General features: G+C 49.6%; 1 protein-coding gene and 1 non-coding gene across 2 annotated transcripts; one reads left to right on the top strand and one right to left on the bottom strand.

Annotated features, from left to right (window-relative positions):
- Positions 1-5947: 5947 nt before the first annotated feature.
- Positions 5948-42512, top strand: ZNF207 (zinc finger protein 207; the record flags this gene model as incomplete). The annotated part of the gene is given in 11 exon segments (XM_073607082.1): positions 5948-6062; positions 19095-19221; positions 24678-24816; positions 24902-25066; positions 27955-28030; positions 31096-31166; positions 31241-31395; positions 35155-35247; positions 35756-35998; positions 36136-36307; positions 39241-42512. Coding segments are annotated over 11 exon segments (1517 nt in total), but the record flags the coding sequence as incomplete, so codon positions are not given.
- A 21400-nt stretch (positions 42513-63912) lies between these two features.
- TRNAE-UUC (transfer RNA glutamic acid (anticodon UUC)) lies at positions 63913-63984 on the bottom strand. Its single transcript has one exon. It is a non-coding gene; the product is annotated as a tRNA-Glu (tRNA).
- Positions 63985-64960: the final 976 nt, after the last annotated feature.

Raw genomic sequence — 64960 nt, 5'->3', positions numbered from 1 at the left:
GACAAAGACAAGTGTGTCTTGTCTACAGTCAAGCATGGTGGTGGGAGTGTCATGGTCTGGGGCTGCATGAGTGCTGCCGGCACTGGGGGGCTACAGATCATTGAGGGGACCATGAATGCCAACATGTACTGTGACCTACTGAAGAGAGCATGATCCCCTCCCTTCAGAGACTGGACCGCAGGGCAGTATTCCAACATGATAACCACCCCAAACACACCTCCAAGACCACCACTGCCTTGCTAAAGAAGCTGAGGGTAAAGGTGATGGACTGGCCAAGCATGTCTCCAGACCTAAACCCTATTGATCATCTGTGGGACATCCTCAAACAGAAGGTGGAGGAGCGCAAGGTCTCTAACATCCACCAGCTCTGTGATGTCATCATGGAGGAGTGGAAGAGGACTCCAGTGACAACCTGTGAAGCTCTGGTGACCTCCATGTCCAAGAGGGTTAAGGCAGTGCTGGAAAATAATGGTGACCACACAAAATATTGACACTTTGGGCCCAATTTGGACATTTTCTCTTAGGGGTGTACTGACTTTTGTTGCCAGCGGTTTAGACATTAATGGCTGTGTGTTGAGTTATTTTGAGGGGACAGTAAATTTACACTGTTATACAAGCTGTACACTCACTACTTTACATTGTAGACAAGTGTCATTTCTTCAGTGTTGTCACATGAAAAGATACAAGAAAAGATTTACACAAATGTCACTGAGGGGTGTACTTACTTTTGTCAGATACTGTATATAATGGGGGGGATGTGATATTATATACTATGATATCATACAATGTAATATATACAGTGGGGCAAAAAAAGTATTTAGTCACCACCAATTGTGGAAGTTCTGCCACCTAAAAAGATGAGAGAGGCCTGTAATTGTCATCATAGGTATACCTCAACTATGAGAGACAAAATGTGGAAACAAATCCAATCACATTGTCTGATTTTTGAAAGAATTTATTAGCAAATTATGGTGGAAAATAAGTATTTGGTGAATATGAAAAGTTCATCTCAATACTTTGTTATATCTCCTTTGTTGGCAATGACAGAGGTCAAACGTTTTCTGTAAGTCTTCACAAGGTTGTCACACACTGTTGCTGGTATGTTGGCCCATTCCTCCATGCAGATCTCCTCTAGAGCAGTGATGTTTTGGGGCTGTCTCTGGACAACACGGACTTTCCACTCCCTCCAAAGGTTTTCTATGGGGTTGAGATCTGGAGACTGGCTAGGCCACTCCAGGACCTTGAAATGCATCTTATGAAGCCACTCCTTCATTGCCTGGGCGGTGTGTTTGGGATCATTGTCATGCTGAAAGACCCAGCCACGTTTCATCTTCAATGCCCTTGCTGATGGGAGGAGGTTTGCACTCAGAATCTCACGATACATGGCCCCATTCATTCTTTCATGTACACGGATCAGTCGTCCTGTTCCCTTTGCAGAGAAACAGCCCCAAAGCATGATGTTGCCACCCCCATGCTTCACAGTAGGTATGGTGTTCTTTGGTTGCAACTCAGCATTCTCTCTCCTCCAAACACGATGAGTTGTGTTTCTACCAAACAGTTCTACTTTGGTTTCATCTGACCATATGACATTCTCCCAATCCTCTTCTGGATCATCCAAATGCTCTCTAGTAAACCTCAGACGGGCCGGACATGTACTGGCTTAAGCAGGGGGACACGTCTGGCACTGCAGGATCTGAGTCCCTGGCGGCGTAGTGTGTTACTGATGGTAGCCTTTGTTACGTTGGTCCCAGCTCTCTGCAGGTCATTCACTAGGTCCCCCAGGTGGTTCTGGGATTTTTGCTCACCGTTCTTGTGATCATTTTGACCCCACGGGGTGAGAGCTTGCGTGGAGCCCCAGATCGAGGGAGATTATCAGTGGTCTTGTATGTCTTCCATTTTCTAATTATTGCTCCCACAGTTGGTTTCTTCACACCAAGCTGCTTGCCTATTGCAGATTCAGTCTTCCCAGCCTGGTGCAGGTCTACAATTTTGTTTCTGGTGTCCTTCGACAGCTCTTTGGTCTTCACCATAGTGGAGTTTGGAGTGTGACTGTTTGAGGTTGTGGACAGGTGTCTTTTATACTGATAACAAGTTCAAACAGGTGCCATTAATACAGGCAATGAGTGGAGGACAGAGGAGCCTCCTAAAGAAGAAGATCTGTGAGAGCCAGAAATCTTGCTTGTTTGTAGGAGACCAAATACTTATTTTCCACCATAATTTACAAATAAATTCTTTCAAAAATCAGACAATGTGATTGGATTTGTTTCCACATTTTGTCTCTCATAGTTGAGGTCTACCTATGATGACAATTACAGGCCTCTCTCATATTTATAAGTGGAGAACTTCCACAATTGGTGGTGACTAAATACTTTTTTGCCCCGCTGTATATAATGAGGGGGATGTGATATTATATACTATGATATGATACAATGTAATATATATATAATGGGGGGATGGGATATTATATGATATGATACAATGTTATATATATATAATGGGGGGATGGGATATGATACAATGTAATATATATATATAATGGGGGGATGGGATATTATATGATACAATGTAATATATATATAATGGGGGGATGGGATATTATATGATATGATACAATGTTATATATATATAATGGGGGGATGGGATATGATGGGGATGGGATATTATATGATACAATGTAATATATATATAATGGGGGGATGGGATATTATATGATATGATACAATGTTATATATATATAATGGGGGGATGGGATATATGATACAATGTAATATATATATATAATGGGGGATGGGATATTATATGATACAATGTAATATATATATATAATGGGGGATGGGATATTATATGATACAATGTAATATATATATATAATGGGGGGATGGGATATTATATGATATGATACAATGTAATATATATATAATGGGGGGATGGGATATTATATGATACAATGTAATATATATATATAATGGGGGGATGGGATATTATATGATACAATGTAATATATATATATATATATATAATGGGGGGATGGGATATTATATGATACAATGTAATATATATATATAATGGGGGGATGGGATATTATATGATACAATGTATAATATATATATATAATGGGGGGATGGGATATTATATGATACAATGTAATATATATATATAATGGGGGGATGGGATATTATATGATACAATGTAATATATATATATATATATATAATGGGGGGATGGGATATTATATGATACAATGTAATATATATATATAATGGGGGGATGGGATATTATATGATACAATGTAATATATATATAATGGGGGGATGGGATATTATATGATACAATGTAATATATATATATAATGGGGGGATGGGATATGATATGATACAATGTAATATATATATATATAATGGGGGGATGGGATATTATATGATACAATGTAATATATATATATAATGGGGGGATGGGATATTATATGATACAATGTAATATATATATATATATATTATATATATAATGGGGGGATGGGATATTATATGATACAATGTAATATATATATATAATGGGGGGATGGGATATTATATGATACAATGTAATATATATATATATAATGGGGGGATGGGATATTATATGATACAATGTAATATATATATAATGGGGGATGGGATATGATATGATACAATGTAATATATATATAATGGGGGGATGGGATATTATATGATACAATGTAATATATATATAATGGGGGGATGGGATATTATATGATACAATGTTATATATATATATAATGGGGGATGGGATATTATATGATACAATGTAATATATATATAATGGGGGGATGGGATATGATATGATACAATGTAATATATATATAATGGGGGGATGGGATATTATATGATACAATGTAATATATATATAATGGGGGGATGGGATATTATATGATACAATGTTATATATATATAATGGGGGATGGGATATTATATGATACAATGTAATATATATATAATGGGGGATGGGATATTATATGATACAATGTAATATATATATAATGGGGGGATGGGATATGATATGATACAATGTAATATATATATATATAATGGGGGGATGGGATATGATATGATACAATGTAATATATATATATAATGGGGGGATGGGATATGATATGATACAATGTAATATATATATATATAATGGGGGGATGGGATATTATATGATACAATGTAATATATATATATATATAATGGGGGATGGGATATGATATGATACAATGTAATATATATATATATATAATGGGGGATGGGATATGATATGATACAATGTAATATATATATAATGGGGGGATGGGATATGATACAATGTAATATATATATAATGGGGGGATGGGATATGATATGATACAATGTAATATATATATATATATAATGGGGGATGGGATATGATATGATACAATGTAATATATATATATATATAATGGGGGATGGGATATGATATGATACAATGTAATATATATATATATAATGGGGGATGGGATATGATATGATACAATGTAATATATATATATATATAATGGGGGATGGGATATGATATGATACAATGTAATATATATATATATATAATGGGGGATGGGATATGATATGATACAATGTAATATATATATATATATAATGGGGGATGGGATATGATATGATACAATGTAATATATATATATATAATGGGGGGATGGGATATTATATGATACAATGTAATATATATATATATATATAATGGGGGATGGGATATGATATGATACAATGTAATATATATATATATATAATGGGGGATGGGATATGATATGATACAATGTAATATATATATATATATAATGGGGGATGGGATATGATATGATACAATGTAATATATATATATATATATAATGGGGGATGGGATATGATATGATACAATGTAATATATATATATAATGGGGGGATGGGATATGATACAATGTAATATATATATATATATATATATAATGGGGGGATGGGATATGATATGATACAATGTAATATATATATATATAATGGGGGGATGGGATATTATATGATACAATGTAATATATATATATATATAATGGGGGGATGGGATATGATATGATACAATGTAATAACAGGACTTAGAACTCCTCTGATTACTTAGATTTTGAATTTGAGCAGAGTCGGCCCTTCTCATCTCACAGGTTTACTAATCTGACAGATGATGTCAGCAGTCAGACGGAGTTCTAAGTCTTGTCTTTCACTATATGAACTGATTTCACTGATATAAATACGTGTAAAATGCAAAACTCCGGTGGGTGTAGCAAGATGTCCGCTTTCCCCCTTCTTAGTGTATCCTGACTGTGGACGAGTGTGGGGTGTAGCAAGATGGCGGCGACGGAACGTCACTTCCGTAGCAAACTGCGATGGGTCGCCGAATATGTCGTTACACCCCCTTCTCACTGTAACTTTTCTGTGAAGTGCGGGGTGTAGCAAGATGGCGGCGACGGAACTTCCGTTACAATATCTGATGGGTCACCTACTCTGATAAAACATCGTCATATTTGGCGACCCGTCAGAATGTGTAACGTGAGTGACGTTTGTCGCCGTCATCTTTTAACACCCCGCTCTCCTCTACAGTAAGGCTACAGTGAGAATTTTGCCAGCAGTAAAAATGGCGGCCATGGTGCGTTAGATGGGCGTGGTAGGAATTCTCCCGCCTGGTAGCGCGGTGAGGTGGGGTGGGAGGGGCGGTGATGTGGGAGGGGAGTGGCGGTGATGTGAGATGGGCGGAGTAGCGGAGATGAAGAAAGAGAAGGGGCGGTGATGTGGGAGGGGCTGGGCGGGGCGGTGATGTGGGAGGGGCGGGGCGGTGATGTGGGAGGGGCGGAGCGGTGATGTGGGAGGGGCGGGGCGGTGATGAAGTGATATTAGGAGGAGGTGAGGAGGACGGACGGCCGCCATCTTGTTGTGTGTGGTGAGTGTCGGTGTAGCGCGGTGTTCGGTATTCGGTGAGGAGAGGAGAATGGGACGGAAGAAGAAGAAGCAGCTGAAGCCGTGGTGTTGGTATCCTTGTGTATATATATATATTGGGGGGAGGGGAGATCTCCTCATACAATATGGCGGGGAGGTGAGGTGGTGGGGGAGGGGATGATGTCTCACAATCCCCCCTCATTGTCCTCCGTGTAGTCCGGAGATGATGAGGAGGAGGAGGAGATGTGGTGAGGAGGAGATGATGGAGGAGGTGGTGGTGATGTCTCCTGTATAGTGAGGCCTCCTCCTCCTCCTTGTCTTGTGGCGCCCCCTGGTGGTGGAGATCTCATGGTGATTATTATGTGGGGGGAGGGGAGGAGGACATTATTACATCTCCTCTTTGGTGTCACGTGATTTTTTTTTTTACAGCCAATAAGCTTTCTCCCCCCGTCCCCGTGTTTTGTCTCCCCCCCCCCGTCCCCGTGTTTTGTCTCCCCCCCCCCCCGTCCCCGTGTTTTGTCTCCCCCCCCCCCGTCCCCGTGTTTTGTCTCCCCCCCGCCCCCGTCCCCGTGTTTTGTCTCCCCCCCCCGTCCCCGTGTTTTGTCTCCCCCCCCCCCCCGTCCCCGTGTTTTGTCTCCCCCCCCCCGTCCCCGTGTTTTGTCTCCCCCCCCCCCCGTCCCCGTGTTTTGTCTCCCCCCCCCCCCCTCCCCGTGTTTTGTCTCCCCCCCCCCGTCCCCGTGTTTTGTCTCCCCCCCCGTCCCCGTGTTTTGTCTCCCCCCCCCCCCCCCCGTCCCCGTGTTTTGTCTCCCCCCCCCCCCCCGTCCCCGTGTTTTGTCCCCCCCCCCCCCCCCCGTCCCCGTGTTTTGTCTCCCCCCCCCCCCCGTCCCCGTGTTTTGTCTCCCCCCCCCCCGTCCCCGTGTTTTGTCTCCCCCCCCCCCGTCCCCGTGTTTTGTCTCCCCCCCCCCCGTCCCCGTGTTTTGTCTCCCCCCCCCCCCGTCCCCGTGTTTTGTCTCCCCCCCCCCGTCCCCGTGTTTTGTCTCCCCCCCCCCGTCCCCGTGTTTTGTCTCCTCCCCGTCCCCGTGTTTTGTCTCCTCCCCGTCCCCGTGTTTTGTCTCCTCCCCCGTCCCCGTGTTTTGTCTCCTCCCCGTCCCGTGTTTTGTCGTCTCCCCCCCCCCCCTCCCCGTGTTTTGTCTCCCCCCGTCCCCGTTTTTTTGTCTTCCCCCCCTCCCCGTGTTTTGTCTTCCCCCCGTCCCCGTGTTTTGTCTCCCCCCCCCCCCCTCCCCGTGTTTTGTCTCCCCCCCCCGTCCCCGTGTTTTGTCTCCCCCCCCCGTCCCCGTGTTTTGTCTCCCCCCCCCGTCCCCGTGTTTTGTCTCCCCCCCCCGTCCCCGTGTTTTGTCTCCCCCCCCCCCCGTCCCCGTGTTTTGTCTCCCCCCCCCGTCCCCGTGTTTTGTCTCCTCCCCCCGTCCCCGTGTTTTGTCTCCTCCCCCGTCCCCGTGTTTTGTCTCCTCCCCCGTCCCCGTGTTTTGTCTCCTCCCCCGTCCCCGTGTTTTGTCTCCTCCCCCGTCCCCGTGTTTTGTCGTCTCCCCCCCCCCCTCCCCGTGTTTTGTCTCCCCCCGTCCCCGTTTTTTTGTCTTCCCCCCCCTCCCCGTGTTTTGTCTTCCCCCCCTCCCCGTGTTTTGTCTTCCCCCCCTCCCCGTGTTTTGTCTTCCCCCCTCCCCGTGTTTTGTCTTCCCCCCCTCCCCGTGTTTTGTCTTCCCCCCCCCCCCCGTGTTTTGTCTTCCCCCCTCCCCGTGTTTTGTCTTCCCCGTCCCCGTGTTTTGTCTCCCCCCCCCCCTCCCCGTGTTTTGTCTCCCCCCCCCCTCCCCGTGTTTTGTCTCCCCCCCCTCCCCGTGTTTTTGTCTTCCCCCCTCCCCGTGTTTTGTCTTCCCCCCCCTCCCCGTGTTTTGTCTTCCCCCCCTCCCCGTGTTTTGTCTTCCCCCCTCCCCGTGTTTTGAATCCCCCCCCCCCCCGTGTTTTGTCTTCTCCCCCCTCCCCGTGTTTTGTCTTCCCCCCCCCTCCCCGTGTTTTGAATCCCCCCCCCCTCCCCGTGTTTTGAATCCCCCCCCCCTCCCCGTGTTTTGTCTTCTCCCCCTCCCCGTGTTTTGTCTTCTCCCCCCTCCCCGTGTTTTGTCTTCTCCCCCCTCCCCGTGTTTTGTCTTCTCCCCCCTCCCCGTGTTTTGTCTTCTCCCCCCTCCCCGTGTTTTGTCTTCTCCCCCCTCCCCGTGTTTTGTCTTCTCCCCCCTCCCCGTGTTTTGTCTTCTCCCCCCTCCCCGTGTTTTGTCTTCTCCCCCCTCCCCGTGTTTTGTCTTCTCCCCCCTCCCCGTGTTTTGTCTTCTCCCCCCTCCCCGTGTTTTGTCTTCTCCCCCCTCCCCGTGTTTTGTCTTCTCCCCCCTCCCCGTGTTTTGTCTCCCCCCCCCTCCCCGTGTTTTGTCTCCCCCCCCCTCCCCGTGTTTTGTCTTCCCCCCCCCTCCCCGTGTTTTGTCTTCCCCCCCCTCCCCGTGTTTTGTCTTCCCCCCCCTCCCCGTGTTTTGTCTTCCCCCCCCTCCCCGTGTTTTGTCTCCCCCCCCCCTCCCCGTGTTTTGTCTTCCCCCCCCCTCCCCGTGTTTTGTCTTCCCCCCCCCTCCCCGTGTTTTGTCTTCCCCCCCCTCCCCGTGTTTTGTCTCCCCCCCCCCCTCCCCGTGTTTTGTCTTCCCCCCCCCTCCCCGTGTTTTGTCTTCCCCCCCTCCCCGTGTTTTGTCTCCCCCCCCCCCCCCCGTGTTTTGTCTCCCCCCCCCCCCCCGTGTTTTGTCTCCCCCCCCCCCTCCCCGTGTTTTGTCTTCCCCCCCCCCCTCCCCGTGTTTTGTCTTCCCCCCCCCCTCCCCGTGTTTTGTCTCCCCCCCCCCTCCCCGTGTTTTGTCTCCCCCCCCCCTCCCCGTGTTTTGTCTCCCCCCCCCCTCCCCGTGTTTTGTCTTCCCCCCCCCCTCCCCGTGTTTTGTCTTCCCCCCCCCCTCCCCGTGTTTTGTCTTCCCCCCCCCCTCCCCGTGTTTTGTCTTCCCCCCCCCCTCCCCGTGTTTTGTCTTCCCCCCCCCTCCCCGTGTTTTGTCTCCCCCCCCCCTCCCCGTGTTTTGTCTTCCCCCCCCCTCCCCGTGTTTTGTCTTCCCCCCCCCTCCCCGTGTTTTGTCTTCCCCCCCCCTCCCCGTGTTTTGTCTTCCCCCCCCCTCCCCGTGTTTTGTCTTCCCCCCCCCTCCCCGTGTTTTGTCATGTTTGTAGTAAGATATAGTATTGTAGTAGGATATACAGGGGATCCCCGGGTTACAGACAAGACAGGGACTGTAGGTTTGTTGTTAAGTAGAATCTGTTTGTCATTTTGAACATTTTTAACGTGTTTAGCTCCAGCCAAAAAATCTTTTCTAAGCTTTTTGGAAAACATAGGGAAGGGTTATCACCCCTGTGACATTTGTTTTGCTGTCTTTCCTCCTCTTCAGAAGATTTCACCTCACTTTTTTGTCCCAATGAAAAATGTTTTTTGAAAATTTGGGTTTTTTTGTGGAACAAGGATTGGAAAGCATCAGTGGAAAGGAGAACTTGTTTTCCCATATTAACTCTTACAGGAGAGAATTTCCCTTCCTAGGGGTAGATTTCATCTCACTTCCTGTTGTCTCCTTCCGTTTGTAACTCGAGGACCGTCTGTATATGTAATAGTAATAGGATATATATAGTATGATATAGAGTACAGTAGGCGGGGACAAAGGGAGTATGGTAGGAGATAAATATATATATATTAGTGCGGTAGGATAGATATATATATATTAGTGCGGTAGGATATATATATATATTAGTGCGGTAGGATAGATCTATATATATATTAGTGCGGTAGGATAGATATATATATTAGTGCGGTAGGATATATATATATTAGTGCGGTAGGATAGATATATATATTAGTGCGGTAGGATATAGATATATATTAGTGCGGTAGGATATATATATATATATTAGTGCGGTAGGATAGATATATATTAGTGCGGTAGGATATATATATATATATTAGTGCGGTAGGATAGATATATATATATTAGTGCGGTAGGATATATATATATATTAGTGCGGTAGGATAGATATATATATATATTAGTGCGGTAGGATTTATATATATATATATTAGTGTGGTAGGATAGATATATATATATATATTAGTGCGGTAGGATAGATATATATATATTAGTGTGGTAGGATAGATATATATATATATTAGTGCGGTAGGATAGATATATATATATTAGTGCGGTAGGATAGATATATATATATTAGTGCAGTAGGATATATATATATTAGTGCAGTAGGATAGATATATATATATATTAGTGCAGTAGGATAGATATATATATATTAGTGCAGTAGGATAGATATATATATATTAGTGCGGTAGGATAGATATATATATATTAGTGCGGTAGGATAGATATATATATATTAGTGCGGTAGGATAGATATATATATATTAGTGCGGTAGGATAGATATATATATATTAGTGCGGTAGGATAGATATATATATATTAGTGCAGTAGGATATATATATATTAGTGCAGTAGGATAGATATATATATATTAGTGCGGTAGGATAGATATATATATATATTAGTGCAGTAGGATAGATATATATATATTAGTGCGGTAGGATAGATCTATATATATATTAGTGCGGTAGGATAGATCTATATATATATTAGTGCAGTAGGATAGATATATATATATTAGTGCAGTAGGATAGATATATATATATTAGTGCGGTAGGATAGATATATATATATTAGTGCGGTAGGATAGATATATATATATTAGTGCAGTAGGATATATATATATTAGTGCAGTAGGATAGATATATATATATTAGTGCGGTAGGATAGATATATATATATATTAGTGCAGTAGGATAGATATATATATATTAGTGCGGTAGGATAGATCTATATATATATTAGTGCGGTAGGATAGATCTATATATATATTAGTGCAGTAGGATAGATATATATATATTAGTGCGGTAGGATAGATCTATATATATATTAGTGCGGTAGGATAGATATATATATTAGTGCGGTAGGATATATATATATTAGTGCGGTAGGATATATATATATATATTAGTGCGGTAGGATAGATATATATATTAGTGCGGTAGGATATATATATATTAGTGCGGTAGGATATATATATATATATTAGTGCGGTAGGATAGATATATATTAGTGCGGTAGGATAGATATATATATTAGTGCGGTAGGATAGATATATATATATTAGTGCGGTAGGATATATATATATATTAGTGCGGTAGGATATATATATATATTAGTGCGGTAGGATTTATATATATATATATATTAGTGTGGTAGGATAGATATATATATATATATTAGTGCAGTAGGATAGATATATATATATTAGTGTGGTAGGATAGATATATATATATATTAGTGCGGTAGGATAGATATATATATATTAGTGCAGTAGGATATATATATATTAGTGCGGTAGGATAGATATATATATTAGTGCGGTAGGATATAGATATATTAGTGCGGTAGGATATATATATATTAGTGCGGTAGGATATATATATATTAGTGCGGTAGGATATATATATATTAGTGCGGTAGGATAGATATATATATATTAGTGCGGTAGGATATATATATATATTAGTGCGGTAGGATATATATATATATTAGTGCGGTAGGATAGATATATATTAGTGCGGTAGGATATAGATATATATATATTAGTGCGGTAGGATAGATATATATATATTAGTGCGGTAGGATAGATATATATATATATTAGTGCAGTAGGATAGATATATATTAGTGCGGTAGGATAGATATATATTAGTGCGGTAGGATATATATATATTAGTGCGGTAGGATAGATATATATTAGTGCGGTAGGATAGATATATATATATTAGTGCGGTAGGATATAGATATATATATTAGTGCGGTAGGATATAGATAGATATATTAGTGCGGTAGGATATATATATATATTAGTGCGGTAGGATATATATATATATTAGTGCGGTAGGATATATATATATATATATATATATTAGTGCGGTAGAATATATATATATATTAGTGCGGTAGAATATAGAATATAGAGTATAGAGCAGAGATGATGAATCTAGGACACAGCTAAAGTTAGGAGACTGATTTTTTTTTTTTTTAAACAAACAAGCTTTATTTTCAACGACAAAATCCTTCTCTTATGTAGCCAGCTGAACATCAGGCTTCTGTCCAAGGGGCATTACCAACAACTGTGCTTCCGGGAGGATGGGGGGGGGTCAGCCCCCTATAACTCTGTAGGGAGATCACTGTACTAACATTGGATAGTTAGTACAGAGCGCTCCATTTTATTTTTCACTCAGCCTGCGGGATTGAAGATAAAAACTGGTAGTGTGTATTGGATGAGCCTCGGGCTGCCCTTTTATTATTGGTTATACCCGGTGTACAGAACTGGTGCCCCAGTTTCCTTGTGCCGTGTATAACACTCGGGTGTGGCCTTGGATCCACCATGTTGGTGCCCCCTGCAGTGAGGAGCATTCTGGGCTCACACCTTTCTCCAGGAGATCGGAGCTCCACCTCCCGGGCTCCAATTTGGTGGTATGGACAGCGGCTCCACTCCCAGCACCCGCTCTCCTTCCCTCCGCCTTCTGTGGCCAACCTCCGTCCATGCTATACCACTAGAGGGGCGCTCTGGTGCCACATCCCTGAGCTGCTGCTTCCTTCAGCTGAGCTCAATCAATACCAGCAGGAATGACGGACCACCAGAGATCCCCGAATGTCACTCAACATGCAGCATGCTGGCTGCTCACTCTTCCTGCTGTCAGAGGACACCGCGCTGCTCTTTTCCTGCTCCATCGCTGCTCTTTTCCTGCTCCATCGTCGCGCTGCTCTTTTCCTGCTCCATCGCCGCGCCGCTCTTTTCCTGCTTCATCGCCGCTCTTTTCCTGCTCCATCGCCGCGCCGCTCTTTTCCTGCTTCATCGCCGCTCTTTTCCTGCTCCATCGCCGCGCTGCTCTTTTCCTGCTTCATCGCCGCTCTTTTCCTGCTCCATCGCCGCGCTGCTCTTTTCCTGCTCCATCGCCGCGCTGCTCTTTTCCTGCTTCATCGCCGCTCTTTTCCTGCTCCATCGCCGCGCCGCTCTTTTCCTGCTTCATCGCCGCTCTTTTCCTGCTCCATCGCCGCGCCGCTCTTTTCCTGCTTCATCGCCGCTCTTTTCCTGCTCCATCGCCGCGCTGCTCTTTTCCTGCTCCATCGCCGCGCTGCTCTTTTCCTGCTTCATCGCCGCTCTTTTCCTGCTCCATCGCCGCGCTGCTCTTTTCCTGCTCCATCGCCGCGCTGCTCTTTTCCTGCTTCATCGCCGCTCTTTTCCTGCTCCATCGCCGCGCCGCTCTTTTCCTGCTCCATCGCCGCGCTGCTCTTTTCCTGCTCCATCGCCGCGCTGCTCTTTTCCTGCTTCATCGCCGCTCTTTTCCTGCTTCATCGCCGCTCTTTTCCTGCTCCATCGCCGCGCTGCTCTTTTCCTGCTCCATCGCCGCGCTGCTCTTTTCCTGCTCCATCGCCGCGCTGCTCTTTTCCTGCTCCATCGCCGCTCTTTTCCTGCTCCATCGCCGCTCTTTTCCTGCTCCATCGCCGCTCTTTTCCTGCTCCATCGCCGCTCTTTTCCTGCTCCATCGCCGCTCTTTTCCTGCTCCATCGCCGCTCTTTTCCTGCTCCATCGCCGCTCTTTTCCTGCTCCATCGCCGCTCTTTTCCTGCTCCATCGCCGCTCTTTTCCTGCTCCATCGCCGCTCTTTTCCTGCTCCATCGCCGCTCTTTTCCTGCTCCATCGCCGCTCTTTTCCTGCTCCATCGCCGCTCTTTTCCTGCTCCATCGCCGCTCTTTTCCTGCTCCATCGCCGCTCTTTTCCTGCTCCATCGCCGCTCTTTTCCTGCTCCATCGCCGCTCTTTTCCTGCTCCATCGCCGCTCTTTTCCTGCTCCATCGCCGCTCTTTTCCTGCTCCATCGCCGCTCTTTTCCTGCTCCATCGCCGCTCTTTTCCTGCTCCATCGCCGCTCTTTTCCTGCTCCATCGCCGCTCTTTTCCTGCTCCATCGCCGCTCTTTTCCTGCTCCATCGCCGCTCTTTTCCTGCTCCATCGCCGCTCTTTTCCTGCTCCATCGCCGCTCTTTTCCTGCTCCATCGCCGCTCTTTTCCTGCTCCATCGCCGCTCTTTTCCTGCTCCATCGCCGCTCTTTTCCTGCTCCATCGCCGCTCTTTTCCTGCTCCATCGCCGCTCCTAATCACTTTCAGACCATGATGGCGAGCAATGGTTGTGTCCAGAGGGCCTACAAGGCTCGCACCACCTTCCTGGCCAAGACCCGCCCCCCAGCCCATGTAGTGACTGAGGCACCAATCGCTGACACCGGCTCCAGGACACAACTTCTAGTCACATTGGCACCTGGGATTTATGGAGCCCTGGCATATGTCCTGTGCTGCCCCTGTGACTTGTGTAGGGGGTCTTGTATGTACACTAAGGTGGGGGTGGGGGGACACTGCAGGCTGATAAGACTTGTACTGGTAATAGAACATTTACCCCATACACAGAACCATTCACCGACCGTCTGCCCACTAACAGGCCAGGATTGCAAGAAATACACCTCGGGTGATCTCATGTCCTGCTCAGTGATTTCCATATTCTAGTCTGCATCTCCCCCAAGGTAATACAGAAAACCTGGCCTGTTAGTAGGAGCGGAGGACCACGATTTCCATCATGACTTTGATGTTCTATTCCGGTGTAATGGCTGCAGCTGGATGCCATAAGCCCACTATTTTCCTTTTCCTTAGGGGGCCGGTTTTCTCAGAAGTGGTCCCTGCAGCGGATTCGCAGCAGAATCACTTTTAGAAACGGCGGGAGAGCTGCCCCCCCCCCCCGCTTCATGGTGGTTCCCAGGCTTTCATTACCGATTGAGCCTGGGAACCATCCAACTTCACCAGTGTGTTCCCATAGAGATGAGCAAGATGGCCGCCACTCCTCTCTATGCCCTTGGAGGACCATGTCCCCTCCAGTTCTCAGGACATGTGAACCTGTTTTGTTTAGTTTTTTTGGGGGTGTTACCCTTAAAGCAGAAGATTTATTTATTTTTTGCTTTTAAGGGTAGAGGAGACATTTGGGGTCTCGTTGGGCCCCAGAACTCTCCATAATGAGGACCTGTCATAACCCTCATCCTATTACAAGGAAAGTTTACATTTCTTATGATGACAATCAGACGACGTTCACACTGAATTGCTTTATAAGCGATCTATATCACTAAAAATAGGGCCTGTAAGGAGCCTCTCCTGTCCCTCCAGTGTGAGAGCCCGAAGGTTTTCCCACTGGGGGGCGCTACGCTGGCAGGACGCTAAAAAAAACCTCCTGCAAGCCGCATCTTTGAGGCGCTGAGGGAGTGGTGTGTGTGTGTGTACACCCCTGTCCATTCAAATCAATGGGCAGCGGAACTTTACCGGCACTTTTAACCCTTTTACGGCCGTTAGCGGGGGGTTAACTGAAAAAGGGGTTATATATTATGTTTTGTTTTAAGTCATTAAAGTGAAGTTCCGCCCAAAAATGGAACTTCCACTTTCCGGTTCCTCCCCCCTCCGATGTCACATTTGGCACCTGTCTAATACACGTATTTTGCTCCCACTTCCGGGCATAGATACCCGAGCCACCCCAGGGTATCTACGTCACACCCCCCCACACACACACACACACTATCTTCTGGGAGACAGAGGTCACCAGTGGGATCGCACAGCGAGAGTCGTGCATGCGCAGTAGGGAACCAGGAAGTGAAGCTGCAAGGAAGAGATCGGCTTCGGGTGCCGTCATCTCCGGCGCCCTGGACAGGGAAGTGTCCATATTTTAAAAGTCAGCAGCTACAGGATTTGGGGGGGGAAAAAAAAAAAAAATCAGTGGAACTGACAACTTGCAACACCCGCCATTTTATTCTCTAGTTAAGTGGTTCTCGACCTCAAGTACCCCCTACGGGCCAGGGTTTGGGAACTTCCCTTAGATTAAATAGCTCTTATACCATGTCATTGAAAGCAGCTGTGCAAAGTAATGGAAAACCCGAAAACCTGGCCTGTTGGGGGTACTTGAGGACTGAGGTTGAGAATCGCTGCTTCCGGGTCTCTGCTAAAGAAAATAATGATATAAATTCTCGGGGGTTCAAAGTCCTTTTCTAGCTAAAAATACGGATTGTTGCATGGAAACAACAAATGTCAGAAAAAGGCGCGCCCCTCAGGGTCCCCTCTGGGGCCCCCCCCCTGATCTGTGTATATTGCAGGGAATGTAACACACTTTGTAGCAGATTCCTCCCTTTTGTTATCCGGAAGAAATATCTGTTCGTTTCTCTGTGTCCGTGTGCTCAGTGATTCCAATGGGAGTGACTTTATAATTGTCACCTGCTGCACCTGCAGGGATCTAGTGAGTGGCAGGGTCTGCATCCCTTTACATGAGATTTGTGTTACAGAGGATGCCCAAGATCTGGCTTGTATCTGAATGCAGACTTCTGGGAAAATCAGCCAATCACACAAGTAGGAGATGACATATGGTGGGGGGCGGGGTTCTGTGTCTTTGTATTTTACAGAACATGAGAGCGGCTGCAGATTGAAAAGAAGAGAATTTTTATTAACATTTAATTAGTGTGACTTGTGTAGCGATCAAAGTATCATCCCCCCCCCCCCATGAATGTGGAGGTGAGGTCTTGTCCCGAGTCTTAGGGGGTCTTTTCCTCATTTTATAAATGTTTTATTATAGGGGTTGTAACCCCTCGTGCATCCAATGCACTAGGGTGAAAAAACACCCGGCAGTAAAACCCCCCCCCCCCCCCCTCCGAGCCTTGGAATTCTGTTAGCGGTGCCGCGCTCTCCCTCTGTTGTCCCAGCTCTTGATTGGATGGATTGATAACAGTGCAGCCATTGGCTCCCGCTGCTGTCAATCAAATCCAATGAGGGGGGGGGGGGGGGGGGGCGTGAGTCCTGCATTTGGACTCTATGGATGCCGAATGATGGACTCCAGAGCGCACCCACAAGGTAATCCCCCTGGAGAGCGCTTATCCTAGGGGGGGGGTTATCAGATGTGGGGAGGAGCCGCGTGAAACGCCGAGGGACCCCGGAAGAGGAGGGTCGGTGCAAAATGAGCTGCACATTGGAGGTAAGTGTGACATGGATGTTTAAAAAACAAAGAAAATAATAAGAAAATAATGATATAAATTCTCGGGGGTTCAAAGTCCTTTTCTAGCTAAAAATACAGATTGTTGCATGGAAACAACAAACGTCAGAAAAAGGCGCCCCCTCAGGGTCCCCTCTGGGGCCCCCCCCTGATCTGTGTATATTGCAGGGAATGTAACACACTTTGTAGCAGAACCTTTACAATGACTTTAATATGCTAGATGAGAATTCCATCGATCAGTAATATATCTTTATACATACTATATAAGTTCTACTTGTTTTCTATGGTCGGGTCGGAGTCTAAGACTTTAGTAGATCTCAGTAGATCACTTAGAACATTTTGTAGTGAGATTGCTTTTCAATGTATGATCTTTGTGCTTCTTAGGAGTCACATAATGTGTTAATGTTTTCAGGGGGTGGTAATTATGGGTGACTCCTCCCCCTCCCATATAAACTTCTGGTTTGCAGGCCTGTATCATGTGAAGGGGTATACCTTGGAGCATGTAGTTCCTGGTCATAGGAATAAAACAGCTGCTTCCCCTTTGTCTTCCTCCTGTGGCTTCCAGCAGCTTTTGGAGCAGCTTCCATCGGTGCCCTCACTAGTGTATTCTCCTCTGGGCTCTTCCACCAGTACCTGACAACGTCATCTCCGGTTCTTGAGTCACTTCCTGTCTGCGGGTGCATTATCTCCGGGGCCCCAGAGGCTGCCAGAATACCAACCCTTACCATCCCCCATGGTGTCACCTTTTCATTCACAATCCATTGGGGTCGGGGGGTTTTGGGTCTCCCGTCCATTGGGGTCGGGGGGGTTTGGGTCTCCCGTCCATTGGGGTTGGGGGGGTTTGGGTCTCCCGTCCATTGGGGTCGGGGGGGTTTTGGGTCTCCCGTCCATTGGGGTCGGGGGGGTTTGGGTCTCCCGTCCATTGGGGTCGGGGGGGTTTTGGGTCTCCCGTCCATTGGGGTCGGGGGGGTTTGGGTCTCCCGTCCATTGGGGTCGGGGGGGTTTGGGTCTCCCGTCCATTGGGGTCGGGGGGGTTTGGGTCTCCCGTCCATTGGGGTCGGGGGGGTTTGGGTCTCCCGTCCATTGGGGTCGGGGGGGTTTGGGTCTCCCGTCCATTGGGGTCGGGGGGGTTTGGGTCTCCCGTCCATTGAGGTCGGGGGGGTTTCGGGTCTCCCGTCCATTGGGGTCAGGGGGTTTCGGGTCTCCCGTCCATTGGGGTCGGGGGGTTTCGGGTCTCCCGTCCATTGGGGTCGGGGGGGTTTGGGTCTCCCGTCCATTGGGGTCGGGGGGGTTTGGGTCTCTCGTCCATTGGGGTCGGGGGGGTTTGGGTCTCTCGTCCATTGGGGTCGGGGGGGTTTTGGGTCTCCCGTCCATTGGGGTCGGGGGGGTTTTGGGTCTCCCGTCCATTGGGGTCGGGGGGGTTTTGGGTCTCCCGTCCATTGGGGTCGGGGGGGTTTGGGTCTCCCGTCCATTGGGGTCGGGGGGGTTTGGGTCTCCCGTCCATTGGGGTCGGGGGGTTTTGGGTCTCCCGTCCATTGGGGTCGGGGGGTTTTGGGTCTCCCGTCCATTGGGGTCGGGTTTTCAGAACTTGTGTCCTCTGTAGATGTGGGCTCCGTGTTACATGTCAGTTGCCTCTAGCCCGTATTTTTGGAATAAATAGGTGCTCCTAATTTGGTGGTTTCTAGATGTATTTAGGTGAAGTGGTGGGGGGGGGGGGGGTCCTGCTCCCCGTTCACGGATTAGTTTGGGGGGATCCCCGTTGTCATCCATAGATTAGTCCCTCTGCAGTCTGTGCTCTGATATGTAGAAGGGTGTTGCAGTCGCTGTGCGGAGTTCCTCCTTAACTCTCCCCCAGGTATTGTAACAGAGACTTTGATGACGAGAAGATCCTCATCCAACATCAGAAGGCCAAACATTTCAAATGTCACATCTGTCATAAGAAGCTGTACACCGGGCCGGGCCTGGCCATCCACTGTATGCAGGTAGGTGTACCTCTGTATTATCCTCACCCCACCCCCTGTATATAGGTAGGTGTACCTCTGTATTATCCTCCCCACCCCCAGTATATAGGTAGGTGTACCTCTGTATTATCCTCACCCCACCCCCAGTATATAGGTAGGTGTACCTCTGTATTATCCTCACCCCACCCCCTGTATATAGGTAGGTGTACCTCTGTATTATCCTCACCCCACCCCCAGTATATAGGTAGGTGTACCTCTGTATTGTCCTCACCCCACCCCTGTATATAGGTAGGTGTACCTCTGTATTATCCTCCCCACCCCCAGTATATAGGTAGGTGTACCTCTGTATTATCCTCCCCACCCCCTGTATATAGGTAGGTGTACCTCTGTATTATCCTCCCCACCCCCAGTATATAGGTAGGTGTACCTCTGTATTATCCTCCCCACCCCCTGTATATAGGTAGGTGTACCTCTGTATTATCCTCCCCACCCCCAGTATATAGGTAGGTGTACCTCTGTATTATCCTCACCCCACCCCCTGTATATAGGTAGGTGTACCTCTATATTATCCTCACCCCACCCCTGTATATAGGTAGGTGTACCTCTGTATTATCCTCCCCACCCCCTGTATATAGGTAGGTGTACCTCTGTATTATCCTCACCACCCCCAGTATATAGGTAGGTGTACCTCTGTATTATCCTCCCCACCCCCAGTATATAGGTAGGTGTACCTCTGTATTATCCTCCCCACCCCCAGTATATAGGTAGGTGTACCTCTGTATTATCCTCCCCACCCCCAGTATATAGGTAGGTGTACCTCTGTATTATCCTCACCCCACCCCCTGTATATAGGTAGGTGTACCTCTGTATTATCCTCCCCACCCCCAGTATATAGGTAGGTGTACCTCTGTATTATCCTCCCCACCCCCTGTATATAGGTAGGTGTACCTCTGTATTATCCTCACCCCACCCCCAGTATATAGGTAGGTGTACCTCTGTATTATCCTCCCCACCCCCTGTATATAGGTAGGTGTACCTCTGTATTATCCTCACCACCCCCAGTATATAGGTAGGTGTACCTCTGTATTATCCTCCCCACCCCCTGTATATAGGTAGGTGTACCTCTGTATTATCCTCACCCCACCCCCAGTATATAGGTAGGTGTACCTCTGTATTATCCTCCCCACCCCCAGTATATAGGTAGGTGTACCTCTGTATTATCCTCCCCACCCCCAGTATATAGGTAGGTGTACCTCTGTATTATCCTCCCCACCCCCTGTATATAGGTAGGTGTACCTCTGTATTATCCTCCCCACCCCCAGTATATAGGTAGGTGTACCTCTGTATTATCCTCACCCCACCCCCTGTATATAGGTAGGTGTACCTCTGTATTATCCTCCCCACCCCCAGTATATAGGTAGGTGTACCTCTGTATTATCCTCCCCACCCCCAGTATATAGGTAGGTGTACCTCTGTATTATCCTCACCCCACCCCCAGTATATAGGTAGGTGTACCTCTGTATTATCCTCACCCCACCGCCTGTATATAGGTAGGTGTACCTCTGTATTATCCTCACCCCACCCCCTGTATATAGGTAGGTGTACCTCTGTATTATCCTCACCCCACCCCTGTATATAGGTAGGTGTACCTCTGTATTATCCTCCCCACCCCCAGTATATAGGTAGGTGTACCTCTGTATTATCCTCCCCACCCCCAGTATATAGGTAGGTGTACCTCTGTATTATCCTCACCCCACCCCCTGTATATAGGTAGGTGTACCTCTGTATTATCCTCACCACCCCCAGTATATAGGTAGGTGTACCTCTGTATTATCCTCCCCACCCCCTGTATATAGGTAGGTGTACCTCTGTATTATCCTCCCCACCCCCAGTATATAGGTAGGTGTACCTCTGTATTGTCCTCACCCCACCCCCAGTATATAGGTAGGTGTACCTCTGTATTATCCTCACCCCACCCCCAGTATATAGGTAGGTGTACCTCTGTATTATCCTCACCCCACCCCCTGTATATAGGTAGGTGTACCTCTGTATTATCCTCACCCCACCCCCAGTATATAGGTAGGTGTACCTCTGTATTATCCTCACCCCACCCCCAGTATATAGGTAGGTGTACCTCTGTATTATCCTCCCCACCCCCAGTATATAGGTAGGTGTACCTCTGTATTATCCTCACCCCACCGCCTGTATATAGGTAGGTGTACCTCTGTATTATCCTCACCCCACCCCCTGTATATAGGTAGGTGTACCTCTGTATTGTCCTCACCCCATCCCCTGTATATAGGTAGGTGTACCTCTGTATTATCCTCACCCCACCCCTGTATATAGGTAGGTGTACCTCTGTATTATCCTCACCCCACCCCTGTATATAGGTAGGTGTACCTCTGTATTATCCTCCCCACCCCCAGTATATAGGTAGGTGTACCTCTGTATTATCCTCCCCACCCCCTGTATATAGGTAGGTGTACCTCTGTATTATCCTCCCCACCCCCTGTATATAGGTAGGTGTACCTCTGTATTATCCTCCCCACCCCCAGTATATAGGTAGGTGTACCTCTGTATTATCCTCACCCCACCCCCAGTATATAGGTAGGTGTACCTCTGTATTATCCTCCCCACCCCCAGTATATAGGTAGGTGTACCTCTGTATTATCCTCACCCCACCCCCAGTATATAGGTAGGTGTACCTCTGTATTATCCTCACCCCACCCCCAGTATATAGGTAGGTGTACCTCTGTATTATCCTCACCCCACCCCCAGTATATAGGTAGGTGTACCTCTGTATTATCCTCCCCCCACCCCCTGTATATAGGTAGGTGTACCTCTGTATTATCCTCCCCACCCCCTGTATATAGGTAGGTGTACCTCTGTATTATCCTCACCCCACCCCCAGTATATAGGTAGGTGTACCTCTGTATTATCCTCACCCCACCCCCAGTATATAGGTAGGTGTACCTCTGTATTATCCTCACCCCACCCCCAGTATATAGGTAGGTGTACCTCTGTATTATCCTCACCCCACCCCCAGTATATAGGTAGGTGTACCTCTGTATTATCCTCACCCCACCCCCTGTATATAGGTAGGTGTACCTCTGTATTATCCTCACCCCACCCCCAGTATATAGGTAGGTGTACCTCTGTATTATCCTCACCCCACCCCCAGTATATAGGTAGGTGTACCTCTGTATTATCCTCCCCACCCCCTGTATATAGGTAGGTGTACCTCTGTATTATCCTCACCCCACCCCCAGTATATAGGTAGGTGTACCTCTGTATTATCCTCACCCCACCCCCTGTATATAGGTAGGTGTACCTCTGTATTATCCTCCCCACCCCCTGTATATAGGTAGGTGTACCTCTGTATTATCCTCCCCACCCCCAGTATATAGGTAGGTGTACCTCTGTATTATCCTCACCCCACCCCCTGTATATAGGTAGGTGTACCTCTGTATTATCCTCCCCACCCCCAGTATATAGGTAGGTGTACCTCTGTATTATCCTCCCCACCCCCAGTATATAGGTAGGTGTACCTCTGTATTATCCTCCCCACCCCCAGTATATAGGTAGGTGTACCTCTGTATTATCCTCCCCACCCCCAGTATATAGGTAGGTGTACCTCTGTATTATCCTCACCCCACCCCCTGTATATAGGTAGGTGTACCTCTGTATTATCCTCCCCACCCCCAGTATATAGGTAGGTGTACCTCTGTATTATCCTCCCCACCCCCTGTATATAGGTAGGTGTACCTCTGTATTATCCTCACCACCCCCTGTATATAGGTAGGTGTACCTCTGTATTATCCTCACCCCACCCCCTGTATATAGGTAGGTGTACCTCTGTATTATCCTCACCCCACCCCCTGTATATAGGTAGGTGTACCTCTGTATTATCCTCACCCCACCCCCTGTATATAGGTAGGTGTACCTCTGTATTATCCTCACCCCACCCCCTGTATATAGGTAGGTGTACCTCTGTATTATCCTCACCCCACCCCCAGTATATAGGTAGGTGTACCTCTGTATTATCCTCACCCCACCCCCAGTATATAGGTAGGTGTACCTCTGTATTATCCTCACCCCACCCCCTGTATATAGGTAGGTGTACCTCTGTATTATCCTCACCCCACCCCCTGTATATAGGTAGGTGTACCTCTGTATTATCCTCACCCCACCCCCAGTATATAGGTAGGTGTACCTCTGTATTATCCTCACCCCACCCCTGTATATAGGTAGGTGTACCTCTGTATTGTCCTCACCCCACCCCTGTATATAGGTAGGTGTACCTCTGTATTATCCTCCCCACCCCCTGTATATAGGTAGGTGTACCTCTGTATTATCCTCACCCCACCCCCAGTATATAGGTAGGTGTACCTCTGTATTATCCTCCCCACCCCCAGTATATAGGTAGGTGTACCTCTGTATTATCCTCACCCCACCCCCAGTATATAGGTAGGTGTACCTCTGTATTATCCTCCCCACCCCCAGTATATAGGTAGGTGTACCTCTGTATTATCCTCACCCCACCCCCTGTATATAGGTAGGTGTACCTCTGTATTATCCTCCCCACCCCCAGTATATAGGTAGGTGTACCTCTGTATTATCCTCACCCCACCCCCTGTATATAGGTAGGTGTACCTCTGTATTATCCTCCCCACCCCCTGTATATAGGTAGGTGTACCTCTGTATTATCCTCCCCACCCCCAGTATATAGGTAGGTGTACCTCTGTATTATCCTCCCCACCCCCTGTATACAGGTAGGTTATGGGGGTCTGTACTGTCCTGACCACCCCCTGTATACAGGTAGGTTATGGGGGTCTGTACTGTCCTGACCACCCCCTGTATACAGGTAGGTTATGGGGATCTGTACTGTCATGGCCACCCCCTGTATACAGGTAGGTTATGGGGGTCTGTACTGTCCTGACCACCCCCTGTATACAGGTAGGTTATGGGGATCTGTACTGTCATGGCCACCCCCTGTATACAGGTAGGTTATGGGGGTCTGTACTGTCCTGACCACCCCCTGTATACAGGTAGGTTATGGGGGTCTGTACTGTCCTGACCACCCCCTGTATACAGGTAGGTTATGGGGGTCTGTACTGTCCTGACCACCCCCTGTATACAGGTAGGTTATGGGGGTCTGTACTGTCCTGTCCTGACCACCCCCTGTATACAGGTAGGTTATGGGGGTCTGTACTGTCATGGCCACCCCCTGTATACAGGTAGGTTATGGGGGTCTGTACTGTCCTGACCACCCCCTGTATACAGGTAGGTTATGGGGGTCTGTACTGTCATGGCCACCCCCTGTATACAGGTAGGTTATGGGGGTCTGTACTGTCATGGCCACCCCCTGTATACAGGTAGGTTATGGGGGTCTGTACTGTCATGGCCACCCCCTGTATACAGGTAGGTTATGGGGGTCTGTACTGTCATGGCCGCGGTTTAATTCTCTCTTCTTTCAGGTTCATAAAGAGACGATAGACGCCGTCCCCAATGCCATCCCGGGGCGCACAGACATAGAGCTGGAGATCTATGGTATGGAGGGCATTCCGGAGAAGGACATGGAGGAACGCAGACGCATGCTGGAGCAGAAGACACAGGGTGAGTCCTGGGAATGTACGGTCTGCCCCCCCCCCCTTAGTGCGCTCAGTCAGGCCGGTATTGTGATCTGTCTTCTCCTTCACAGTGGATGGACAGAAGAAGAGGATGGATGACTCGGATTATGATGACGATGACGACTCCGGCCCTTCCTCCTCCTTTCCTCCACAGATGCAGCAACAGCAAGGCTATATGCAGGCCATGGCTCAGCCCGGCCTCCATGGTCTGACCGGTGCTCCAGGCATGCCTCCAGGTAATTAACCCCCCCCATGGCTCAGCCCGGCCTCCATGGTCTGACCGGTGCTCCAGGCATGCCTCCAGGTAATTAACCCCCCCCCATGGCTCAGCCCGGCCTCCATGGTCTGACCGGTGCTCCAGGCATGCCTCCAGGTAATTAACCCCCCCCCCCCCCATGGCTCAGCCCGGCCTCCATGGTCTGACCGGTGCTCCAGGCATGCCTCCAGGTAATTAACCCCCCCCCCCCCCCCCCATGGCTCAGCCCGGCCTCCATGGTCTGACCGGTGCTCCAGGCATGCCTCCAGGTAATTAACCCCCCCCATGGCTCAGCCCGGCCTCCATGGTCTGACCGGTGCTCCAGGCATGCCTCCAGGTTATTAACCCCCCCCCCCCCTCCCCCATGGCTCAGCCCGGCCTCCATGGTCTGACCGGTGCTCCAGGCATGCCTCCAGGTAATTAACCCCCCCCATGGCTCAGCCCGGCCTCCATGGTCTGACCGGTGCTCCAGGCATGCCTCCAGGTAATTAACCCCCCCCCCCCCCTCCCCCATGGCTCAGCCCGGCCTCCATGGTCTGACCGGTGCTCCAGGCATGCCTCCAGGTAATTAACCCCCCCCCCATGGCTCAGCCCGGCCTCCATGGTCTGACCGGTGCTCCAGGCATGCCCTCCAGGTAATTAACCCCCCCCCATGGCTCAGCCCGGCCTCCATGGTCTGACCGGTGCTCCAGGCATGCCTCCAGGTAATTAAAACCCCCCCCCCCCTCCCCCATGGCTCAGCCCGGCCTCCATGGTCTGACCGTGCTCCAGGCATGCCTCCAGGTAATTAAACCCCCCCCCCCTCCCCCATGGCTCAGCCCGGCCTCCATGGTCTGACCGGTGCTCCAGGCATGCCTCCAGGTAATTAACCCCCCCATGGCTCAGCCCGGCCTCCATGGTCTGACCGGTGCTCCAGGCATGCCTCCAGGTAATTAACCCCCCCCATGGCTCAGCCCGGCCTCCATGGTCTGACCGGTGCTCCAGGCATGCCTCCAGGTAATTACACCCCCCCCCTCCCTTCCCCCCCCCCCCTCCCCCCCCCTCCCCTCCCCTCCCCCATGGCTCAGCCTGGTCTCAATGGTCTGACCGGTGCTTCAGGCATGCTTCCATGTAATTTACCCCCCCCCCATATGGCTCAGCCCGGCCTCCATGGTCTGACCGGTGCTCCAAGCATGCCTCCAGGTAATTACAGCCCCCCCTCCCTCCCCCATGGCTCAGCCCGGCCTCCATGGTCTGACCGGTGCTCCAGGCATGCCTCCAGGTAATTACCTCCCCCCCCCCCCCCGGCTCAGCCCGGCCTCCATGGTCTGACCGGTGCTCCAAGCATGCCTCCAGGTAATTACAGCCCCCCCTCCCCATGGCTCAGCCCGGCCTCCATGGTCTGACCGGTGCTCCAGGCATGCCTCCAGGTAATTAACCCCCCCCACATGGCTCAGCCCGGCCTCCATGGTCTGACCGGTGCTCCAGGCATGCCTCCAGGTAATTAACCCCCCCCACATGGCTCAGCCCGGCCTCCATGGTCTGACCGGTGCTCCAGGCATGCCTCCAGGTAATTACCCCCCCCCCCCCTCCCCCATGGCTCAGCCCGGCCTCCATGGTCTGACCGGTGCTCCAGCATGCCTCCAGGTAATTACACCCCCCCTCCCTTCCACCCCCCTCTCCCTCCCCCCCTCCCCTCCCTCTCCCCTCCCCCCCTCCCCTCCCCCATGGCTCAGCCCGGCCTCCATGGTCTGACCGGTGCTCCAGGCATGCCTCCAGGTAATTACCCCCTCCCCCCTCCTACCAGTGCTCTAGGCATGCCTCCAGGTAATTACCCCCCTCCCTCCCCCATGGCTCAGCCCGGCCTCCATGGTCTGACCGGTGCTCCAGGCATGCCTCCAGGTAATTACACCCCCCCCCGGCTCAGCCCGGCCTCCATGGTCTGACCGGTGCTCCAGGCATGCTTCCATGTAATTACCCCCCCCCCCCATATGGCTCAGCCCGGCCTCCATGGTCTGACCGGTGCTCCAAGCATGCCTCCAGGTAATTACACCCCCCCTCCCTCCCCCATGGCTCAGCCCCGCCTCCATGGTCTGACCGGTGCTCCAGGCATGCCTCCAGGTAATTACCTCCCCTCAGCCGGCCTCCATGGTCTGACCGGTGCTCCAGGCATGCTTCCATGTAATTACCCCCCCCCCCATATGGCTCAGCCCGGCCTCCATGGTCTGACCGGTGCTCCAAGCATGCCTCCAGGTAATTACACCCCCCCTCCCTCCCCCATGGCTCAGCCCCGCCTCCCATGGTCTGACCGGTGCTCCAGGCATGCCTCCAGGTAATTACCTCCCCTCAGCCCGGCCTCCATGGTCTGACCGGTGCTCCAGGCATGCCTCCAGGTAATTACAGCCCCCCCTCCCCCATGGCTCAGCCCGGCCTCCATGGTCTGACCGGTGCTCCAGGCATGCCTCCAGGTAATTACAGCCCCCCCTCCCCCATGGCTCAGCCCGGCCTCCATGTCTGACCGGTGCTCCAGGCATGCCTCCAGGTAATTACACCCCCCCCCCCTCCCCATGGCTCAGCCCGGCCTCCATGGTCTGACCGGTGCTCCAGGCATGCCTCCAGGTAATTACACCCCCCCCCCTCCCCCATGGCTCAGCCCGGCCTCCATGGTCTGACCGGTGCTCCAGGCATGCCTCCAGGTAAATGGGTGGGATGGGAAATGTGTATGTAGATGTGATCAGTGTCTGTCCTGTGTGATGGGTGTATGTGGGGTGGTGATTGTCCTCTCTGGGTGAGATGTCCGGGGTCTGTATACAGGAAATGTATTCCATTCACAGGAGTCATTTCTTCTTCCTATCATTGTCCTGACATGTCATTCCTTTTCATCTCCAGGAATACCGCCTCTGATGCCAACTGTGCCCCCCATTATGCCTGGAATCCCCCCAGGCATGCCAGGGATGCCCCATGGGTCAGTATGCCATTGTTGTTCTTCTATTCTATCCTCCGAGGTTTTTTGTCTTCTTTATAATCTACTCAGTTTCTTTACCTGAAAAACTGTAACCAACCCCCTGAAGCCAGGCTTCATCTTCTCTGTAGTGTGAAGGAGAAGGTGGCTCCTGGTGGTGAGGGGCTCAGGGTGGGTCGGTGAGGGGATCCTGGAACGAGGGTGACGTATTAATGGGTTTTTGTATACAACAGATGGAACAGCTAGTATAAGTACAACATGTGTCCGCCCCCAGAAATGGAGCCAGTGCTGACTTATATTACCTGTACTGGGCTCCCCACAGAATCTGCCATATGTCCTCTCATTGATGAGGTAATAGCTGGGCCAGCATAGCACTGCGGTGTTCAGTCTGGAGGAGGGGCAGACCAGAATCGCATTCAGTTTTACCCCACTTCACCTTTTTTCCAGCAGCAGCAGGCTCTCCAATGACCTTAAAACCCCCTCCTGCTCCCCTTCTCCCCACACCCGCTGTCACTATTTGAAAGCTGCTGTCATGCGGGGCTCCACCCACACAAGCCGAGACGAGTAGATGGATACCAAACATGCCAAATCTTACACTTGCATGCGCCTGTAAAATGGTGACAAATTTCAGTACCATATATATATGTGTGTGTGTGTAGTATGTATGTGTATATATCTGATGTTTGTCACCATTTTATAGGCAACGCTTCAAAAGCCCCCTATAGGTCATGTTTAGTGTTATGGAGGTCTGGTGTAGAATTATTATCACTCACTGTGCCAATATGTATTGTAATCAATGTTTTTATTCATCACAGGTGTAAGCCCCCCCTTCTCCCCACTAATCACAGGTGTAAGCCCCCCCTTCTCCCCACTAATCACAGGTGTAAGCCCCCCCCTTCTCCCCACTAATCACAGGTGTAAGCCCCCCTTCTCCCCACTAATCACAGGTGTAAGCCCCCCCTTCTCCCCACTAATCACAGGTGTAAGCCCCCCTTCTCCCCACTAATCACAGGTGTAAGCCCCCCTTCTCCCCACTAATCACAGGTGTAAGCCCCCCCTTCTCCCCACTAATCACAGGTGTAAGCCCCCCTTCTCCCCACTAATCACAGGTGTAAGCCCCCCCTTCTCCCCACTAATCACAGGTGTAAGCCCCCCTTCTCCCCACTAATCACAGGTGTAAGCCCCCCCTTCTCCCCACTAATCACAGGTGTAAGCCCCCCTTCTCCCCACTAATCACAGGTGTAAGCCCCCCTTCTCCCCACTAATCACAGGTGTAAGCCCCCCCTTCTCCCCACTAATCACAGGTGTAAGCCCCCCTTCTCCCCACTAATCACAGGTGTAAGCCCCCCTTCTCCCCACTAATCACAGGTGTAAGCCCCCCTTCTCCCCACTAATCACATGTGTAAGCCCCCCCTTCCCTCCCACTAATCACAGGTATAAGCCCCCCTTCCCTCCCACTAATCACAGGTATAAGCCCCCCTTCCCTCCCACTAATCACAGGTGTAAGCCCCCCTTCCCTCCCACTAATCACAGGTGTAAGCCCCCTTCCCTCCCACTAATCACAGGTGTAAGCCCCCCTTCCCTCCCACTAATCACAGGTGTAAGCCCCCCCTTCTCCCCACTAATCACAGGTGTAAGCCCCCCTTCCCTCCCACTAATCACAGGTGTAAGCCCCCCCTTCTCCCCACTAATCACAGGTGTAAGCCCCCCTTCCCTCCCACTAATCACAGGTGTAAGCCCCCCCTTCTCCACACTAATCACAGGTGTAAGCCCCCCTTCCCTCCCACTAATCACAGGTGTAAGCCCCCCCTTCTCCCCACTAATCACAGGTGTAAGCCCCCTTCTCCCCACTAATCACAGGTGTAAGCCCCCTTCTCCCTCCCACTAATCACAGGTGTAAGCCCCCCCCTCCCCTAATCACAGGTGTAAGCCCCCCCCCTCCCCTAATCACAGGTGTAAGCCCCCCCCTCCCCTAATCACAGGTGTAAGCCCCCCCTCCCCTAATCACAGGTGTAAGCCCCCCCCCTCCCCTAATCACAGGTGTAAGCCCCCCCCTCCCTTAATCACAGGTGTAAGCCCCCCTCCCCCCTAATCACAGGTGTAAGCCCCCCCCCTCCCCTAATCACAGGTGTAAGCCCCCCCCCTCCCTTAATCACAGGTGTAAGCCCCCCCTCCCCCCTAATCACAGGTGTAAGCCCCCCCCCCTCCCCTAATCACAGGTGTAAGCCCCCCTCCCCTAATCACAGGTGTAAGCCCCCCCTCCCCTAATCACAGGTGTAAGCCCCCCCTCCCCTAATCACAGGTGTAAGCCCCCCTCCCCTAATCACAGGTGTAAGCCCCCCTCCCCTAATCACAGGTGTAAGCCCCCCCCTCCCCTAATCACAGGTGTAAGCCCCCCCTCCCCTAATCACAGGTGTAAGCCCCCCTCCCCTAATCACAGGTGTAAGCCCCCCTCCCCTAATCACAGGTGTAAGCCCCCCTCCCCTAATCACAGGTGTAAGCCCCCCCCCTCCCCTAATCACAGGTGTAAGCCCCCCCTCCCCTAATCACAGGTGTAAGCCCCCCCTCCCCTAATCACAGGTGTAAGCCCTCCCCTAATCACAGGTGTAAGCCCCCCCCTAATCACAGGTGTAAGCCCCCCCCCTCCCCTAATCACAGGTGTAAGCCCCCCCCCCTCCCCTAATCACAGGTGTAAGCCCCCCCCCTCCCCTAATCACAGGTGTAAGCCCCCCCCCCTCCCCTAATCACAGGTGTAAGCCCCCCCCCCTCCCCTAATCACAGGTGTAAGCCCTCCCCTAATCACAGGTGTAAGCCCCCCCCTAATCACAGGTGTAAGCCCCCCCCTAATCACAGGTGTAAGCCCCCCCCCCCATCACAGGTGTAAGCCCCCCCCCCCATCACAGGTGTAAGCCCCCCCCCCAATCACAGGTGTAAGCCCCCCCCCCCCCCCAATCACAGGTGTAATGGTGGTAGGAAACGATACAGTAGTTGGGGGGGGGGGGGGGGGGGTTGTCTTAGGGGGTCCTGGCAGATCCTGTAACCCTCTTCTGTCTCCTGTCTTTGTTCAGGATGCTGCAAATGAGCGGTATGATGCACCCGGGCCCCGGAATCCCCCATATGATGGCCGGCTTACCTCCAGGTAGGTGATCTCTTCCTCTGCTTTCGGTCTCCAATCCTCGGGGGTCGGTGTAACGATGGATTTGTCTTCTCTAGGTGTCCCTCCAATGGTAGGACCTCGTCCTGGAATACCGGCAACCACCCTGGCCCAGCAGGTCTCTGCACCGGGAGTCAGCAGAGTCCCCACCCCCAGCACCTCCTCCCCCGCTGTGCAGTCTGTGCCCAAACCGCTGTTCCCCAGCGCTGGACAGGTAAGACCCCCCTCCATCCTCCTGTGTGATAGACCTACTCTGACTGAATGGTGGGGTCTTCTCATCTGTAGTGCTAGAAATCAGGATGGCTGCTTCTGTGTGAGTGTGATGGTGTCAGAGCGGAGCCTGTCGCTTGTGTCAGCCTGTGATGGGGTCAGAGGAGCCTGTCGCTTGTGTCGGCCTACGATGGGGTCAGAGCGGAGCCTGTCGCTTGTGTCGGCCTGCGATGGGGTCAGAGCGGAGCCTGTCGCTTGTGTCGGCCTGCGATGGGGTCAGAGCGGAGCCTGTCGCTTGTGTCGGCCTGCGATGGGGTCAGAGCGGAGCCTGTCGCTTGTGTCGGCCTGCGATGGGGTCAGAGCGGAGCCTGTCGCTTGTGTCAGCCTGTGATGGGGTCAGAGGAACCTGTCGCTTGTGTCGGCCTGTGATGGGGTCAGAGGAGCCTGTCGCTTGTGTCAGCCTGTGATGGGGTCAGAGCGGAGCCCTGTCGCTTGTGTCAGCCTGCGATGGGGTCAGAGGAACCTGTCGCTTGTGTCAGCCTGTGATGAGGTCAGAGCGGAGCCTGTCGCTTGTGTCAGCCTGTGATGGGGTCAGAGCGGAACCTGTCGCTTGTGTCAGCCTGTGATGGGGTCAGAGGAACCTGTCGCTTGTGTCAGCCTGTGATGGGGTCAGAGGAACCTGTCGCTTGTGTCGGCCTACGATGGGGTCAGAGCGGAGCCTGTCGCTTGTGTCGGCCTGCGATGGGGTCAGAGCGGAGCCTGTCGCTTGTGTCGGCCTGCGATGGGGTCAGAGCGGAGCCTGTCGCTTGTGTCAGCCTGTGATGGGGTCAGAGGAACCTGTCGCTTGTGTCAGCCTGTGATGGGGTCAGAGCGGAGCCCTGTCGCTTGTGTCAGCCTGTGATGGGGTCAGAGGAGCCTGTCGCTTGTGTCAGCCTGTGATGGGGTCAGAGCGGAGCCTGTCGCTTGTGTCAGCCTGTGATGGGGTCAGAGCGGAGCCTGTCGCTTGTGTCAGCCTGTGATGGGGTCAGAGCGGAACCTGTCGCTTGTGTCAGCCTGTGATAGGGTCAGAGCGGAGCCTGTCGCTTGTGTCAGCCTGTGATGGGGTCAGAGGAGCCTGTCGCTTGTGTCAGTACCTTATTATAGGCTTACCTGTAGGTACAATTTAAAAGGAAGACTTTACTTCCTCTTTAATGACTCATCAGCTGTCAGCGGGTTTCCCCCACTGACAGCTGAAATGTAAACACAAGAATGCCGGCAATAGAAAATGCAGGAAAAACAGCACGGGGGGCCCCCCATACCAGGTTTTTAAGTGGTGTTCGTGGGGAGGAATAGTGCCCCAAGGACCAGATAAAGGCAAGCAAAGGGCCACATTTGGTCCCTGGGTTGCAGCTTGGAGACCAGTCCTCAAGGAGCCCCAACATGTTCTGCTTTGTGGATTTCATGGTCGTGTATTTGCACATCCTAATCTGTGAGCTGTCCCCCGATATCCGGTGTCCTGTGCAGTTCTACAGTTTTGGGTGGATCTTATGTTTTCATGTCTTTGCTGGGAACGTCTCATTGGTTGGAAGTATCTGGGGCGGCTCCTGGCTTTGTCTAACACTTTTCCAGCCCAGGACATACTCACGACTCTCCATCCCCAGTCCAGGAGCCAGTCGAACTCCTTGGGGTTTGTGGGTGTAATGACCGTCCCAGATGTCCAGCATCATTCCAGACTGCTGAGACTTGGTAATCTGACAGGGTGGGCCAAGTCTCTGGACCCCTGTATTCACCTGACCCCCAAACTTATGCTTGCCTTGGTGGACCTTGAAATAGAATTCTTTCCCCACGGTGGTCTGGAAGGTTCTCATGACGGATGTCTGTTGGGCGGAGGAGTCTTCTACACTTTCCAGACCAGGGACTTGGTCACCTGATGATGCTGGTCTCCTGATATGTAGTTTGGAGCTCATAGTATTTGGTTATCTGTTCAATGCTCAACCTCAGCTGTGAGGTCATCTAATACGGGTTCAGTTTGAAAAGGCAATCCACCAACGGGGGGACCAGAGGTTCTGCAACTCAGAAAAGTGAACGGATTCTTCAGCAGAATGCTTCTTATCAGCGAGTACTGATACTTGTGCTTCAGTACTCAGATACCCCGCACCGCTCCTGTGTAACCCCGGGCTGAAGTCACTATGACAGGATTGTAGAAGTATGGATGGAGCCACTGGTTGGGGTCAGTATGAATGGGGGTGGTGTGTGTGGGCATCTGGATCTGTGGATTGTAGGAGTAGATAGTTTGGGTCAGTATGGTTGGTTGGGGGTGCACGTGGGTTATGTGAGGAGGCCTCTAGTGGGTTGTGTGAGGAGGCCTCTAGTGGGTTGTGTGAGGAGGCCTCTAGTGGGTTGTGTGAGGAGGCCTCTAGTGGGTTGTGTGAGGAGGCCTCTAGTGGGTTGTGTGAGGAGGCCTCTAGTGGGTTGTGTGAGGAGGCCTCTAGTGGGTTGTGTGAGAAGGCCTCTAGTGGGTTGTGTGAGAAGGCCTCTAGTGGGTTGTGTGAGAAGGCCTCTAGTGGGTTGTGTGAGAAGGCCTCTAGTGGGTTGTGTGAGAAGGCCTCTAGTGGGTTGTGTGAGAAGGCCTCTAGTGGGTTGTGTGAGAAGGCCTCTAGTGGGTTGTGTGAGAAGGCCTCTAGTGGGTTGTGTGAGAAGGCCTCTAGTGGGTTGTGTGAGAAGGCCTCTAGTGGGTTGTGTGAGAAGGCCTCTAGTGGGTTGTGTGAGAAGGCCTCTAGTGGGTTGTGTGAGAAGGCCTCTAGTGGGTTGTGTGAGAAGGCCTCTAGTGGGTTGTGTGAGAAGGCCTCTAGTGGGTTGTGTGAGAAGGCCTCTAGTGGGTTGTGTGAGAAGGCCTCTAGTGGGTTGTGTGAGAAGGCCTCTAGTGGGTTGTGTGAGAAGGCCTCTAGTGGGTTGTGTGAGAAGGCCTCTAGTGGGTTGTGTGAGAAGGCCTCTAGTGGGTTGTGTGAGAAGGCCTCTAGTGGGTTGTGTGAGAAGGCCTCTAGTGGGTTGTGTGAGAAGGCCTCTGGATCTGTGGATTGTAAGAGTAGATGGTTGGGGTCAGTATAGCTGGATGGGGGGGTGCACGTGCGTTGTGTGTAGGCCTCTAGTGCGTTGTGTGTAGGCCTCTAGTGCGTTGTGTGTAGGCCTCTAGTGCGTTGTGTGTAGGCCTCTAGTGCGTTGTGTGTAGGCCTCTAGTGCGTTGTGTGTAGGCCTCTAGTGCGTTGTGTGTAGGCCTCTAGTGCGTTGTGTGTAGGCCTCTAGTGCGTTGTGTGTAGGCCTCTAGTGCGTTGTGTGTAGGCCTCTAGTGCGTTGTGTGTAGGCCTCTGGATCTATGGATTGTAGGAGTAGATGGTTGGGGTCAGTATGGTTGGATGGGGGTGCACATGCGTTGTGTGAGAAGGCCTCTGGATCTATGGATTGTAGGAGTAGATGATGGGGGTGCACATGCGTTGTGTGAGAAGGCCTCTGGATCTATGGATTGTAGGAGTAGATGGTTGGGGTCAGTATGGTTGGATGGGGGTGCACATGCGTTGTGTGAGAAGGCCTCTGGATCTGTGGATTGTAGGAGTGGATGAGGTCAGTATGGTTGGAAGGGTGCACATGCGTTGTGTGAGAAGGCCTCTGGATCTGTGGATTGTAGGAGTGGATGAGGTCAGTATGGTTGGATGGGGGTGCACATGCGTTGTGTGAGAAGGCCTCTAGTGGGTTGTGGTCTCTTCACTGCTTCCTTTCTTTGCTGCAGATGGGATCACCCGTCACAAGCTCCACCACCTCGTCCTCCAATTCGGAGCCCCTCTCTGCACCTACTAAAGCCCTCTTTCCTAGTGCTGCACAAGTATGCAGGATATTGCAGTTATTAATGTTTGCTACTCAGGTTAACCCTTTAGTCTCGGTCTATTGTACATAACACAGAATAAAGGGTTAATGCATGCCATTAGCAGAGCATTGATTGGGCAGATAGTGGCTTATTGCATGAATGTTTGTCAGTAGATCCTTGCCCCAAAGTCTCCTTCATTTTGGCTTCTGCTGCTTTTCTAGTTTGGACAGCAGAAGGAATGGCGGAGGATTCTGCCTCTCGGGGGTGACTCTCAGTAATAACATTGATTGGGGTCAGGATGCAATTGTCACCTAATGGGCGGCGTGCCCCTGAACATGCTCCCCCTGGTGGGTACTCCAGTCTGGTGCCTTTCATGTGGGGATCCTATGCATGCTTTTGGCATCCCTACCTGTGACTCTGGGTTCGGATTGTAGAGCTCACTGCTGCGTGGTTTGGCTTTGCTTTGTGCTTCACCATAGACTTGCCTTATCATTTGTACTCGTAGTAACAGGACTTCTCTTTGCAGGCTCCTTCAGCGCTGTCAGGCCCGGTGGGAACAGACTTTAAACCCTTGAACAGCGCCCCAGTCACGACGTCTGAGCCGCCTAAACCAACCTTTCCTGCTTACACTCAGTCCACCATGTCCACCACTAGCACCACCAATAGTACTGCAGCCAAACCATCTCCTTCCATAACAAGTAAGCCTGCTACCCTGACTACTACTAGTGCCACTAGTAAGTTGATCCATCCCGATGAGGATATCTCTCTGGTAAGTCTGGGCTCTCCTCTCTCCCTTGTTTCTGCCATGACAGTACTGGTGTCCATGTATCCCCTATGTAGTCTTCTCTGTTTATCCTCCCCCCTCCCAGAGTCTTTATTATATGTTCCTTTGTTTTCTGTCCTCAGGAAGAGAAACGTGCCCAGCATATGAAATACCAGCGTAACCTTCCCCGGCCGGGCCAGGCACCCATGGGTGGCATGGGCAGTTCAGCTGTGGGACCACTAGGGGCTATGATGGCACCACAGCAAGGAATGCCACCCCAACAACCTGGCATGAGGCACCCCATGCCCCCTCATGGTGAGTACACACAACGTACAACCTATCCGTCACCTCACTATGGGGCGTGTTGGCAGTCAGCGCATACACTGCATAGATCGCATACATCGCATACACTGCATAGATCGCATACACCACCCAGCAGGCCATCTTTTTAGAACCAGCAGACTGGTTGCATTACATGGCATGGGTGGGACTGTGAAGGTCTTTTCTGGGAAGAATACTGAACAGGTCCTCACATCTGCAGCAGTAAACAGCCATAGAAATCCTCATTCCAGCAAATGGTGCCCCAGATAGGGCATGTTGGGTGGGCAGAGAGGACTATACACATGGACCTTCTATAATCTGTAAACTGACACACCTGGTGCCACGTTTGCACATTGCCTGCTAGATTCACGCTGACAGTTATGAAAATTTAGAGTGGTAAACAGAAGTGTCTTCCCATTGAGGGTGTCGCCATTATTGTGGCAGCGTTAGGCCTCCATCACTCCATGGTACACAGGCGTCTGTTTTTCTGCAAGGGCACAAAAAGCAATGGTTCTCTCTGTGCCCCGCCCACACCACAACGTGACTTTTTTTTTTCTGCGGAGGAATCTGCAACGTGTATGTAGTTTTCTGCAGGGGAAAAAACTGACATGAGCATTATTGGTGTGAACCGGACACATAACTGACACATGAATGATTTCTCTGGGAATGCAGACTCCATGCACACTTGGTAGCCGAATGGCACATTTTGGCCCATTCTGGACATGTCTTTGAATCCATTAACCCCTTCCTGCCGATGGTATGCAGATTTGCGACCTCACAGAGAAGTGCCCCTTTATCTGTGGGGCTGCATACCCATCTTTGTGCTCGGAGTGTGCCGCACAACCCACTCCCAGCACCAGAGACCGGGCTCACCAATGATTGAGACCCAGGACTCTCAGTTCTGGGTCACCTGATTGCTGTGATGGCTCCTGATTGGCTATCACAGTGATCAGTCACTGTGAAGCCCGCCCCTATGTCTACTTCCTCTTCTGAATGGAGAGGAAAGATACAGTACATTGCAGTAGCTGAAAATGTAAAAAAAATTAAACCATAGAAATAGCTATAGATGGTGTGTGTGTGTGGGGGGGGGGTGTTGGGACTTTTAATGAAGCACAATTAAGGGCCTCCATTCCTGGTTCAAGTAGACAAAAAGGAATTGTGGGACTTTAAATGAGGTTATTGAATTGTGAAGGTAAAATGGTTTGTGACATAGGTATGAAACAGGTAGAAAAGTAATTACATGTATATACATATACACACGGCATGAACATGATGAATAAATAGACACATACATAACGGCTTGACAGCGCATGATCGCAATGATCAAATATTGGTAAATGATATGGATACATGTATGTACACATGTCATTAGGACGGCATTTGGCAATATGATGAGAGATATAAAATCTTTGAACAGGATTAATTGTAATTATAGTACAGAGTATCTTCCTATTGGTAGGTATGTAGATACATCCTGAATGCCTGACGTGTTTCGTGTAAAAAACACTTCCTCAGAGGCGGATGCTACAAGGTATCTAAAAGGAACAGAGGATAATTTAGTGTGATATTAACCATAACAGGAAAAGGCAAATTGCCAATCCTGAGTACTTTCAAAAGAAAAAATCTAGATCAATGTTAGATCTAGGTCAGGTTAGGGGGTTAAAGTCGGGGTCAGTGTATTTTTGGTAGGATTTAAAAAAAATAAAATAAAAAAAGCATTAAAGAAATTGTAAAGTCTCATGGTTTGCATTCTATGCATTAGGTGAAAAACCTCCTGTAGTGCAGCGCCCTCGTTTTCTTTTTTTACCTGAACCTGATCGTTTCAGCAATGTGCACAAGCCCAGCAACTCCAGCTGCTGTCTGGGGTCCTCCATTGGATAGATTGAAAGCAGCAGGAGCCATTGGCTCCCGCTGCTGTCAGTCAAATCCAGTGACATGGGAGTGGGGCCGAGTCCTGCTGTCTGTGTCAATGGACGCAGCAGCAGGACTCGTGAGCACGTATCGGTGCCCCCAGGGAAAGCGGCTCTCTGAGGGGACACTTGATGAAGAGGAGCCAGGAGCACCTCTGGGGCACCCCAGAAGAGGAGGATTGGGGCCGTTCTGTGCAAAACCATTACAAAGAGGAGGTAAGTATAACATGTTTAAAAACAACCTTTACAACCACTTTAAATTGTGTGTTAGTGGTTGTAAAGCCTTACACACCCCTTTTACCTACAGATGATCCTACAATGAGGCTTACCTGTAGGTACCGTGAATATCTCCCAAACTTGCACCGTTTAGGAGATATTCACTATCCGCATGTGCCCACGTTATCGGCGCACTGAAGAAACCGCTCACTTGTGCCATTTCTTCAGCTGCTGTGCCGCTTCCGGCGGCTCCCGCGCACACTTGTGGGAGTGACGTCATCGTGGCTCTGGCCAATCACAGCACCGGAGCTCGAGATACCTGGAAATAACTGTGGGAGCGATGCCACAGTGGTGTGCCGGGACCGCTGCGGGGGCTGCAATCTAAGGCAAGTATTAATGAGCTAGTATGCCTCACCAACCACATTCTAGGCGGGCAGCCCTCCGACCTTCGCAGGTCGCCTTGTTTTATGGTATGAATCGCAGACGTCCCCTCTGTGTTTTGTAATGTGGTTGGTGATTAGGGCCGGGTGATGATAAAATATCTGGAAGTTTTTAACTTATTAAAAGCCCTATTTGCCCTGAAAAGTAAGCCGTTTCATTTATCCAGATACAAAGTAGTTGGGATGATATGTACAGATTTACTAACACAGGTGAAAATTGTGTTCAGGCATTAACATTTGTTTTACCCTCCGTCACTAAGTGTTTAATTGACGCGCCTGATCTTGGTGGTTGGGTGGGAGGGGAATTATGGAGTTCCTGGAGTTGTCCTGTCTACATCTTGTACTTCTCTCTCCTCCTCAGGTCAGTTTGGTGCCCCACACCAGAATATGCCCGGCTTCCACCCAGGAGCAATGCCACCGTTTGGACAAGGACCCCCCATGGTTCCCCCTTACCAGGGCGGCCCCCCTCGGCCTCTGATGGGAATGCGACCTCCTGTAATGTCACAAGGTGGCCGCTACTGACCGTGCTGCACTGTTAATAGGTTTGGAGATTAAAGCTTTCTTCTCACCTTGTGCTGTGTATATAGACGCGCTCCATCTCTCCCGCATACCAGGAACTGTCGGACATTGTTTTACGTTGGGGGAGGGGATTTTTTTTATTTCCGGGGAGGTTGGTGCAGGGACATGAGAGCGGACATTTTCATGGTCTTACAATTTATACTGTATGGCTTCTTTTTCATCTAGGTTTTTAGAAGTGGCGTGTAGTAAATATGGTTCATTTGTGAAGGCGCCATATACCAGGCAAAAGGCAAGTCCTGTCACATTACTTTGCTCTTTCTGAGGCCTTCACAGCTCTTCTGGGGCTGTTGGACTTCTGGTCCCCAACAGTTGTTGGTGAGGGCCCTAACTGTTGTATCTTCATGTCCTTGACTGACCTCTATGTACTGATAACTCTGTAATAAAATGGAAGAACACTTTGACTTTTCTGTTAATTGACAGCTGTGCAGCCGCTCTGAGGTTGGTAGAGATGCATGTCACCCGGCACACAGGACACGAGCTGGGACTTACTGCACAGGGGAGATCTATCAATCGCATCCTGTCCTAGAGGGGAGATCCGGTCATTTACATCCTGTCCTCCTAGAGGGGAGATCGGTAATTTACATCCTGTCCTAGAGGGGCGATCCTGTCATTTACATCCTGTCCTAGAGGGGAGATCCGGTCATTTACATCCTGTCCTAGAGGGGAGATCCGGTCATTTACATCCTGTCCTCCTAGAGGGGAGATCCGGTCGTTTACATCCTGTCCTCCTAGAGGGGAGATCCGGTCGTTTACATCCTGTCCTCCTAGAGGGGAGATCCGGTCATTTACATCCTGTCCTCCTAGAGGGGAGATCCGGTCATTTACATCCTGTCCTCCTAGAGGGGAGATCCGGTCATTTACATCCTGTCCTCCTAGAGGGGAGATCCGGTCATTTACATCCTGTCCTCCTAGAGGGGAGATCCGGTCATTTACATCCTGTCCTCCTAGAGGGGAGATCCGGTCATTTACATCCTGTCCTCCTAGAGGGGAGATCCGGTCATTTACATCCTGTCCTCCTAGAGGGGAGATCCGGTCATTTACATCCTGTCCTCCTAGAGGGGAGATCCGGTCATTTACATCCTGTCCTCCTAGAGGGGAGATCCGGTCATTTACATCCTGTCCTCCTAGAGGGGAGATCCGGTCATTTACATCCTGTCCTCCTAGAGGGGAGATCCGGTCATTTACATCCTGTCCTCCTAGAGGGGAGATCCGGTCATTTACATCCTGTCCTCCTAGAGGGGAGATCCGGTCATTTACATCCTGTCCTCCTAGAGGGGAGATCCGGTCATTTACATCCTGTCCTCCTAGAGGGGAGATCCGGTCATTTACATCCTGTCCTCCTAGAGGGGAGATCCGGTCATTTACATCCTGTCCTCCTAGAGGGGAGATCCGGTCATTTACATCCTGTCCTCCTAGAGGGGAGATCCGGTCATTACATCCTGTCCTAGATGGGAGATCCTATCCATTGTGTCCTAGAGCTGGAGATCAATTAACCACATTCTGTCCCAGAGGGGGAGCATTACATCCTGTCCTGGAGGGGGAGATCCTATCCATTACATCCTGTCCTCCTAGTGGGGGAAATCCTATCCATTACTTCCTGTCCTGGAGGGGGAGATCCTATCCATTACTTCCTGTCCTCCTGGAGGGGGAGATCCTGTCGTCCTAGTGGGGGAGATCCTATCCATTACTTCCTGTCTTGCAAAGGGTAGGCTAGAAGAGATCCTCATCTGCAGGTTCTAATGTTCTGGTGATTGATCAGTAGACTCTCCAGCCAGAAATCTTCATACTACATCAGAGGGAGGCAAGCGGCACTGCTGCTGAGTATTAAAGTAGTGGGAGTCTTGGGAAATGTGGGAAGCCTATCCCGTGTGTGAGGGGGACATCCTAATAAAGGGCAGAGAAGTTGATATATCTCCTCTGGTAAGCCAGCTGCATGATTTGTATAGACTTCTCCTGTAGTTGGGCCTGTACAGATCACTGCTGTGTGTATATCATACATTGACTGTACTGGGAAGATGAGTGACAGCAGAGTGGTGTCCAAGCTCCCCCTGGGGGTATCTGTACAGGTCTGCCTACTGGTGGTGAGTCGGGGTAATGGCAGTCATTGTATAGAGGTGATTGGCTCATTCAGTAACTGACTAGTGACTCTGTACAGTTTGCATGTTTTTCACTTGCAGCTCTGTGAACGATCTTCTAAAATCGGCCTTTTTCTTCTCCCCATAGCACTGCCCTAGCACAGGCTGAGGCTGAGTCAGTGTTACCCTTTTCAGTCTGAGGCAAGTGGCATTTATTTTACCTGGGGGCCTTCACAGCTTTAGCTGTTGGATATATATGTCCCCAAACTTGCAGCAAGTTTGGTGAAGGCCCCTAATATTGTCTTATATAGGGATACGACTAGTGACCTGTGTATAGATGATTTGCTGCAATGGGCGGTCTTATGGAAAATGCAGTAGCCCATGTGCACCGGGTGTCAGTGCAGGGGCCGTGCTTCCATCAGTCACCGCTATGAGCTGCTGCACTTTACATATTATCCTCCACATCATCAGATATATACAGCTGAATTACCTTTTTTATAATTGGTTTTCCTGCCAAAGGTTCTAAATTTTTATTTAGCTGTTCTGTCATACTGCACAGCCAGAACCACGCTGCCAGCTCTCCATCTCCAGGCTGCTCATCAGATATCACCAGTGTCCAAGATAAGCCAGAGACTGATCTGGCTGTGCAGTGTGGCAGGTACATGAACAATGGATCCTTTGGAAGGTCAAACAGAACATAAATTGTGGGTATTTTGCCTGCAGTGTAATGGGCTTGTGCGTTGATGACCCAAGCACAAGTTCATGTTGGGGATGTTGATATACTGGTGTGGCCTATCGGTCCAATCCTCAGGTACTCAGACCATCTACTCCATGATGACTCCTTCAGATCACACGATGTAGTAGTATTGAACTCTCTTCAGCACCACAGGAACAATCGATGTGTAACTCATGTCTTGGTGAAGCATGCTTATGTGTCCGTTATTTGCCCATTCAATAAAGTTTTCTCTGACCAGGATAACCTTAGTGATCACTTTGTGTTCATAAAATGTTTCATCATTTCTTCTCAATAGCAGGGTTTGGCCACTCTTTGGTCTGCAGCAAGGCTGCCGTCTGTGCTGATTATATTTGTTACCAACTTTCCTGACCGACCCATCCTGTCTCCCACACCCCCCCAATCTACCAACGTGTCCTGTCACCCCCCCCAACCTCTTTACCCTACCGTCCTCTTTCCCCTCTCTGCCCTACCGACCCATCCTGTCTTTGCCCTATTGACCCGTCTTTTCCCCTCTGCGCCCTACTGACCCATCTTTTCCCCTCTGCGCCCTACTGACCCATCTTTTCCCCTCTGCGCCCTACTGACCCGTCTTCTCCCCTCTGCGCCCTACTGACCCCTCTTCTCCCCTCTGCGCCCTACTGACCCCTCTTCTCCCCTCTGCGCCCTACTGACCCGTCTTCTCCCCTCTGCGCCCTACTGACCCGTCTTCTCCCCTTCTGCGCCCTACTGACCCGTCTTCTCCCCTTCTGCGCCCTACTGACCCGTCTTCTCCCCTTCTGCGCCCTACTGACCCGTCTTCTCCCCTTCTGCGCCCTACTGACCCGTCTTCTCCCCTTCTGCGCCCTACTGACCCGTCTTCTCCCCTTCTGCGCCCTACTGACCCGTCTTCTCCCCTCTGTGCCCTACTGACCCGTCTTCTCCCCTCTGTGCCCTACTGACCCGTCTTCTCCCCTCTGTGCCCTACTGACCCGTCTTCTCCCCTCTGTGCCCTACTGACCCGTCTTCTCCCCTCTGTGCCCTACTGACCCGTCTTCTCCCCTCTGTGCCCTACTGACCCGTCTTCTCCCCTCTGTGCCCTACTGACCCGTCTTCTCCCCTCTGTGCCCTACTGACCCGTCTTCTCCCCTCTGTGCCCTACTGACCCGTCTTCTCCCCTCTGTGCCCTACTGACCCGTCTTCTCCCCTCTGTGCCCTACTGACCCGTCTTCTCCCCTCTGTGCCCTACTGACCCGTCTTCTCCCCTCTGTGCCCTACTGACCCGTCTTCTCCCCTCTGTGCCCTACTGACCCGTCTTCTCCCCTCTGTGCCCTACTGACCCGTCTTCTCCCCTCTGTGCCCTACTGACCCGTCTTCTCCCCTCTGTGCCCTACTGACCCGTCTTCTCCCCTCTGTGCCCTACTGACCCGTCTTCTCCCCTCTGTGCCCTACTGACCCGTCTTCTCCCCTCTGTGCCCTACTGACCCGTCTTCTCCCCTCTGTGCCCTACTGACCCGTCTTCTCCCCTCTGTGCCCTACTGACCCGTCTTCTCCCCTCTGTGCCCTACTGACCCGTCTTCTCCCCTCTGTGCCCTACTGACCCGTCTTCTCCCCTCTGTGCCCTACTGACCCGTCTTCTCCCCTCTGTGCCCTACTGACCCGTCTTCTCCCCTCTGTGCCCTACTGACCCGTCTTCTCAACTCTGTGCCCTACTGACCCGTCTTCTCAACTCTGTGCCCTACTGACCCGTCTTCTCAACTCTGTGCCCTACTGACCCGTCTTCTCAACTCTGTGCCCTACTGACCCGTCTTCTCAACTCTGTGCCCTACTGACCCGTCTTCTCAACTCTGTGCCCTACTGACCCGTCTTCTCAACTCTGTGCCCTACTGACCCGTCTTCTCAACTCTGTGCCCTACTGACCCGTCTTCTCAACTCTGTGCCCTACTGACCCGTCTTCTCAACTCTGTGCCCTACTGACCCGTCTTCTCAACTCTGTGCCCTACTGACCCGTCTTCTCAACTCTGTGCCCTACTGACCCGTCTTCTCAACTCTGTGCCCTACTGACCCGTCTTCTTCCCCTCTCTGTGCCCTACTGACCCGTCTTCTTCCCCTCTCTGTGCCCTACTGACCCGTCTTCTTCCCCTCTCTGTGCCCTACTGACCCGTCTTCTTCCCCTCTCTGTGCCCTACTGACCCGTCTTCTTCCCCTCTCTGTGCCCTACTGACCCGTCTTCTTCCCCTCTCTGTGCCCTACTGACCCGTCTTCTTCCCCTCTCTGTGCCCTACTGACCCGTCTTCTTCCCCTCTCTGTGCCCTACTGACCCGTCTTCTTCCCCTCTCTGTGCCCTACTGACCCGTCTTCTTCCCCTCTCTGTGCCCTACTGACCCGTCTTCTTCCCCTCTCTGTGCCCTACTGACCCGTCTTCTTCCCCTCTCTGTGCCCTACTGACCCGTCTTCTTCCCCTCTCTGTGCCCTACTGACCCGTCTTCTTCCCCTCTCTGTGCCCTACTGACCCGTCTTCTTCCCCTCTCTGTGCCCTACTGACCCGTCTTCTTCCCCTCTCTGTGCCCTACTGTCTCTTTTCTTTCCCCTCTCTGTGCCCTACTGTCTCTTTTCTTTCCCCTCTCTGTGCCCTACTGTCTCTTTTCTTTCCCCTCTCTGTGCCCTACTGTCTCTTTTCTTTCCCCTCTCTGTGCCCTACTGTCTCTTTTCTTTCCCCTCTCTGTGCCCTACTGTCTCTTTTCTTTCCCCTCTCTGTGCCCTACTGTCTCTTTTCTTTCCCCTCTCTGTGCCCTACTGTCTCTTTTCTTTCCCCTCTCTGTGCCCTACTGTCTCTTTTCTTTCCCCTCTCTGTGCCCTACTGTCTCGTCTCTTTCCCCTCTCTGTGCCCTACTGTCTCGTCTCTTTCCCCTCTGTGCCCTACTGTCTCGTCTCTTTCCCCTCTCTGTGCCCTACTGTCTCGTCTCTTTCCCCTCTCTGTGCCCTACTGTCTCGTCTCTTTCCCCTCTGTGCCCTACTGTCTCGTCTCTTTCCCCTCTCTGTGCCCTACTGTCTCGTCTCTTTCCCCTCTCTGTGCCCTACTGTCTCGTCTCTTTCCCCTCTCTGTGCCCTACTGTCTCTTCTACTCCTCTACGTCCAGAAAAACAAGTCCTACAAGATTGTTGGCTGGCCCTTTATACTAACTGCTCGCAGGCATTAGGCTGTCAGCAAGGTGCAGGTAGTGAGTCCCCTCTCCTATTATATGATCCGTGTACTAGATCCCCACACCAGATGCTGGCAGTGTGCTGGATGCTTTGTAAGAGCTTGCTGTACACACTGCGTATACAAGCTAAAGCTGTTGTACCGGCCTTAGTGTATGTCCGCCTCTGCAGTCACATTTCACAAAACCCCGTTATGTTATGTGTTCTCCTTCACACTGCAGACCCCTTTAGAGGGGTTTCCTTGGAGAAGGGGTCATGGCAGACCACAAAGAATTTCTGAACATTTATAGTAGGTCCCTCTGCCCTAGTAGTTCCTATTGGGGATTAGCACAGACTCGTTTCCTCCTTCACTTCCATTAACACATTTTAACTCTCTGATTGGGCAGTGTTCAAATTTAGTTTACAGCTGAAGAGATCTGCCAGCGCAGTACAGATGGGGTTTAAAATGGGGGGGGCTCTCCGATCCCCTTTTTAAAGCTGGATTCCAGGTATGGATTTTATTGCATAGTAGTTAGTCCAGCAGACCCTGGTGGAAGCCAGAAGTCACTGTAGTGGTTGCCACTTCTGCATTTATCTCTTCCATCTTGCATTTTTCTCCGTGTCCATTTATGAAGCAGGAAATACCCACGGCTTCATTCTCCAGCATTCAGAGATCGTTCTCCCCTGGGTGCCAGTTTATGAAGTGGTGTAGATTGTAGATCACTTCGCTTCATAAAAGAAGCAAACTCTTCAGACAGTGGAGAACGTACCCTGATACTGGAGTCTCGTGAGACTGAACGAGATCGCAGTACCAGAAACTCGCTGAAACACAGAGGTGTCTATTAGGCAGTGGTAAATTATCACTGCTCACTACACGGACAGACGGCCCACCTCATGTTAATAAAATAGTCCCCCTATATAATACGTTTGTGTGTATATACACACACGGTGGGGGGACATAGTGTTGGGGGGGGGTTCTTCCCCCAGGATTCTCTCTTCAGTCCTGATTTACCACCCCTGAGCTGGCGAATCGAAGGGTGAATTCTGGCACACTTTGCCAGTGAAGTGCTGAGATCGCAGCTCCATAAACTGGCCATTTCTGTGTCAGTCAATGACAGCTTCTCAGTGTGGAGATAATGGGTGGAGAAGATGTTCTCCCTCCATCTCTGTTTTATAAACGGTTTATGAGGTGGGATCAGAGTTGATCCTCGGGATCACTGCTGTTCAGTTTCATAAACAGACACCTTAGTGTTGTGTAGACGAGGTGGATATTGTGGTACTACAGTGATCCTCCCTTTCCTCAGGGATCCCACAGGTATGGCGTGTTATATATGGTCCAGGCTGAGCCAGTGTAACTGCAAAAAAAAAAAAAAAATCCATACCTGGACTTAGAGCCCTTTCACACTGGGGCGGTTTGTAGGCGCTATTGCGCTAATAGCGCCTGCAAACCGACCCAAAAGTGCCGCTGCCTTAATTCCAGTGTGAAAGCCCCGAGCGATGCTCTGGCAGGACGGTAAAAAAAGTCCTGCTAGCAGCATCTTCGGAGCGGTGAAGGAGCGGAGTGTATACCGCTCCTTTACCGCTCCTGCCCATTGAAATCAATGGGACGGCGCGGCTATACCGCCGGCAAAGCGCCTCTACAGAGGCGCTTTGCGGTGGTTTTTAACCATTTCTCGGCCGCTAGCGGGGGTAAACCCACCCCGCTAGCGGCTGCATCCCGACGGTAAAGCGCCGCTTACAATAGCGGCGCTTTGCCGCCGCAGCCGCCCGCCCCAGTGTGAAAGGGCTCTTAGACTAGAGCAGCTAAAGTCCTAATTGGCGCTGTCTCCATATGTGGTGATGGGCACATGTAACTAGTGTACAGTAGGTAGTATCCTAATCTGGCTGCAGAAGTGGAAATACGTCTAACAGGTTCACTGGAGAGGCCAAAAGCCGGCCACCGTAGAGGTAGAACTGCTTCAGCAACTAAATAAGCTTCAGAATCTGATACTTCCCCTCTCTGATGTCTGGTCCCATGGTATGTACTATTATCTACCAGCCCCTATATCACACAATACTGACATAGCCTGCTGGTAGAAACTTTGCGGAGGACAAGGCTTCAGTTACTGGAAGTATTTGATGCTGGAAATGTTTGACTATTAGTCTTCAAGAAATGGTAAGTCACCCTCCCCCAGGTAAGTATTTGTGCAGACTGCTTTGTGTGTAGATTGTCAGCCCATTCATGTAGGTTATGGAATGGCTTGTTTTTAGATGTCTTCTTTCACTACAGATGGGACCTCTTCTGTCACAGAAAATACATCTCCACCCTGGAGGTACCAAAGTCTGAGCACACACCTGCTTGCTATATGTAGATGTGGTCCAGCTTGTCTATTGCAGTTCTGTAGTAGATCAGCTATGATGACGTATGAAGGGGAGACACAGAATACCACCAAAGGAAACCACTATTCACTGCAAGGACTCCAAAGCCAAGCGGGTCCTTCTGACCCCCCCTGAAAATCCTCAGCCCACATTCCCGCATCTTCAATGCCTAATGAGGACTGGTAGTGGCCCTGTGAGATTGCTGGTTGTATTGACAAGTATACCAGACCTGTAGATGGCTTCTTGCTGTATCCTCCAGCATTCTCACAGCTGCTCTCTGGATGACTGGCACTTTACAGGAGGTCATGGAAATTACATACATGAAATGTTGACATACTTTCATGGGAAGATTATGGTGAAGGAATGGTCTGGTAAATAGGTCTTTTGTGTGTTTTGAAAGTCGATTCTGCCGCTTTGTGAAGTGAATGAACACTGAGCTAATTCCAAAAAGCTGCATGACCACCCTCCCCGGCTTATTTACATTTGATGGGTTTGCTCTGCTTGATGTCTCTAGTATGTAAGAGGAGAGAAGCACACAGAGCAAATGTCCACCTGTTGTGACATGTTTACATTTTTTTTTTTTTCTTTTACACATGGCATCTATGCCTGCCTTTCCCTTCTGCTGCTCATTCACAGAAGCCTTTGTATTTTGTGAATGTTCACATACAAAGGCTTCTGTGAATGGGCAAGGGGAGGGATGGGCATAACGGCTGCAGCGCTCAGAAGGATCAGCCATTGCTCTCCTGGAACTACAGCCATAGCTTACTAGAATACTATAAAGCTGTCAGAGCGAAGCCCCCCAAGGGAGTCATGCACCCTGCTGGTCTTAACTCGGTGTGCCTTCATTCCCCCCCCCCCTGGATTTTAGTCAACATAATTTTGTTCAACATGAGTGTTAAAGCAGAACTAAACCTAGCGATTTAATGTTATCTGAAGTGTAAGTGAAGGATTTCAAGTTCACCTTTTACAGAAAAATCTGTAAGGTGAACTTACACTGGACCCCTCTCGGTCCTGCTGACCTGGAGCCCAGCGATCACACGCTAGGAAACCTCGTATAGCCGCCTCACCGGTCCGGGGCTTAGAAATCCTCCTGGCTCAATCTCCCAAACCTACTTCGTCAGGAGGGTATGTATAGGAGCATTCTAATTGGTTGGTGCCAACCAGTCAGAGCTCTTGTAGCCAGTCCTGTCACTGCAGGCGAAGAGGAGATACATTAGGGATTTCAAATCCCCGGACTGCTAAAGCGGCTATGTGAGGTCTCCTAGCGGGTGATGGCCGGACTCCAGGTTAGCGGGACTGGGTGCAATGGGAATTTTCTGTAAAGGTAAACTTGCACTTCAATAACTTCTTAATACATACCAATGCTTTCTATACGTGTGCAGTGTGTGTTCCAGTCCAGGCATGCCTTCTGTGGTGATCACTGATAGTCCTCCAGTGTGTCCACCCTCAACCAAACATTGAAGCCCTCAAATAGTCACATGTGCAGCACATGGCAGCCACAGATCTACATGGAGGCCAAGATGGTGCCGTCCTTGATGGGAGAGTTTAGTTCTGCTTTAAGTCCTCTAGAATGAAAGGCACAGGATCTTAGAGGGCCTGGTATGGTAAAGTGTTCGGATTACCAGACCTTGGGTTGTCTCCTTCACCAGGCTGGGATATTCCATGAATATAGAAGTGTCCCAAACATTGTCAAGTCCAAGCAGCGGGTAAAATTGGGAAACTGCAATGCATGAGACTGGGTCAAAACATTTCCCCTGGAAAAAGCATGCAAGTCAACTATATCCAACCAGTGTTCTGGTCACTGACTCGCCATTGGATAAATAACTGGGTGTGGTCCTAACACATAACTATGAACCACCACCAAACTCTGAGGTTAGGACATGGACATCCTTTCCCTTACAGAAGTTACTGGGAACCACGCAGTGTATTTATAATGACCCGTTTATTGAGAATTTAAACAAAAATATCAAACCGAATACTTTTGTTTTCTCAATTCTCCGTAACGCCTGTAAGGTAAAGGACATCCATGTCTGAACCCCCCCCCTGAGTTTGGTGGTTCATTGTCACAGGTCCCATGTCCGATAGAAGTGGTTTTGTAGAACTGTCCTGACATTAGATGAGAGTGATGGTCAGAAAGCAGTGACTGTTATGGGTTGGGTATGTGGTGATCAGAATGCAGTGACAGTTCTGGGTGGGGTATAATTCAGTGACAGTTATGGACGGGAGATGGATGGACACAACTCAGTTAACACTTTGTTTCTATTAATTCAGCCCGTTACTGGTAGAGAAGAATTGAGCTCAGCACTGCCAGTACAGGTTAGTTTTCATCTGTAAGTACCGTTTGTATTCCTTATTTCTAATTCACACTCTGCACTGTGAAGGAAGAGGGCTTCATGTGACGGGATGACTACAGTCATGTGCACAGTGAAGGAAGCCATTCAGTCCTTAGACTGCTACCACTGCTGTGTAGGTGATGGGTGCACTTGACGTCTGTATAGATGTGTATGCATCTAATGTACTCAGGACTGGCACTTCATGTGTAGATGGATAAACTGTCAGTGTGGACACTGCTGTTCTAACATGTGCATGTTCCTTGTGCTTCTAATGTCTATCCGATTGTGTGCTGTGTGCCCATATATGAAGACCGGTACCATGATAGCAGGCAGTCAGAATAGTGACAAGGGGTTGGTTGCTATGGGTTGATGCACCTTACACCAAGCCTCTGTGCGTGATACCCCAATAGGACTCCTCCACACATTACTGGTACACATGCCACAGAACATCTCCCAGACATATGTACATTCAGATATGTGACATCCCAAAGGACTCCTCCACACATTACTGGTACACGGCCCACAGAACATCTCCCAGACATGTACATTCAGATATGTGACATCCCAATGGGACTCCTCCACACATTACTGGTACACAGCCCACAGAACATCTCCCAGACATATGTACATTCAGATATGTGCCATCCCAATGGGACTCCTCCACACATTACTGGTACACAGCCCACAGAACATCTCCCAGACATGTACATTCAGATATGTGACATCCCAATGGGACTCCTCCACACATTACTGGTACACGGCCCATAGAACATCTCCCAGACATGTACATTCAGATATGTGACATCCCAATGGGACTCCTCCACACATTACTGGTACACAGCCCACAGAACATCTCCCAGACATGTACATTCAGATATGTGACATCCCAAAGGACTCCTCCACACATTACTGGTACACAGCCCACAGAACATCTCCCAGACATGTACATTCAGATATGTGACATCCCAATGGGACTCCTCCACACATTACTGGTACACGGCCCACAGAACATCTCCCAGACATGTGACATCCCAATGGACTCCTCCATATATTACTGGTACACAGCCCACAGAACATCTCCCAGACATCCAGATATAATACCCTTACACTAGAACAATGGAGATGATGACACTGTATAGCATATGTTCCAGCCAATCCTGGGATCTCATTATAGGCTGCCCTGTGATCTGGGTGCTGGTTGGCTGTGGACAGGGGCCGGGGTGGAAAGTTTTTCCATCTCCTGGGTAATGAAAAGCAGAACAGCATGGTGGTGATGCTGAAAGCAACCAGTTTTATTTCTCCAGTCAGTTCCTATACTGGTATAACTGGTGTACCAGTACAGATGGGAGCCAATTGCTTTCATACATGACCACCTTCTCTGAGCCCTTCTATGTAATTACACACTATTTCCCTTTGGCTCCATTCTGTAATTGGGCCATGTGGATTCTGTATTTGCAAGCACAGCCCATACCAACCAATCTGATTAATAATGAGTGTAGGATGGTAGTTGTGTATACCACTTGTGCCTGTTTTTACCTGTAATTCAGTACAGCTTCTCCAGAGACCCGTGTGCTGCAATCAGCTGCTCTTCCTTCCAGGTCTTCTCTCTTCTGTGTAAGTAACCTTATATCTTCATCTCTTCACTCATTGGTTGGTAAGTACCTCAGACACCTGTATGGTTATCAATGTCTATCTGGAACACACGTCAGTCACAAGAGCTGAATATTTGGTAACTCGGGTTCCATTCACACTGGCATTTCACCGTGCTGCCAATCCCAGCAGGAAGAATCTGATTCCTGTGGCCACCAATCACATACACTGCAGTGACAGGCTGGTGCCTGCAGCTATTCATGTCAGTTTGCACACCCAAGGATTGCCTGCCGTGGTCACAGCCAAATTCACAGTGTGCCGCCGGCTGAGTGACCAGTCACAAATAGCTGCAGACTCTGACAGCCTGTCATTGCATTGTATGGACCCAGCAGCTGCAGCAGTCAATCCCAGCCATAGGAATCTGTTGGTTTTTGCTGCTGAGATTTGAAGTGTGGCTAACATTGACCAAACTTCAGTAAAAGGTGGATTTGGTTGCTATGGGTTACTACATCATATACATTATAATTGCTGTAAGTAAGTGCCTGTGTTGAGGGTATCTAGTTTATATTCTGTATGTAAACTATGATGACAAGTCTTCTGCTTTTTAAATGCCAAGACGCTGGCTAAGAGAGGTAATTGGGTTGTGCACCCCCCCCCCCCCCCCCCCCAATTGTTTCTACATAGTAATATCGTACTAGAAAAGGTGCAGAATTGTGACTATCCGCTTTTTTTTTTTTTGGTCACCTACCATTCCCTAAAATTTACTTTTTGGGGATCTTTAGTAAAATCTGATGTAAACGTGGGGAGGGGGGCAGCAGCAGCAGCTAAATACCAACTCTACACCTACCGTGTTGAGGGCAGTAGATCATTTTCTCTATCGTTCAATAAAGGGGTGGGTGCAGTAGGATAGGAGGTCGGAGGGTGGGCGCAGTAGGATAGGTCGTCGGAGGGTGGGCGCAGTAGGATGGGAGGTTGTGGGGCGGACGCAGTAGGACAGTAGATCGTGGGTGGGCACGGGAGGTGGGCGCAGTAGGACAGTAGGTCGTGGGTGGGGGGGCGGGCGCAGTAGGACGGTAAGTGGGGGGGCGGGCGCAGTAGGACGGGAAGTGGGGGGGCGGGCGCAGTAGGACGGGAAGTGGGGCGGGCGCAGTAGGACGGGAAGTGGGGGGGCGGACGTAGTAGGATGGTAAGTCGGGGGTTGGGCGCAGTAGGACGGTAAGTCGGGGGTTGGGCGCAGTAGGACGGTAAGTCGGGGGTTGGGCGCAGTAGGACGGTAAGTCGGGGGTTGGGCGCAGTAGGACGGTAAGTCGGGGGTTGGGCGCAGTAGGACGGTAAGTCGGGGGGTGGGCGCAGTAGGACGGGAAGTGGGGGGGCGGACGTAGTAGGATGGTAAGTCGGGGGTTGGGTGCAGTAGGACGGTAAGTCGGGGGTTGGGCGCAGTAGGACGGTAAGTCGGGGGGTGGGCGCAGTAGGACGGGAAGTGGGGGGGCGGACGTAGTAGGATGGTAAGTCGGGGGGTGGGTGCATTCAGAAATGGGCGCAGTAGGACGGTAAGTCGGGGGTTGGGCGCAGTAGGACGGTAAGTCGGGGGTTGGGCGCAGTAGGACGGTAAGTCGGGGGTTGGGCGCAGTAGGACGGTAAGTCGGGGGTTGGGCGCAGTAGGACGGTAAGTCGGGGGTTGGGCGCAGTAGGACGGTAAGTCGGGGGGGTGGGTGCATTCAGAAATGTGCTCTGTCTGTTTTGCTCTGTAATGTGAATCTATAATTCCATTGAATGGAGTCTGTGGAGTTGCCAGCAGATGGTCTGGTGTATTTCTGGATGGCTTGGATTAGAAGACATGAAGTGTATTAGGCCTTGTATTGGTAAGTGCGGTGATCTTCCATAATACCGCCCCCTACCAGTGCTAATAGCGGTCTGCTTTGGTTATGAGAGTTAGATGAATACAATGGTGCGGTCTGTATTATAGATGAGCGATGAATTTCATGTTTTAATGGCTCATGCAGGTCATGGATCGGCAGCAATTTTTTTTTCCCCCCTTCAATAAAGATATTTGTTTTTTTTCTATGGTTTTGAGTCCTGATTTGTCTCCATTTATTCATGTGGGGGGGGGTGTGGGTGTGATTACCTTTGGTAAAGATGGGTTTCCTGTTCTATGCCTTCCTGTCCTGTAATCAATTTCATAATAATGGCTCCAGTTTGAAGAGTGACATGTGGTACACGGACACTAAGACATACAAGGCTTGGGACATGCTGAACATGGACCCTAATACATACAAGGCTTGGGACATGCTGAACACGGACACTAATACATACAAGGCTTGGGACATGCTGAACACGGACACTAATACATACAAGGCTTGGGACATGCTGAACACGGACCCTAAGACATACAAGGCTTGGGACATGCTGAACATGGACCCTAATACATACAAGGCTTGGGACATGCTGAACACGGACACTAATACATACAAGGCTTGGGACATGCTGAACACGGACCCTAATACATACAAGGCTTGGGACATGCTTAACACGGACACTAAGACATTCAAGGCTTGGGACATGCTGAACACGGGCACTAATACATACAAGGCTTGGGACATGCTGAACACGGACCCTAATGCATGCGAGGTCCGGGACACGGTGAACATAGGCACTAATGCATGCGAGGTCTGGGATACACTGGACACAGACACTAAGGGCCCTTTCACACTGGGGCGGGGGTGGCGTCGGCGGTAAAGCGCCGCTATTGTAAGCGGTGCTTTACCGTCGGTATTTGGCCGCCAGCGGGGTGGTTTTAAAAGGGTTAAGAACCACCTGCCGGCGGTATAGCCGCGCTGTCCCATTGATTTCAACGGGCAGGAGCTCCTTCACCGCTCCGAAGATGCTGCTAGCAGGACTTTTTTTTTCCCGTCCTGCTAGCGCACCACTCCAGTGTGAAAGCCCTCGGGGCTTTCACACTGGAGACAAAGCAGCAGCACTTTTGGGTTGGTTTGCAGTCGCTATTATTAGCACCTGTAAACCGCCCCAGTGTGAAAGGGCCCTAATATATACGAGGTCTGGGAAACGCTGAACACGGGCACTAGTACATACGAGGTCTGGGACGCGCTGAACACGGGCACTAGTACATACGAGGTCTTGGACACGCTGAACACGGGCACTAGTACATACGAGGTCTGGGACACACTGAACACGGGCACTAATACATACAAAGCCTGGGACACGCTGAACACGGGCACTAATACATACAAAGCCTGGGACATGCTGAACATGGGCACTAATACATACAAAGCCTGGGACATGCTGAACATGGGCACTAATGCATACAAGGTCCGGGCCACGCTGAACACGGGCACCAATACATATGAGGTCCGGGACACGCTGTACACGGACACCAATACAGATGAAGTCTACGATACGCTGAGCACGGGCACCAATACAGATGAGGTCCGGGCCACGCTGTACATGGACACCAATACAGATGAGGTCCGGGACACCCTGAACAGGGGCACCAATACATATGAGGTGCGGGACACGCTGAACACGGATGTGTTGAATCCGACGTCCAAATGAGTGTGCAGAAAGCAAAGATGACAGATCAGACCCACCGAAAACAAACCAATTTGTAACCAGCAGGTTCTCCCTCAGACCCGGGTACTGGGGTCTCCCAACCCCCCCAAGCCCTGTGCAGCCCTTGTAGCTGCACCCACTTCAGCAGTGCCTACCTTTCCTCTCCTCCGAGGTCCCCCAATCTCTATTGTTAGTGACCTAGTACATAGGTCAGCGGTGGTCCCATCACCAGAGAGCAGGTCCCCTCACACTCCTGGCCAGTTCTGTTCTCAGGCGGCAGAACTACTGAGACTGAGCAACTCTAGAGGACGACGGTTACTTCCTCCTCAATGCTCTGGTTTCCATGACGCTAGGCACATCTACCACACAATAGTTCTGTCAGTGGGCAGCAGTGGTGGGAGAATCAGACTAGTGGTAAACCGCCATAGAGACTACAGGGGGATTTTTTTACAAACTGTCCATAAAAATATGAGCGGTTAGCAGCCCTGATACACATTGAAGTGTAAAATTGGCTAGAGATGGATCGGAAACTGGCCGTTTCCACAAGGATCAGCTGAATTTCACTCAGAGTTTAGACATCCCTGCTTGAAAGAAGTCTCATTTCATTCATTTTTGTTTGGAAGACTTGTTGATCGGTGAATTCTGGCAGCACTGGGTTCTGCCTCTTACAATACAATGTTTGAGGGAGGGGGCGGGGGCAGCGGTTCTCCATGCTCCTGGTTCTTGTAGATGGAGGAATTTGTTCATTTTTTCCCCATTCAGCCCTCTGGCTCTGGCCAATTGCTATGGAAATTTTAACATTAAAGTAGTTATAAAGCCTAAACCTTTTTACTACTTGCATTAATGTTTAGATAGTAGTTACATATAAGGAAATGATTCCGGATGGCTACACTTCCAAAAATCCTTTTTATTGAAGCTTCATATGACAAGCGGTTGACAGATGGAGCAGGGGACAAAGAGGTAGATGCGTTTCACGCAAATGTTAGCGCTTAGTCATTACCTATTGGAACCAATCTTCACAATCTCCTATATACTACTCTAATGTGTCATCAATAGGTTACAGGTGAACTAACCAATTAAAATTAGTACTCAGCTGGTGTTACAAAGAAAGCCTGGCTAGAATACACGGTGTAAGTCGAAACGCATCTGCCTCTTTGTCCCCTGCTCCATCTGTCAACTATTGTCATATGAAGCTTCAATAAAAGGATTTTTGGAAGTACAGCCGTCCGGAATCATTCCCTTATGTTACACAGCATGTGAGCTGGGCTAGCACCTGACTAGTGTGTGTGTGGGGGGTAACCAGAGACCCGCTCACTTCGAGCAGATTTTCTTGTTACGTAGTTAAGCCCCATACCCACTATTAGATTTTCTGCAAATTTTTGTCTTCAGATTTACCAAAACCATATAATGTGAGGTCAAGGGAGTGAAGCCATATGAGTGCCCCCATAGTAGGCAGCTTGCTATGGGGACACTTGTAGAAGAGGAGGGGCTAGTAGCGTTCCTGGGGTACCCCAGAAGAGGAGGTTCAGGGCTGCAATTCCAACCTGTTTGTTTTTTCTTAACCACTTCCCACGCGCCGTATCGTAAAAATGACGGTGGGCGGGATACACTTGTGGGACGATGTCATATGACAGCGCCCCAGAACAGCAGCTTCCACACACACCCATCACGGCCACACCGTGTTCCCAGCACATGGTGCGACCCTGATCTTGGTAAAGAGCCGATGACACGACTATTTACCCAAGTCACAGCCAGTCACATGGAAATAAGTGCCGTTTATCAGCTCTCCTCGCTTCACGCTGACACATTGTGTGGAAAGGAGAGCTGATCAGCGGCATTTCCTTTCAGGGGAAACCAGGGCACTGTTTACAGAACAGCCAGTCAGTGCTGCTTCATCAGCGCCATCATTTAGTGCCCATCAGTCAAGGGGAAAAATTACTAATTTACCAAATTTACTGACAGAAACCAAGAAAAACGTATTTATTTATTTTTTTCCAATTTTTTTTTTCCCCCAATTATCCATTTTTTTATTGTAAAAAATAAAACCCCAGCAGTGATTAAATACCACTAAAAGAAAGCTCTATTTGTGTGGGGAAAAAATGATAAAAATGTCATATGGGTACAGTGTTGTATGACTGCACAATTGTCATTCAAAGTGTGACAGCGCTGAACGCTGATATTTGGCCTGGGCAGGAAAGAGGGGTAAAAGTGCCCGGTAGGCAAGGGGTTAAATAACAATTTAGAATTTAGGATCATTTTACATGTAAAGGGGTTGTAAAGGTATTTTTTTTTTTTTTTTTTAAATAACAAACATGTTATACTTACCTCAGATGTGCAGCTCGTTTTGCACAGAGTGGCCCCGAACCTGGTCTTCTGGGGTCCCTCGGTGGCTGTCTTGGCTCCTCCCCGCAAGAACTGAACACCTTCATGTGAGCTCTCTCGCATGGTGTTTAGTTCTTGCGGGCGCGCTCCCGTGATACAGCCGGCGGCCTTTAGCCGCTGACTGTATCACTCGGCCCCACCCTCCGGCGCGCTGCGTCATTGGATGTGATTGACAGCAGTGCGAGCCAATGGCTGTGCTGCGTTCAATCCATCCATTCTAGCCAGTCAATGGCCAGGCTGAGTGGCGAAGAGGATGTCGGGAGCGAGCGCGGGACTTTCCAGGGGTCAGGTAAGTAAAACGGGGGGGGGGGGGGGGGGGGGGGGGGCTGGGGGGTCCGGCATTGTCGGATGTTTTTTCACCTAAATGCATAGGATGCATTAAGGTGAAAAAACGTGAACCTTTACAACCCCTTTAATATCCTGTCACACTCCTTTCTAGTGTGTAATGTGGTGCCAGGCCTGACACCCTTTTTTCTGGGTCCAGGGGGTCTTCGTGGTGTCTTCTGTCACATTTTGAAGGGTTGTGCGGCTCTCCTTACACAGCTGCATCATTCATTCAAAGATTTGTGAATGAATAAACTACACATCCAATCTGCCACGTTTAGATAAATGGGACACTTTAAAGTGGTTGTAAAGGCTGACGGGTTTTCTATGCATGAAGGAAAAAAACCTGTGTGCAGCAGCTCCCCCCAATACTCACCTGAGCCCCATCTTCTTCCAGCAATGTGCATGAGAGCCTTGGCTCCCTGGGGACTCTCCCTCCTCATTGGTTAAGACAGCAGCGGGGGCCATTGGCTCCTGCTGCCATCAGTCACAGCCAATGAGGCTCTGTGTGTGACCACTGCACCCTTCTATCACTGGGTCTTATGGGTAGTGCACTGGACTACATTTATAAATAGACTACATGTCCCATCTGCCCCGTAGCTGGCAAACTTGTAGATATCACTGGAACATAAAGTGATCACCCTACGCAGTCCATTGACATTTCCTCCAGCTTTGTAAGCGAAAGTCTGTACCTCAGTGTATGGACGTGGCCCAAACAAAGTAAAAGTCAAATCAAACCTGCAATTCTACTTTAACGTTTATCTCTAATTGGGGTAGAGTTAGAACTTCTCTCCTCACGTCATCATAAGATAGGACCTAACAAGCGATAAAAATGAGGAAAGTGTACATAGATCCCGTAGGGTCAGATGAAGGCATTCACAGAACTCCAGCTGGTATCCCTGTAGATCACCTCCAATTCTGGATTCTGAAAGAGGGAAAGGCCTTTGGCACCATATGCAGTCTGAGTAGACTTTGAATCCACAAACCGATGATTCTAGGTAAATGTATCCCTCCCTTGTCTCTGACATGAAGTGGAATCGTTGTATTGCTTACAGAAATTTCCTGTACGAGAATGGTAAATTGATATCACTTTCACCGTGTTAAGGGAACTAAAGTCCTTTTTGGAGACTGCTAGTAATTTTGGTAAAGTAGATTCCCAGAAGATGTGGAAGGGAGACGTGGAAGGAAATCCAGTGATTGTCAAAGGACCACCTTGTATACATGGACAGTCCTTAGATGTGAAGGCTCGTAATTCTCAGGATTGCCTTGCTGATTTCATGGCCATCAAAAATACTATTTTGATAGAGAACTTGTGTCCAGAGGATGAAAGTGAGAGAAGAGCCCGTGATACCAACAAGTCCCAATGCCGGCCATAGTTCACAATGTAAAATCCCACGCCTCGGGTTAGAGTATTATTATTGTACATCAAATCTATTGGAGTTTTTGGGAAGCTGCCAACACCCACCTGTGATAGCCACCCTATCCTACGTGGATACCCCATTGTTTATAAAATGTGTGTATATATATATATATATATATATATATATATATAAGGATCGAAGGCACATATAAAAAACTTAAGGGTAATCCAAGTAAGGAATAAACGGGGAAAACTAAAAAGGTTTGTGAATGAAGGTAAAAGTGAGGGAATTTTGAATAAGAAAGAGGCAAGGTATTTAGTGTCAGAGGGGACCTGTAACCCATATTGTTTATTATGTAACGAAAATCCCAAAAATAGAGAACAAACACCTGGAAGACCTATAATTAGTTGGGTGAATACTTGGATATAGCAAGAAAATAAAAAGAGCACAGTTTGCTAGGAATGGCCCCACATCCTATTCCAGAAGTTGCATCAACGTGGAAGAGATATATGGACTTTACAGTGCCAACCATAACCTCCGATAAAGAAGAGAAGTGGATTGCCTGGATTACTAATGTGAAGTACAGTTTTGTCTTTCGGACCGGCTCTGTCATTATCGGTGGGGCACGTTTCTGGCGGGCCTTCCTGGGACATTGGACTTGTCTTTGGACTATACACTTCTTTGGATCCCATATTTGATGTGAAGGACCATTCACAAGGGTTGCCTCCATTTTTCCACTACTACTCTGCTGTTCAGGACATTCCCTGATCGAACAAATTTTCCACACATGGGTGATCAGAGTTTTTCTATGGTCTCCTGATGAAGAAATCAAACGCATTAAGACTGCTGCACTTCTTGTATTTCTGGATTTTTTATATCATTATATTTATAGTTTTATGACATATATGTTCCTTTGGGCCAGACGGGACCAGTGACCTATCAGGGAATTGATTGTGTTGCTCATATGATGTTTTATAAACGTTTTAACAATGTGATATAATAAAACCTTTGTGCTTCCAAGCATTTGTTCACTTCTCTTCTTTTTCCGGGGTTAGGGTTGGCACCGTAGAGTCCATATATATATCTTCCACATTGTTGTAAATACTTAGATATACATTTACAGCCAGTAGTTGAAAAAGGTTGGTCTAACTTAAAGTGATTGTGAATCATCACCTCATAAAACAACCCATTCAGTTTAAAATAGAAATTAAATGCAAAACATTTTTGTATAGATATAACAAGTGATCACATTCCTCTGTCCTCAGCTGTATAAGATAAGAGCTGGGGGAGGAGAAACAGCATCACACTGAGCTTCCCAGTGAATGACTGTGCGAGGGGGAGGTTGTCAGGATAGTTAGAGAGTTGTGCTTTCCTTAGTGTGGTCAGTTTTTAATATGAAAGTAGAGGGACTGGCAGGATCACCAGGAGTTTCACATAATAGAAGCAATACAAAGAGAACAGGAGACGTCTCCGTACCAGTACATGGGGCAGCAGCCACATATCAGGAATATTAAGTGTTGGGGTAACAAATGCTATAAGGCTGGGTTCACACTGCAGTACAGAGCGTCTCACAGCAGGGGGTCCGGTGTGTCCCCGTTCACTGTTTTAGGTCCGATTTCAGCCTGAATTTTGGGCTAAATTTGGACCTGAAACGGATCGGAAGAAGCACAGGACCCTCGAATTCTCACCAGAGCCGCTCCGGAGATGTGTGAACCGGCTCCATAGAGAGCAAATCACAATCTCCTGACATGCGAATTGGATGTGGGAAAATCTTCATCCAATTCATAGTAGTGTGAGCCCAGCCTAAAAGATAGTAGGGATATACTAATATCAAACGCGAAGATGGGTTAAGAGCAGTTAAACAGGCATAGCGTGAGAGTTTGGAACTTAATAGGGCCATGATGAAGTGTATTTTGGAAGGGTCAGGGCCTAGACTGAGTATATCTTGGAAGGGTTGGGCCTAGAATGAGTATATTTGGAAGGGTCGGGGCCTAGACTGAGTATATTTTGGAAGGGTCGGGGCCTAGACTGAGTATATTTTGGAAGGGTCGGGGCCTAGACTGAGTATATTTGGGAAGGGTTGGGCCCAGACTGTGTATATTTTGGAAGGGTCGGGGCCCAGACTGAGTATATTTTGGACGGGTCGGGCCCAGACTGAATATATTTTGGAAGGGTCGGGGCCCAGACTGAGTATATTTTGGATGGATCGGGCCCAGACTGAGTATATTTGGAAGGGTCGGGCCCAGACTGAGTATATTTTGGAAGGGTCAGGCCCAGACTGAGTATATTTTGGAAGGGTCAGGCCCAGACTGAGTATATTTTGGAAGGGTCGGGCCCTGGACTGAGTATATTTTGGAAGGGTCGGGGCCCAGACTGAGTATATTTTGGAAGGGTCGGGCCCCGGACTGAGTATATTTTGGAAGGGTCGGGGCCCAGACTGAGTATATTTTGGAAGGGTCAGGCCCAGACTGAGTATATTTTGGAAGGGTCGGGGCCCAGACTGAGTATATTTTGGAAGGGTCAGGCCCAGACTGAGTATATTTTGGAAGGGTTGGGGCCCAGACTGAGTATATTTTGGAAGGGTCAGGGCCCAGACTGAGTATATTTTGGAATGGTCAGGGCCCAGACTGAGTATATTTTGGACGGGTCGGGCCCAGACTGAGTTTTTAATTTGGAAGGGTCGGGCCCAGACTGAGAATATTTTGGAAGGGTCGGGCCCAGACTGAGAATATTTTGGAAGGGTCGGGCCCAGACTGAGTATATTTTGGAAAGGTCGGGCCCAGACTGAGTATATTTTGGAAGGGTCAGGGCCCAGACTGAGTATATTTTGGAATGGTCAGGGCCCAGACTGAGTATATTTTGGACGGGTCGGGCCCAGACTGAGTTTTTAATTTGGAAGGGTCGGGCCCAGACTGAGAATATTTTGGAAGGGTCGGGCCCAGACTGAGTATATTTTGGAAAGGTCGGGCCCAGACTGAGTATATTTTGGAAGGGTCAGGGCCCAGACTGAGTATATTTTGGAAGGGTCAGGCCCAGACTGAGTATATTTTGGAAGGGTCGGGGCCCGGACTGAGTATATTTTGGATGGATCGGGCCCAGACTGAGTATATTTTGGAAGGGTCGGGCCTGGACTGAATATATTTTGGAAGGGTCGGGGCCCAGACTGAGTATATTTTGGATGGATCGGGCCCAGACTGAGTATATTTTGGAAGGGTCAGGCCCAGACTGAGTATATTTTGGAAGGGTCAGGCCCAGACTGAGTATATTTTGGAAGGGTCAGGCCCAGACTGAGTATATTTTGGAAGGGTCAGGCCCAGACTGAGTATATTTTGGAAGGGTCAGCCCCGGACTGAGTATATTTTGGAAGGGTCGGGCCCCGGACTGAGTATATTTTGGAAGGGTCGGGGCCCATACTGAGTATATTTTGGAAGGGTCAGGCCCAGACTGAGTATATTTTGGAAGGGTCAGGCCCAGACTGAGTATATTTTGGAAGGGTCGGGGCCCAGACTGAGAATATTTTGGAAGGGTCGGGGCCCAGACTGAGTATATTTGGAAGGTTTGGGCGCAGACTGAGTATATTTTGGAAGGGTCAGGGCCCAGACTGGGTATATTTTGGAAGGTTTGTATACGTTTGAGTAAAAATTATTTCTGGCTTGATGGTTAATTTTTTGTGAGAAAGGCATAGCAATAATAGTGAAGTATGCTCCCAGTGTGGCCAACATCATGAACACATGGGAAGATGAAGTTATATACGTAGATATGTGGCCACAAATAAAGTCCTATCAGAGATTTATAGATGACTTTATGCCGGTATTGGAAGGTTCAGAGGAATCGTTAAGATTATTCATGGAGGGAATTTATAATTACCATTATGGCATTACATATACTGGTGGGTGGAGTAAAGATAGGATTAATTACCTGGATCTAGTAATTCTTATTAGAGGGACCAAAACTTTCTCTAAGGACCTAGACAGTTATATACCCACACATAGTTGTCACCACCGAAAAGGGAATATACCAAAAGGTTAATTTATATAAATTAGATCTTTTGAGTGATTACGAAGAGCAGGCAGATATATTGGTTTAAACCAGAGGTTTTCAAACTGTGGCCCTGGGGCCGGATGTGGCCTTTTGCTTGCCTCTATCCGGCCCTTGGAGTACTATTCCATCCACAGCTGACACTAATGGAACACTGTTCCTCCCATTGACACCAGTGGTGGAGCACTATTCCTCCCACAGATACCAATGATGGCGAGGAATAGGAGCGTTGGTGGTTCATAATGATCTCTGACCAGGACATAGATAGGAAGGTATCACATGGAACCTATGGTAGGTTCATAGCGATCTCTGACCAGGACATAGCCAGACAGGGGTCACATGGCCCCTATGATAGGATCATAGTGATCTCCGACCAGGCCATAGACAGAAAAGGATCACATCGCCCCTATGTTTACAGCATTTATTCACACCTGGTTAAATCTTTTGCACAGTACTGTAGAGAGAACATTGTATATACAGATATAAAAGGGGGGGGGGGTAACACTTACCAGGTGAGGCAGCCATCTTGTGAGATTACGTTGGCCGGGAATCGAACCCGGGTCAACTGCTTGAAAAGCAGTTATGCTCACCACTGCACCACCAACGCGAGTGTGGGAGGAAACCGGAGTACCCGGAGGAAACCCACGCAAGCACAGGGAGAAAATGCCAACTCCATGCAGATAGTGTCCTGGTCAGGATTTAAACCATGGACCCCAGTGCTACAAGGTTAACCCCTAAGCCTCTGTGTTGCCCATATGCGACCTCTGTTTTCTGAGGCCTGCCCCTGCTGAGCAGGGTAAATCAGTGATGCCCACTCAAAGCGCTTCGGAGGTGAAGCAGCCATCTTGGGCACACCGAATGGAGCCATTTAACCTACCAGCATGTCTTTGGGCTGTAGGAGGAAAGCCACACAAGCACAGGGAGAACATGCAGACTCCATGCAGACAGTGTCCTGGTCAGGATATGAACCGAACACCCCAGTGCTGCAAGGCAGAAGTGCTAACTACTAAGCCTCTGTGCTGCCCGATCTTAAAGCAGAACTTCACCTATAAAGGGAAGTTCCGTATTTCCACCTCTTCCTCCTTCGGCTTTAAATTTCCTTATGAATCTTTCATATTCTGTCCTGTAGGGGGAGTTTGTATGAACTGTTCTCATTTCACCAACCCTACAGATAAACTGTCCATGCCTCCCCCGTGTTCAAAAATAAAATCCTCTTCCACATTCTGTCCTGTAGGGGGAGACTCTATGAACAGTTCTCATTCCATCCAGGCTACCCATGAGCCGTCCATATTTCCCCTTCATTCTCCTTGGGTTACAATATTTTTAAGTGACATAGAGATGCGGATCCTTTTTGTAGAGTGACCTGAAGCTACAGAGTCCTTCAGCTGTTGTAGGCCTCAGTGGTCACTTCACCAATATTGGGGATGTCCTTTGTGTGGAGTGGGACAAATACATGTCCTCTGGTCTGTATAGTGTCTTTATGGATAAGCCATGAGTGTGAACTGAAATGTAGACAGACAGGGACAGGACAAATCACTTGAATGTGGAAGCCTGGCTCTTCATAGATGGTAGAGAGTCTATTC

Source organism: Aquarana catesbeiana, linkage group LG12 (genome assembly GCF_042186555.1).
Source record: "Aquarana catesbeiana isolate 2022-GZ linkage group LG12, ASM4218655v1, whole genome shotgun sequence".
Taxonomy (NCBI): domain Eukaryota; kingdom Metazoa; phylum Chordata; class Amphibia; order Anura; family Ranidae; genus Aquarana; species Aquarana catesbeiana.
The sequence above is the reverse complement of the archived record's forward strand: the minus strand, read 5'-3'. Positions and strand labels throughout refer to the sequence as shown.